Consider the following 72,089-nt stretch of genomic DNA (forward strand, 5'->3'; position numbering starts at 1 on the left):
GGATTGAGTGCACCCTCAGTAAATTTGCAGATGACACCAAGCTGGGTGGGAGTGTCGATCTGCTGGAGAGTAGGAAGGCCCTACAGAGGGATCTGGACAGGTTAGATAGATGGGCCGAGACCAACGGCATGAGGTTCAACAAGAACAAGTGCCGGGTCTTGCACTTCGGCCACAACAACCCCATGCAGCGCTACAGGCTGGGGGAAGAGTGGTTAGAAAGCGGCCCGGCGGAAAGAGACTTCGGGGTGCTGATCGACAGCCGGCTAAACATGAGCCAGCAGTGTGCCTAGGTGGCCAAGAAGGTCAATGGCATCCGGGCCTCTATTAGGAATAGTGTAGCCAGCCGGTCTAGGGAAGCGATCGTCCCTCTCTACTCGGCACTGGTGAGGTCGCACTTTGAATCCTATGTCCAGTTCTGGGCCCCGCACTTCAAGAACGATGTTGAGGTGTTGGAGCGAGTCCAGAGGAGGGCAACCAAGCTGGTGAAGGGTCTGGAGGGTCTGACCTATGAGGAATGGCTGAGGGAGCTGGGGTTGTTTAGCCTGGAGAAGAGGAGGCTCAGAGGTGACCTTATTGCAGTCTACAACTACCTGAAGGGAGGTTGTAGTGGAGTGGGAGTTGGCCTCTTCTCCCAGGCAACTAGTGATAGGACAAGAGGACATAGCCTCAAGCTTTGCCAGGGGAGGTTCAGGTTGGACATTAGGAAGAATTTCTTCTCAGAAAGGGTTATTAGACATTGGAATGGGCTGCCCAGGGAGGTGGTGGAGTCACCATCTCTGGGTGTGTTTAAGAAAAGACTGGACATGTCACTTAGTGCCATGGTCTAGTTGACATGGTGGTGTCAGGGTAATGGTTGGACTTGATGATCCCAGAGGTCTCTTCCAACCTGACTAATTCTGTGATTCTGTGATCTACAGAAAACTGCCTCCTTGATATTCTCATCTGTTCCTCTCACTTGGCTTAACCTGGAATCCTAATTAGGGGTAGGACCTATTTACAGGGGACTTTTCCAAAGCTCCTATTTTGGGGTAAATCCCCTTCTGCTGAAACTTTTCTTTTCCATTGGAACACATCTGAAAAGGAAAATGCCTAAGGTTTCTTGTTTTTTTCTAAGCTCTTGATCTAGTGTGACAAGATAAAATTTCAGGAGGGAAGAGTATCGGTGATACTGAAATGTCAGGTAGCATAGAAAGTTCAAGGTACTTCAGAAAGTAGTAGAAACCTCAAAGGCTATCAGTGTTTTCAGTTACTCTACAGAGGAGAAGCAGCAGCAACTAGAGAAGGCAACAACATGTTGCGCAATATGGAGTAAAGGTGCAGAGTTTAAGCAATGGGAGAATTGGAAAATCTTTTTTTTAGCAAAATGACAATTGTTTACCTGCTAAATTTTGCCTGGCACAAGACCTTTGGGAAGTAAAACACTTCTCTTCAACAAGACTGGTCTCCCCAAAGAGATCATTCTGAAGAAACAGGCTGTTGCTATCTACAACTTTTTCTTGCTATGGTTGCCACTTTTTCTTCCATTGTAACATCACAAAATTGTTCTGGAATGTCTCCAGGTTTTCTTGCTGATTTTCACATACAGTGAAAATTCCTTCCTCTGCTAAATAGCTGTATATGATGTTGCTTTCAAAACAACTGGCAACAAATTCAGTCTGTTCTTTCAGTCAATATAAAACATAGTGTTATGCCTATAGACAGAGCAATAACAAGCTGGCAAATCCGATTAAGTGTCTTTTATGTCCTTAGTAAAAAATAAAATAGGAGTGTCTGTTCAAAAATTCTGGTCTGAAATAGATTGCTCAGAATGTATTGGACACAACAGTGGTGTTATGTTAATCTACAGCTCGCTGATGCCTGCCAACTGTCAAATTATTCTTGATACACCATAAGTTAATAAATAATTTACTTGCTGTTAATAGATCCAAAATCTGAAGATCCTGTTGTAGAACTACATTGTGCCAAGTCATCCAGACTTAGTAATGAAAAAGCTAAAAAATGATGTTGAGTTTAAGTGTTTGATGATGTTTACTGAGAGTGTCCTTGGACTATCCATCATAAGCACTTGGTTCTCAGTAAAAACTGTAAATCTAACTTAGGCAGTCATTTAATATACAAACTTTTTTTACAAATAACATTTTTTCCCCAATAATCCCCCATATTTCCTAATCATAGCTGCAAAAGATATTTGAAATTCCATGTTTATTGGAGGATGTAGTAAACAGGAGATGGACTCAGTTCTCCTTATGGGTCCCTTCCAACTCAAGATATTCTATGATTCTATGTACGAGGAAGAAAGCAGCTGGCTGGAATCTTTGGCTCCATTTCCCTTTGTAACTGTTACTATTTACATAGCTGAACATGCATTGTTAGCACAAAGAACCAATGTCCAATATTAAATTACCTCCTTTTCATTCTTCCACCCTCTGTACCCGTAGTGTACTGGTTTTGGGCTGGAATGCTTTGTGCTCTAAATTAAATTAGTCAATTAAAGAGTCAGTCACAGTCTTCCTTCAAAAGAAGGCAGCTTAGAACTAATTTGTCAAAACAGCAAAATTAGGAATATACTTAACTAGACTGTGCATATAGTTAAAAATCAATGTAAAAGCCCTGCTGAACTATGATTTTATTAAACAAAAGGGACTTCTATGCAGCTTCTGTTCCAGCTTCTCTCTCATTTACAGAAAGGTACACTTTTGTCTAGAGCTGTAAAACACAAATTGGTCTCTAGTTCAACACTAATATAAAGACAAACTTGACAGTACAGCTTAGTTCAACACTTTAAATTTAACCAGTGACTAGCAGCAGGCAAGGAATTAACAACTTTTATTACATAATTATTAACACAATTTTAAATCTTTTTTTTTTAACAAAAGCAGATAAAGATGAACAGTAACAAGGTACAATATTATGAAATTTTTTCTCCATCAATATTACAGAAGTGTATTTGTCCTGGTTTGGCCTAAACCAGGCCGATTTTCCTTTCAGTGATTTTTACTTTCAGCTAAGTCTCCTCTAAGTAACTGCACTTTCTGAAACTAACTGCATGTTTTGCAGACAGTGTCTGCTTCCAGGATTAATAACGCTCGAAGTTTGTAGTTATCGCTGAGGCACCGGTAGGGATGTTGTGCAGTAAGGCTCTTGCTGTACTTAGTCTTAGAGAAACCAAGGTCACTGCTGAATTCCTCACTGCTTACGAGTGAAGAGCCGAAGGGGGGTCGCAGCTGCAGGGGGGAGCAGACAGGGCAGGTGACCAAAAATTGACCAACGAGGGTATTCCATCCCATACACGTCATTCTCGGTATAAAGCGGGGGGATCACGAGGGTCTCGCGCTCTTTCTGCTATGGCCGGTGTCCAAGGAGGACTCCGTCTGTTTTCCTGCTGCCCCCGATCCCGATCCGTGCATCCCTGAATTCAGCTCTTGACCGTCGCTAGGCCCAGCCTGGGCCTTCCCGGAGCCTGCCCTGCAGTGCCGGTGGTGACGTGGCTGACTTCAGGGGAGCTCAGTCTTGGTTTTGTATATATATTTGTATATATTTGATTATTTCTATTATTATACTCTTTTCCATTATTATAGTTTATTAAAACTGTTTTAACTTTCCAACACGGAAGTCTCTCTCCCTTTTCCCTTTCCCTTTCCCTTTGGGGGGAGGGGGGAGGGATAACAGAGAGCATCTGCCACAGGTTTAATAGCCGGCCCAGCTTTAAACCGTGACAGTATTAAAATAAGTATTCGTAAAGGACAACAAATAAATTGACACTCAACACCTAATTAGCTTATGCTGAATTTGAATACCAAGGTTCACCAAGCTCTAGAATTAGTTTACTGATGTATAATTACATACTGTTTGCAGGGATTAAAAGCAAATTAATATCATTTACAAACTCTGTAGTTTATTACTAGAGAAAAGATTCAGGAGCTGCACAAAAAGCATTAACATATATGGTCTAATGGACTGCGCAAATGACTGCCTTTTAGCTCAGGTTTACTGCATAAATCATAGATCTTTGCTTCTTTCCTCTAGCCACATTCCAATTCACTTTGTTATTCCTCCTATAACCCCAAGAGACTTTATTTTCAAAACGGCTTTTATCTGTCATGCCATGTAAAATGTGCTTTAGAAGTGTAAACAAAATAATGTCAACTATCTCCCTTTGTCACTTTGCTCTTTTATCCTCAGAAAAGTCAAATATATTTGTTAAACTAGAGCCGCTGCCCCTGAATTCTTACTGATCTGGAATTTAGTGAAATTTTCTGCCTCAAAATAACTTCCTTAATGTACAAACTACATTTCAGATAGCTTCACAAGATTCAGTCCTACAAAAGGAAGGGGTATTTTAAGTTACTGAATACTCGATGAATTTATTCCAAAAGTTACTAACTTGTACAAATCTAGAGCACAATAAATAGTAGGGCAATTGTCTTTCTTAATGCCTCTTGAGATTTCTAATATTGCACATATCTTTGCCTTGCTACAATAACATCCAAATTAAAAATCAAACACAATAATTGTAATTATGAACTGTCATCATTGAATTATAAATGAAAGAAAAGTAAATCTGAGGGGAAAAATTTAAAGCCACAAGCAAAAAATAATGATCATCTCAGTCAGAACGCCTTTTATGTATCCTTCTTTTAGACAGTGTAGACAATGATAGCATCTTCGAAATCATCGTGGAGAAGCTCTCCATCCACAAATTCAAAGACAAAGTGTATTATTTCCAGAATTAGAAGTCAGCTCTTCTTGAATATGTCATCAACAGGTCAAGAGTTTTCATTGAAGGGTAAGTGTACTTCATTTTGTAGGACTAACTTCTTATACACTATTTCAATAACTCAATGCATTTTAACCAAAGAAATTCTTAACAGAAGCTCCTGAAGGTGTTATCTTAAACCAGTTAAGTTAGTGGAAATCAGAAAACTCAAATTCAGATAAATGCAACTATTTCTCTCTATTCACAAGGAAGTGTTACCTCTCTAGAATTTGAAGTTTTAATGGTAAAAACAGTCTAAGATGAGGAGTTACCACCTTTCCAATAACAACAGGATTTGAGCATTCCATTGAGAGAATGACAAAACCATTTTCATTACATTTTCTTTGTACTGCCTTTGCAAAATACTGACATAGTAGTCTTGAAGCCGTGTGGTGATATGTACTTGCTTGGAAAAAAAAAAAAAAAAAGAAAGAAAAGAAAAGCCTGTACAAACAAAATTAAAGGTCTGAGACAGAAGGGCTACAGAAACTGAAAGAAAAATATGTCGCTGTCTACATCAGAACAGGTACAGTTTCCATTGCAATCAATGTTTTTGCAATCTTTTCTCATACACGTACCCAAGATCCTCAGTCTCTTGTGTAGGTCTCAACATGAGCTAATCCCCAAGACTCACCCTTAAGGAACACCACGGAGTGTGTGTTGCCAAAGCCAGACCACGGCAGCCAGCCACAAAATAACGTTAACCCTCCAAAGGCTGTGCGCTCATCAGAGTCTCACTGAAGCTGGACAACAAAGGTGTTTAGAGTTTGACTGAACATGCTTGTAATCATCCTTCCATTGACCCAGTATGTGCATGTGTTGGTTTTGTAGCTGATGAAGACATTCAATAAATACACAATAGGCATTTAGTTGCTTCTGCTCTTGAAAGAATGGAATGTCAGAACATGTTTCTAGTCTGTGTTCTAGATTGTTGGTTTTTTTTCTTTTTTTTACATCTTCTGAAGGACTTTTTATGTCACTATAGCTTAACGGGATTTGAAATTTTATTTCAAGGAGGTCCAAATGTTATTACATCCCGTAGAAAGAAAGTTCCTAGTTCTGAGAATCATCTTTATTACTTGCACAATTCTTAAAAAAAATGTTTTAAAGCTGAATTATCATCAAAGTAGTCCGTGTATGTTCCTGTCTGTCTCTGGAAAGATTTTTTCTATGTTTTTAATTATAGTAAGGAATTTGCTTAAGCTGCACTAGAAACCTAAATAACTTCTTAATTTTTAATAGAACTTTATACGACATTATCCAGTTTTATACAGAAGGCATAACATACTGCCTAGTCTTCTTTCCAAATTAAACTGTTAACGGCTGTCAGTCACATAGTATTTTATTAATATTTTTAATAAGAAGCTTTTCATTAGTTCTTTCAAAAAACTCTGTTCACTAGATACCAGCAAATGTCAACTCATTACTCACTGGTCCTAAGGGGCTGAGAAAGGAAAGAGAAGGCCCCTATACATTTTATTAAAATTTTAAATAGATGCCAAGTGTATTTGTGCCTAAGTAGGAATTCTAGAGTTTGATATTCGTAAGTATACCGTCCAGGGGAAAAAAAATCACAATGTAACCAAACAACAGAGAGGACCCAAATTGAACTTTGGCATGCTAGTTGAGACACTTTATCCCCCAAAGTCCAAGATGGGTTTGTTATTTATGAGGCCTGAAGTAAATGTAAAGTATCAAAGCTCCAAACGGGAGACTAGAACAGTGGATTGTTTCCATGGATGGCTGTATTAGAGATGGTAAATTTGGCAGAACATGTCATGCCAAAAATAAGAAGAAAAGCAAAATTAACCTCTGACTCATAGTCTTCCAAAAGCCTTGCCTCAAACTCAACAGTCAGACTATTTATTTGACTGCCAAAGTGTTTTTTAGGCAATCAGCAGTTATGGGAAAGGGAGAACTAAGACATTAATTATGTATTTGCAAAAGAAATGTAATATTATTTTAGACCAATATAATTGCAAATTGTTTAAATTAACAAATATTCACTAGGAGACCAGAAGATCCTAAATCTGATGAAGGAAAATAGAAATTTGAAACTTAAAAATTCTATACAAAATTTGCAATGGTCATATCATTCATCAATACTTTGCCCTTTGTTTTGAGAAGCTTCAGCACATAACCTACGCAGAAGTATGTTTTTTGATAAGAAATCTTTTTTATGTTCTTGTAGCACAACTGATAATGCTTATTGCCGATATTGATTTCAGATAAGAAGTTGATCAATAAGTGAATATGTAGCTAATCCACATTTTTAAGTTTGATTGTTGCTCTGTTTGCTCTTCAAATAAAAAATGCTGTCCTTGTAAATCTAGTTGTTATTTCTTCATTGACCAGTTTCTCAGCTAGTGAGAAGCACCACAGCTTAAACCACTTCAGTACAATTACACTGATTTTTCACGTGGCTACGTTAAAATAGTTAGGGCACATCTAAGTACCTTACTTCCTTTTCATTTCCATTGTCTAACTTGATTAATTTCAGTGGCCTAGTTCCTCATTTTTTTGGGACTAGTGTGCTCAAATTCAGATCTTGGTAACCTGGTCTGACCCCTGGAGTTGTGACCTCTTCAAGATGGACTAATGACTTCACTGTAAGACATTTGTAGGAAATGCTACTGGTACTTGAATCTTGATAGAATTATGTATAGAGGAAAAATATTTTCAGCCCTAAGGCTGTCAGCTGGTACTTTCACAAGCATTTGATTCACTTATTAATTTAGGGTTACCAACTGCTTTTTGTTCACAAAGGAACACCTCTTGATATCAATGCCAGCATAGACTGAGGATAGAATGTATCTTTTATAAAAGAAAAGGAGTAAACATGATGCAAGAAAACACAGCTTACCTAGAATTTGGAAAATCATCTTTTCCTTACTTTATTTACCATTCCATTACCATTCTATTACCTTTCCATTACAATTCTATGCTCCTTATAAAAGCTGAGAGAATTGTTAACACCAGACGCAGTACAGGAAATGCATTTTAAAGTCAAATGAGTTCACCTGCCTTGACAGTCATTCTATATTCTGAAGAAGGCCACTGGAAGGCTTGATCCTCAAACTGTAGTGTGCTGTCATGTTTCATTCCCTAGGAAATAAAGGAATACTGTGAGATGTAGATTTTAGTGGTCTGCAAAAACATTGGGATAAGTTAAATCCAAGTATAATATTCCATGATCTATAGACATTTGTGCAGGACTACCATCCTCTCACATCTATTCAAGGAGAACAGACTAACTAAAACTAAATATGGAGACAATCTGCAGTATTAAGTACTGTAAAACTCTGCATATATCTGTAACTACATAGTTTGTTATCTGAGCCTGTTTAGTTTCTACACCATCAATTTGGTCTTAAATTGCAATAAGTAATCACCATAATTGTTCATTTTTCTTTCTCTTTATTCACTTTGGGTTGTTGAGAATCCCAGGTATTCTAGCTACTTACTGTCTATGACATGCATGCACACATAAAATTACATAATGGAACGAAAAAATGCAGGTCTCTGCAATGTGGTTATTCATCTAAGGTATCTAATTTTAAGGGACAATTTTCTTTAATCTTTAATTCATTTTATCTTCAGAAATACATCTGAGAAGTAAATGCTTTGTAATAATCCCCTATTGTAAATTGCCATTCCCTCTGAAGAAGGGACCATAATTTTCTGCTTCGTCTGAACTGTGTTTTTAGGAAAATAACTTCTGCAGAGGGAAAAGGTATCTACTTTACATAGGAAAGAGATGGAGAAGGACATTTTAAGATGACTGACTCCAGTCTGAATGCTACCTAAGGCAAACCAACTGGAGACCAAGAAGTGAGAATGATGCCTTTCTACACTAGGCAGCTATGAATTTGAAGGTAACAGTAATCCTCAGGATTGGTTGAAACTTCATGATCAATCTTTTGATAGATCCAGTTACCATTTCTCTGAAATATCCATTATGTCTTGAAAGATGACAATACTAAGGATATGTGCTCTGAAGCAAGAAAAAGTATTTGTCACTTGTGAAAGAAATCCTAAAGATAATTACAGCAGACCAGTGTGAGTTTTATATATTGCAAATCAGTGTTTTCAGTCTGATTAACTTTAATTTTTAGACACCCATCATGACTCTTAAAGTTAAAAGTAATTATTAGATATGTAAAAATGTATTGTGATTGGGGCAAATTTCTAAAGATTAGAAAGAAAAGATGCTTCAACTCTTAATCCCTGGTGGGTTTCATATTTTTAAATATTACTATTATAGCAAGGAATGCCTTTAATACTCTAAGCGGGGATTGAATTTAGGTGTGAATTATCAAATTAACTTTTCTATATGTTCCAGTGGTTATTTCATCATGTATACAAATCTGACCAGCTCCAAAGGAGGAATAGAGAGAGATTTCAGTGTGATTCAGGGCTAAACTGGCTTATATGAAGTAAAGTCTGCTTCTGCCTCCAGTGAATTTGACCAGTTTTGCAAACGAGAAAGGTAAGTTTAGTAAGTTTTGGCCTAGAAAAGGGTTATTCACGTGTCCTCTTTAGAAAACTTATTATGATGTGATAAAATCCTCTAAAAAAGTCTGAGTTTCATTCCATGTGAAACTTCCCTGTATAAAAGGTGTGTTTAATATTTGTATAAATAGCTACCTCTTTATTGTCTGTACCCTCATGAGTCAATGTTGTTTCTGAGAACACAAAATATGTGAACTACTGAAAGAGTGATGATGCAGTGCATAACCACCTTTCAGAAACCTCTTTCTCTATTTCTAGGCTTGTGCATAGTCCAAACATTTTGTTTTGGTTTTTTATTTGTTTTTTTTTTTTTCTTTTCAACGGAACCTCTGCCCTTCTACATTCAATCTATTCTGGAATCTAAATTACCTGAAAATCTGAAAGAAATGGCTTTTAATGGTTTCTCCAATTGAAATATACTGAAAAAATTTGAAAGAAATTTTGCCTTGTGGAGGATCTGAAGCTAAATTTTACCACCTACAAGAATTTGCATAAAAAGCCTAATGCTTTGTTTTTCCGCACAGAACTTGATCTTCATTATCTTATAACTAGAACATAAATATCAGTATGATACTATGGGATTTTATCCCACTGATGAGATAGTTAAGCCTCCGTAATATACCACCGGGGTTTGTGATGAAGTTTCCAGGGGTTGCAAAGCTGTTGTAATTATCTGCCTAATGACTCTTTTTTTCTGCATGGGAGAATGGAGCTGCCAAAAGAGGGTCGAATCTATTAGCTGTGTGGACCATTAACTATATCCAGACTGACAGAGCCAAGAAGATGAGTTTTATCTTGTGTCACAGACTGCATGTAAGACAGACGTATCAACTCTTCACTTTGCTTAGATACTTAGTGTGTTACAAGTGGGATGAGAAACAGTAAAAATTAAAGTGTAAAACAGATGAATCAATGAAAAAAAAATCAATAAATCTTCCAGTGGCTCTTAAAGTGTTCTTAATTTCCCAATGTACTAGATGGCCTTTTTACTATTAAAAATGTATAAATGTTGAAACCTAACGCCCTCCCAGAAATTCTTCACAAACTACAATGGTGACATGCAAATGGTGCTCAAAATGTTTCTGCTGCTGCAAACACCAAAGGTAAATTTGCAACCCCAGTTGAGACTTTCTTGCGTACTGTTCAGCATGTGATGAACTGATGATTAACTGAATTTGAACTTAGGCCATATTCTTTACATCTTTGCATGCCTTTCAATGCAAGTCTATTGTTGCTATTGTATGAGAAAATATTGATTAAAGGTTTTAAGTGTCATCATGAGTCAAAAAGACTTTGTTTAGACTTCAAGATTAATTGAAATTCAATTGTGCATTTCTCTGCTTACTTTTATAAAATGACAACATAACAACGTGATTTACCTTGATTTTTTTTCCTGTGAGAAACTGTGGGATACTAGTAAAGAATGTTTAAGGCTTTCTGAGGTAATTCACTTGATTATAGCTGGGAAAAATCTATAAAAGGAGGATGAGGCAAACTGTCAGAATGAAGCAGTTTGAGAGGAGATATGACTGGCAGAAATTGTGTTTCAGCTAGAAACAGTGTAAAATGAGAAAAAAACAGACAAAACATTTCCAGATTTGAAAATCAATATTGATTTGCATGAATTTTCATAGAATTTCTAGTCTATATTAGGGAAAAAAGTAATGGGGAGGCAATAGGGGGTCATTCTTCAGCCCAAATATCGCTGCGAAGCACTGTTTACATTTTACTTGTATCATTTACTGCTTGTTCTTGTTACATTATACTTAAAAGCCAGTAATGAACAATCATATTGTGTAAGTAGACAGCCATCAACTTGATGGTGATTATTTTCAGTGAGTTCATAATTTTTGGCAGATCAAGAATTATTTCCTAAAAAGACTGACAGAGGTACGTTACTTTTGGTTATTCTGATTTTGCAGTCTGCTTTTGGACAGTTTTAGATTATAGCAATCAATTACTTACATATTGCCTTTCGGGGTACGTAGTTGTTGAGTTCTTGTTTTCTCGAGATTAACCTCAAAAGGTGAAATCCCTGCCTCCCAGCTGTGACACACTGGTTTGGCAGCACTGTCTTCCATTGCCCAGCACAGTCAGCTGGCTTTGCTCTGACTAGGATGTTTCTAGGCCTTAACACTAGGGTGCAGCCAAGTCCTTAAATACTATCAACTGGACAGGGTGGATGGGAAGCAGATTTTGATACAAGCATGGGCTTAGACCTGGCCTAAAAGTACAGTGTTGACGTAGACTTAAATTCCATGTTCATTAAGTCCTGCATATTGTAAACTATAAAATGTCATCAAGTCCTTAGGAAAGAGAAAAAAAAGAAAGCCACTGAGGGAAAAAAATCTGTACTGTATGTACACATAGGGCATAAAGAGACACTGCCTTAGATACATTGTTATTGGTGCTCTTCCATGAACAACCCTATCCACTGTCATCATATTGGAAATTTTTTTATGTCATCCTTGTTTGTCAGTAACTGTGAGGAAGCTGAACATCATGATTTTGGGAAAGTGAGGGCTTGTCATAGCCCCCATGCCACAGGACACCAGAAAGGGGGTATACGTGCCCAGTGCTTTGCTCAGGGCTGATATCTCAGTACACATGGCCTGGGTCTCTATCTTCTCTTTGAAAGCTGATAACCTCAAGCATGGTTGCATTGCTATTTTCAGTCATGCCTCCCCTTCCCTTCCTCCAAACAGAAATAGCCATTTTGTTTTGCCTTACTTTGGTGGAAAGTTCTACACAAATAAAAGTACGTAAGTAGCTTAAACAGATCTGTCATTGGCACATGCAATGCTTAAGCAGAACTGTAAAAGATATCAAAGAATTTTGCTTGATCTTGAAAAGTGACAGTTACAGAGATGCCAGCTGTTTTGCAGTCATTGCAAAACCTATCTCCAGAACCAGTTTCTGCCTTTTTACAGAACAGAGTTGACATCTGAAAGACATGTCGATGGGACAACAGTCTCTACAGAGCTGCACTGAAATCCTTTTTGTCACCACAATGACAAAGCACAATAAAGTAATAATGATACTGATTCAAGAGCACCACAAGCACAAAGTCATGAAAAGAAATACTACCAAATGTTTTTGGTATTTTTTTCCCTGTTCTGTGGCTCCAGGACAACAAAGCTTTATGTATATAAAGAGCAAAGCACAGTGGGACTGTTCATGTATCTCAAGTAAAACACAGGCTAAATCTTTGTAGGCCTGAAAATTTCAGTTCAGGCTATCTGTACATTGATTTCCCTAATACATATAATGCATATAATATATATATAGCAATTGCTACTTAAAGGAATGATTTGCAATGTGAAACTTATTTTATTTTAAAAACACATATTGTTCTTGCTTTTGGCAAAAGTGTATCAGAGCTCTGGTTCATTGTTTTTCTTTAATTTAAAGTCATTGAATTTAGTGTCATTCAGTCCAATGCATTGAAGAAGCTTCAGATATGAAATCCCTTGTGAAGGCCTCAATATTAGAATTGGAAATGCTAAGTCTGCCTCAAAGTCCCTAATGTAAATGTCTGAAATTTTACAGTTGTTTTCTTTTACTGAGTGTTTTCAACAATTCACTGGACAGAAAAGTACAAGGTGATGTGAATGACTGCGTTCAGATGCCACTACTTTTCTGTGCAGTCACGTGCAATAGGATATGTTGGGTGTTCACTGTTTGGGAAAGGCACAGATCAGGCCATGTAAGTCCTTTTACAGTGAAAGGTTACCTGGGTCTACTACTCAGGGTCTACTTCTGCCTAAATCAAAGGATGTGATCAGAGGTGTATGTGGTTTCTGAGAGGTATGGTACAAACACATATAAAGATCCTTCAAAATAGATCAACAAGTTACTCTACAAAAACATCTCTCTCACCTGTAGCAATACTTCCTAGGAAAACAGGGAATGACTAAACAGTAATATATGCCAAAGGTTCAGTTCAGGACAGAAAATTCATTTTCAATTCTTCTTCCACTGAAGCTGTTAAAAGTAAAGCCGATAACTATTCCTGACATGGTGGCATATATTCTTCAGGCCCCTGGGCTTGGCTCTCCACCCTATTGGCATCGAATATGCTAACTTCTCCTCAGTGGCTTCCCCCCTCTATTCCCTTGAGAATCTCAGACATTTACTGGACTCTGGCTCTGAGTCCCTGATTATAAGGAGAGACAAATACCAATGTTCCCAGATGCCCTTATCCAGCCCAAATGAGCTTGCGTTCACAGTGTATTGTGTAAGCACTCAACAAGTAATGTTCTGTCTCCTTTTCTACCTGCTTTGATGAGGACTGAAAGAAGTGACATGTCACAAGTTTTTTCAGGGACTTCTAATTTGGCAGCCACTAAGATGAATGGGATAGGTCATACCTCATAATGCAATTGTTTAAAAGTAGCAGAGAGCTGCCATTGCATCTACCACCATGGTTTGTGAGGCTCTCTCTACAGTGGTAGCAGCTAAAACTTTTTTTGGTAAAAGCTTTAGAGTCTGGAAGAGAACAACAACAATGCTGTACTGATGCACAATGACTGGATCTGGACTGTCTATGTGTTTCCTGGTGCTTTCAAAGGAGACAAAGATTGCTATTCAGAACTATTTCTAATGAGGCAAGAACAGAAGTCTTCATAGACCTGTGAAAGCTAAAGGGGTATGAAATTTTGTCAAAAGTGGTGGAGCTGAAACCTACAGCAGCACAGAGCTGTGACTGAAGTGACGTATCTGTAATTCATATCAAGGATGTGAACTCCTTGGATGGATATAAATCTTCCTGCATCCTAGACAACATTCCAACAACCACCAGCTACTTTTCTCTATGCTCCCATTAGATAAAATACCAGTTTCACAGGCTGGGATCAATTTGTAAGTGCTCTTTGGATGAGGAATTCCAGTCTTCCCCTTTTCAAATAAATTAAGTTCTACAGCCAGAGTGGCAGTATTCTCTTAAAAATGTCTGACAACAAATCTCACTGATACATTAGTTTATTTATTGGTGAGAATAGTGAACTTTGGTGGCAGAAAAGTGAAAAAACAAGACACAAATAAAACCTGCAAGAAATACACAACTGAGTCATCAACAGACAGAGATCTTTTTCATTACCGAATGAGGGAAACTAAGACTCAATGAGGGAAACTAAGACTCAAATCTTTTGGGTCTCTCCAATGTCATCAGAGTTCTCAGCAGCCGTGTGCCAAGGTGGAATGAGCATATAAAGGTGACCAAACACATCTGTTTTAATTCTCTGAAGCTATAAATAGTCTCTTGGTTGCATCACAGATTTATTTATTTCAGAAGAAAAATTAATTTTAAAAAGACTGAATGTAGCTGGTTACAGCTCTGTATAATGGGCAACATTTCTAAAGAAAGTAGTGTTTTTTATATTCCTATTTTGAGAGTGTGCAACTTGAGACAAGATACAGAGGCCTGTTTACAGAGCAGTTGCTTCCTCGAAAAAGAGTATGGCTCTTTCAAACAGAATAAAAAAATAAAGCAACAAAAAACTGAGGCAAAGAAATGTATGAACAAAAGAGTTATAGATTTCCTTCCATGTGTGTCATTAGAGACAGTCTTCTACAGCATTGCTTTTCAAACCTGATTTTGCATTCTGAAATGCTAAACTCAGAACTAACTAAATGAAAGCATTAGTAATATGACCTTCTACTTATGCCATATATTTTTATTTCTGTGGATTGTTTTCAGAAATGTCAGAGTCTTCTCTGCTAATACAATTTATCATGCATCTGTAAAAACATGCAATTTGGTATAAACTTGTTTTCCAGTTAGAAAGCCTGCCTTGAAATCTAGCTGAATGAACTAGAGAAGCTAGGTAATGCAATTGAAGGCTGTGGTATCTCTGTTATATTTCAAAGTCCGTTTTAAGATTCTCTCTTCCAAAAATTTTGTTTCAAATTTTGTGTTTGTGTGACACTGTATAGCAACATCTCACCTGTAGCAAGAAAGTCAATGTAAAAAATATAGTTTAAAAACACTAGCTCCTCCCAACTCTCATGTGGAACTAACATGTAATATCTGTATGTATCTAATATATACCTATAGTATCTAATATTTATGTAATATCTTTCTATATTTTATGAGATATGCAGTATCTGTAAGATATTATAAGACGTATATTATATATACATAATATCTAACATATGTAAACTTAAAGAACTTTTTTTATATATTGGCTATTATCCTGAAGGGATCTCCTGTAATGAAACTTGCAAACATGCTATGTTTATGGCAACTTACTGATTAGAAATTTCATTTAAAGTCTTCAGTCTCTGACTTCAGTTGGGAGGCTCACAGGGAGGATGTTAGGTGGATGCATGCATTTTTGCAGGTGAAAGAGACTAAATCAAGTCTTTAAATCTGTTAGTTAAGAGTTACATTTTTAAAACATGCTTTCCTTACTTAGAAGATCAAGTTGCGAGCTTGTATGAGTGGAAAGTGCGCACCCAAAACTTAAGCACACAAGCAATGCTGAGTGTTACATATAAAAGAAATAAGTATTCGTAGTGGCCAAGTCCCCTGGCTGGCTGGTGTGGTAAACACTCCTCCCAAGGGCCTTTTCTTTTTACACAAAAAATGTTCAGTCTTTGGAAGGCATACTGGGTTGCTGTCATCATTTATCTACTTAAAAGCTGTTATTCTGTGAAGAAGGAATTCAGACAATACCAGAGCTGCTCAACATCATTGTAGAACAGAATTTGTTCTGAGGACACACTAAACCTTGGAAACTGGACATAAGTCTTGAACACGCAGACCACATAGGTGACTGCATGCACATTGTCTGAACATTTCTGATTGGTATATGTTTAGAAAAAACAAGCTCTCTGCACCATTTTTTTCTAATGATATGACATCTTCATCTCTAAATTCTCCCAGGCAAACCTGAATGGCCCAAAAATGTGTTGGCCACAGAGGCTGTTGACAGAGTCAGAACACAATATTAGAAAAAATGTACTGCAAAATAACTTTCATCTTAAAAATTATTAAGCCCCTCTCCTCCTGGAGCTGAAATTCCATGAAATGAGAGGGATTAAACAGAGTACAGTGGCATGTTGCTGAGTGCTAGCCATTTCACTGCAGAGGCTATTTGTCAAACGTTTCTGGTAGGGTATGTAAGGTAGTGGCATTACAAACTTGTCTTACAAGAGTGCATTTAAATATTACTGTACCACCGTATGTAAGAGCTCTGGTACCACTACAAAGTTATTTTGTGTAGTGTTAGCAGTAGTATCAGCAGTACTTCACGTCTGTTTCATCTCTATGGGATGTGCAAGGCTGTATCCCCCCTGTTGTCATGGGGGATTTCAACTACCCTGATATTTGCTGGGAGGCCTACTCAGCCAGCCATCCTCAGTCCAGGAGGTTCCTCCAGTGCATTGATGATAACTTTCTGATGCAAATGGTGGATGAGCCAACTAGGAGAGGAGTGCTGCTGCATCTTATCCTCACTAACAAGGAGGGTCTGGTTGAAGAGGTGAAGGTTGAGGGCAGCCTTGGTTGTAGTGACCACGAGATGGTAGAGTTCAGGATCTCATGTGGCAGGAACAGAATAGCTAGCAAAATCACAACCCTGGACTTCAGTAGGGCCAACTTTGGCCTTTTCAAGCAATTGCTAGGGGAAATCCCATGGGACAGGGTACTAGAAGGAAGGGGGCTCAAGATAGTTGGTTAGCGTTCAAGGACTGCTTCTTCCGAGCTCAAGATCAGAGCATCCCAGCAGATAGGAAGTCAAGGAAGGGTACCAGGAGACCTGCATGGTTAAACAGGGAACTGCTGGGCAAATTCAAGTGGAAGAAGAGGGTGTACAGATCATGGAAGGAGGGGCTGGCCACTTGGGAGGAATATAAGTCTGTTGTCAGAGGATGTAGGGAGGCAACTAGGAAAGCTAAGGCCTCCTTGGAATTAAACCTTGCAAGAGAGGTCAAGGACAACAGAAAGGGCTTCTTCAAATACATTGCAGGTAAAACTAACACTAGAGGCAATGTCGGCCCACTGCTGAATGAGGTGGGGGCCCTGGAGACAGAGGATAAAAAGAAGGCGGAGTTACTGAATGCCTTCTTTGCCTCTGTCTATACTGTTGGAGCCTGTCCTGAGGAGCCCCGGACCCCTGAGGCCCCAGAAGAAGTCAGGACAGAGGAGGAATCTGTCTTGGTTGATGAGGGCTGGGTCAGGGACCAATTAAGCAACCTGCACATCCATAAATCCATGGGCCCTGATGGGATGCACCCGTGGGTGCTGAGGGAGCTGGCGGAAGTCATTGCTAGGCCACTCTCCATCATCTTTGCTAAGTCGTGGGCAACGGGAGAGGTGCCTGAGGACTGGAGGAAAGTGAATGTCACTCCAGTCTTCAAAAAGGGCAAGAAGGAGGACCCAGGTAACTATAGACCGGTCAGCCTCACCTCCATCCCCGGAAAGGTGATGGAACAACTTGTCCTTGGTGCTGTCTCTAGGCACATCAAGGATAGGGGGATCATTAGGGGCACTCAGCATGGCTTCACCAAGGGGAAGTCATGCTTAACCAACTTGATAGCTTTTTATGAGGACGTAACCCGGTGGATAGATGATGGTAAAGCTGTGGATGTGGTCTATCTTGATTTCAGTAAAGCGTTTGACACGGTCTCCCACAGCATCCTCGCAGCTAAACTGAGGAAGTGTGGTCTGGATGATCGGGTAGTGAGATGGATTGTGAACTGACTGAAGGAAAGAAGCCAGAGAGTGGTGGTCAATGGGACAGAGTCCAGTTGGAGGCCTGTGTCTAGTGGAGTCCCTCAAGGGTCGGTTCTGGGACCAGTTCTATTCAATGTATTCATTAATGACTTGGATGAGGGATTAGAGTGCACTGTCAGCAAGTTCGCTGATGACACAAAACTGGGAGGAGTGGCTGACACAACGGAAGGCTGCGCAGCCATTCAGAGAGACCTGGACAGGCTGGAGAGTTGGGCGGGGAGAAATTTAATGAAATATAACAAGGGCAAGTGTAGAGTCCTGCATCTAGGCAAGAACAACCTCATGTACCAGTACAAGTTGGGGACAGACCTGTTGGAGACCAGCGTAGGGGAAAGGGACCTGGGGGTCCTAGTGGACAGCAGGACGACCATGAGCCAGCAGTGTGCCCTTGTGGCCAAGAAGGCCAATGGCATCCTGGGGTGTATTAGAAGGGGTGTGGTCAGCAGGTCGAGAGAGGTTCTCCTCCCCATCTACTCTGCCCTGGTGAGGCCGCATCTGGAATATTGTGTCCAGTTCTGGGCCCCTCAGTTCAAGAAGGACAGGGAACTGCTAGAGAGAGTCCAGCGCAGAGCCACAAAGATGATTAAGGGAGTGGAACATCTCCCTTATGAGGAGAGGCTGAGGGAGCTGGGTCTCTTTAGCTTAGAGAAGAGGAGACTGAGGGGTGACCTCATTAATGTTTATAAATATGTAAAGGGCAAGTGTCATGAGGATGGAGCCAGGCTCTTCTCAGTGACATCCCTTGACAGGACAAGGGGCAATGGGTGCAAGCTGGAACACAGGAGGTCCACATAAATATGAGGAAAAACTTCTTTACGGTGAGGGTGACCGAACACTGGAACAGGCTGCCCAGAGAGGTTGTGGAGTCTCCTTCTCTGGAGACATTCAAAACCCACCTGGACGCGTTCCTGTGTGATATGATCTAGGTAATCCTGCTCCGGCAGGGGGATTGGACTAGTTGATCTTTCGAGGTCCCTTCCAATCCCTAACATTCTGTGTGATTCTGTGATTCTGTGATTCTGTATTTAACAATATTTTAATAAAATAATTGTCACACAAAAATTTTATTGAAGACAAGCTTTGACAATATTTCAATAAGTTTGCACATCTGCAGAAAAAGTAGTATTATCAAAGTAACTGTGAATGTTATGATACAACATTCAGAGATCCAATCTGATATTAGATGGTATTAAAACAGAGCTCTATGATGAATTATATTGCAATAAAAATATTCTAATGTATTATTCTTTTTTTGTTATGTCATGCTTTCACTATTTATTTGAAAAAACATTAGAAATTAAAGATATTTTATGGATGAAAATGAAGTTTTATGTTCCATAACAGACTGCTGTCTTGGGTTGTTCTGATATTTTTTACATGAATAAAAAAAACGTTCCTGAGGAATTACACACATTTCTTTCAATGTGTAAAAACTTATGCCAATATTTCTGAAATTATATCAGACATGATATTCCATATAAAGATGGGTCATGCAAAATCTTCCTTCTATAGTCCTGATCTTCCTGTGAGGGGAGGTCCTTTGCAATTGAGAACTGACACCTCAGAAACACTTGCAATGAATCTTCCTATGCAGGAGAAAATATAACTGCCTTGGTTGATGTGTGAGGCACTAAGACTCAGGGTCTAGAAAATAAGTTTAAGTATCTCTGTGAATGAACTCTAATTTATAGGGTATTTTTTTCTGTGCTGTGTATACTTAAGAATGCTGTGCATGTTATCAACAGAGAGTTAGATATTCTTTGCCGTAGCTGATAGCTCTAAGGTAATCTGCCCTGGTGCCCCAATGGGATGGAGAATGAACTACTGATTTGAAATCACAAAACATTCTTTTAGTCACACTGATGGTGAAATTCAACACAGGGGTTGCTCTCACAGAGGGTGCGTATACCTCAGTTGATTTAACCACAACTTGTGGTTAATATGGAGGTCATCACTGGGTAGGTACAGAAGACTGCACTTTCTTTACCATCAGTTTATATTTCAAAGGTATGCTTGTAAAGAAGAAAGAATCAGATTTATTAAATCCCATTTGCTTATGATTTACGGAAAAATTGTTTTTAAAGGCCACATAATCCATGAAGACTATGTTTAGCAATTTAAATGGCAGCCTATTTAATAAATGAGGACTCAGTCTTCTGCACCTTGGCTGATCATGGAAGTATTTTTGTGTCCCTGTCACAAACTTGTCATAATATTAGGGGTAGACAAAAGTATGTTTCACATCAAATCAACATTTCTTCTTTCTCTGTATATGTAACATCCAGATAATACATGTAAATATCTATGAAATTATTTCAGTAACAGATATGTAAGTACTTTCTTTCAGAAAGAAGTGTCCCATTTTGCTAGGCATTAATGTAATTAATGTACAGGAAACAGTTGGGAGCTGCTGATCAAAATACTTTCTGTTGATAACTTGATTTGGTAGATGAGACAAAAAGCTTTTCCCCTTGAAGCTGTTGGCTTAAATAAGTTCAAGGTGAGTACTAGCTTAGGGAAGGCTCCAAAGAAATGCGCAATTTCATTTCTTGTAGAACTCCCACACCATGAAATTCAACATGTCCCTGGTAGAAACGTTTGTATTCCTGACAGTCTTGGCAAAGTAATGAAAAATGGCATGAGCTTGGTTACACACTATTCTTTTCCAACTACAGCCAGCTCTTTGAGCTCAACAAAGAGGACTGCAGTTACCTTACCTGCTCATTTACTTTAGAAGTTACACTTTCTGAAGTCACTCTGTAACTGACTGAACTGCATTTCCGTACATTAATAATTTCGAAATCTGTATTTTCAGCCTTGCCACTCACAAAAGAAAGACAGTATTTAATTAGAAGTAATGCAGGGAACTGCTTTCTAGTAAACACTGTAAATGTCATATAATTTGATATTTTGTTAGAAATAAATATTCTTATTTTGTTATTTTCCCTTTCAATTCATGCTGTACTGATTTGTACTGGTAGTTCTTTTGGTAGTTAGCTATCTAAGGAGAAAAGGGTTTCTGTGCCTGTGGGATTCATCGTTTGCATTAAAAGAGAGGCAAGATTTCATCTTTTTTTTCTGTGGGTGCACATTGGATTTAAGGGCTTTTCAGTTCCCTTTAGTTCTTGTGCTCATCTTTCTTGAAAGTAGCAGGCAGAAGTGATGACATGCCATCATTCTCTCACTACCGAGCCTAATGTTGTAAGTCATATAAAACAAGGAACAAATCTTTTGCTTCTTCTTTCATTCCTTGTTTATACAACAGAGTCATAATCAATGAGTAGTCTGGTCTAAAGAGAAATAATAGCAGCTCCCCAGTGTACCAGACCCATGCAAGATCGAGTGTTGATGTCTTCTGGAAGAATTTCTGTGGTCCTTTTCAGTGTGTTGCAGAATAGGTGCTGCCTTTTAGCCACATACTGGTTCCTGCTCTGATTTCTGACACCTTTAATGCTCTGCACTTTTCAGCTTTCTATTCTCATCCCTCCATGCTTGAACTCAGGAAAAAAAACATTAAATACAAGTATTTCAGGCTTAGGATAAAATTCTCGTTTGAAATAAGGAGCTGTAGGTTAGGAATTCCCTGCACACTGCTTAGCTGCGATTTCAGGGCATGATTAATTTCTCAGTGCAAATCATCAGGCAGACACCCGCAGGGGTTCCTTACTTGTGCTTAAAGCAGAAGATTGAAACAGAGGAATGCTCATTTACAGAAAAGATCGTAATTTTAGTATCGAGATACACCTGCAAATTTTTCTCCATATCAAGACCTACCATTTAGATTTATATGCAGTTTTCTGACATATTCCTTTCAGATGCTGAAGTCTGAGTATCAGAATCTCTAGGAAATGCCATATGCAACCAGAAACCCAGTTTGCAATGGAGTGAAATGCATTGAAATGCAACGTTTTTTCACAAAACTTCACTGCCAGAGCTTTGCCTTACCCTCCCTCGCATTGCTGCTAACCTCTCAGCGGCAACCACACCAGCTGAGATGCACGAAACATTTGCAGCCCGTCATATCTGATGATAATCTTGGCTGTGACATACATCATCATTACCGCTCCGTAAGGCAGGAGGTACCCGCCAGCGCAGCGCGCCCGGGCCCTGCAGGCAGCGAGAGGGGGCGGCCACTCAGTTCCTCGGCCTAACGCTTTGCCCTTTGGGATTTTCCCTTCCGCCCTTACCGGGGTCCGACCCTCCCTCCCTCCCTCCCAGCCCCCGGCGGCCCCGCGGTCCAGCCCGGCCCTCCCCGCCGAGGACGCGCCTCCCCGCGCCGCCGCCAGGTGGCGCCCTGCGCCCGCTCTTGGCGCGGGGCCGCGGCCAGGGCCGGGCGCCGGTCGGGGAGCGGGTCCCGGGCCGGAGAAGCGGTTTATTGAAGGGGGAGCCGCCGCCGCGCGCTGGGCGCCGGGGTGCGGGAGTGCAGGCAGGGGTACGCGGCCTTTCGGGGTGCGGTGCGCAGCCTTACGGCCTGATGTGCCCCGAACAACGTGTCCTTTTCAATTATTATTGTCATTATTAAAGTCTGTGAATTCTAAATGTCTTCCAGTTCATGATGCTGCGCGGCTCGGCCGTAGCGCTGGCCCGTAAGCTCTAACGTGTAGGTGGCATGTTTGTACCGGGGTGTTTCAGCCCGACGGGTTTAAGTAGAAATAAAGGGGAACGAAGGGGTACAGCTTTTCCCAGCCGCCGCTGAGACCCTGCGGTGAGGCGCCCGGCGTGGTCGTCCCGGTGGGAGCCCCGAGCCTCGCCGCGTCTGCCCGCGGTGTGTCAGGGTGCGGGGCCGATATGCGGGTCCGGGACGCGATGTGCTCAGCCAGGGCAGGGGCTGGGATGCAGGGGCGCGGGGTGTGCCGGGGCCGCGCTCCGCTTCTCTCCCGGCGTCTGAATCCCTGCCGGGTGCGAGTGTGTGTGTGTGTGTGTGTGTGTGAAGAGGGGAGGAGGGAGGAAGCGGGGTGGTGGTGGTAGCAGCTGGAGGGGGGGGATTATTGGCAATGGGCGGGAGAGAAAAGAGGCAACTCCTGTTTCCTTTTCTTTCTGCCAGCGCAATCTCGGCTCATTTTCTCTAAGCTATACAAGTTCACGGACGAGCTACCTAGCCAGCCCTCCTCTCCCGTCATGGACCTCCCAGGTAAAAAAGCCGTTCCCCTCCCCGCCGGCTGTTCCTTTTGCAAAATACGATTTTAAATGATAACAATAACAAGATGTGGGGTTAGGGCAGCAGGAGAGATGCCTCGGGGGAAGTTTAGGGGGGATCTCCCAGCAGCGAGATCTCAGGGTGTTCTGGTGAGCGGGGAAAACTGAGATGCAACTTCCCAGGGAGGCGCCGGGTGAGGTTTTGCATCCTGCGATGTGTGTGCATGCCGGGGTGGGAGCCGGAGGGTGTCTGAGCCGGCCGCTTCCTTCCCGAGAGTTTAGGGAGCCGCCGGGATCGACGGCAGTGAGGGTAGCCTGCCCTGAGGGGGACAAAGGGTTGGGAAGTACAAGCCGGTGACCAAGCGCAGGAGCCCCCCGGGCGGGGAGGAGGGCGGTGGCGGCTCCCAGAGCCCGGCCGGAGCAGCGCTGCGGCGGGGGCGCGGGCTCCGGGGTGCCCCAGACCGCCGCGAACCCTAGGGATAGCGGGGCAGCTCCAGCGAGGGGGACAGGGGACATTAGCAACAATCGCAATAATAAAATCTCCTTCCATAGTGGCTGGGGCTTTAAGGAGACAGGCATAAACCCGGCTCGCAGATGTAGTAAAAAGTGGGGCCGTGGGAACTAGCCGGGTTTTGGTGCCTCCGTCGGCTGTGGGGGTGGAAAGGGACAGTCCGAGGCGCCCGCAGGGTGCTTCACCGTGGGCTCAGGGACGAAACCGGCCGCGTTGCCCCCCTCCCGCCTCAAAATACGTCTGGGGCTGCGGGACCCCCCCGTTGCTGGCGACGGAAGAGAAGATGCGAGGAGACGCCGGGCAGCGAGGTCTCTCCCAGACCTGTTGTGCCGGCGGGGTGCTGCCGGGCGCCGTGGTGCCCGGCTCCCGCCTGCCCGCTCGCGCTGCTTCACCGCCGCCTTTGCCCTTGCCAGGCTGCTGCGCGCCGCCCGCCCTCTGAGGAGGCTCCTTCGCCCGCGCGGAGGAGGAGGAGGAGGCGGAGGAAGAGGAGGCGGAGGAGGAGAAGGGGAGGAAGGCGCGGCCCCAGCCGCCGCTGCCCAGCCGCCGTCCCACAGAGCGCTGGCCGCAGGGCGCCGCGGCGGCAGCAGGCGCGCAGCCCCCTCCGCCTCCCCGCGGCCGCCCGCCCGCGGCGGCGCGGGGCGCCCGCATGGCGGCGGAGAGCCGGAGCGGCGACGGTGCGGCGCTGGGCATGGGGCGGCGGCGGCGGGGGGCGCTGCCGGAGCCGGCGGGCGGCTGCTGCTGCTCCCTGGCGGCGGCGCTGCCGCTGCTGCTGCTGCTGCTGCCCGCCGGGTGCCCGGTGCGGGCGCAGAACGACACGGAGCCCATCGTCCTGGAGGGGAAGTGCCTGGTGGTGTGCGACTCCAGCCCCTCGGCCGACGGCGCCATCACCTCCTCCCTGGGGATCTCGGTGCGCTCGGGCAGCGCCAAGGTGGCCTTCTCGGCCACCCGCAGCACCAACCACGAGCCCTCCGAGATGAGCAACCGCACCATGACCATCTACTTCGACCAGGTCAGACGACACCTGCTTTGCCTTCGCTGGCCCCCCCCACCCCCGCGCCGGCCAGCCCCTCACCTCCCTGCGCGGGCATCCCCGCCCCTAGCCCCCCGTGACTGCACGCTTATTTTCGTTCTTGCTCCCTTTCCATCTTTTAATCCTGACCCACCCGCTCAATAGCAATTTCACAGCTCAACTCCCCAGAAAGAGTTTGGGAAGTTCTTTTAGGTGGGTGCGGGGCTTTCCTGGGGTGGTGGTGGGGTGAGAAGGGGGCGACGCTGACTTCTTGTCCGGTCCCATCGCTAGTACGGAGAGGGCTTTAACGCGTGAGTTTGTGCCTCGGACGCTTGCAGGGCCGCCCTGCAGCCGAGGATTGCCCCGGGCAGTCAGGGACAACCCGAGGGGAAGGGTGTGCATCCTCCCTTCGGTGCTCCGTCGGAAATGCTGATTTTCAAGCCGAGGGAAGGACAGAGATTTACCGATGGGGAGTCGCCAGACCTGCCTGTTCCGAGCGCATTTGGCAATGTTACATCATGTGTCAGGGGGAGGGACGGCTGAGGAAGAACAGGGTGTTTCCCGCGTTATCCAACGAGGCGAACGATGTCCCCAGTGGGTTATAACGGAGCGGTGTTATCCTGCACGGCATACGCCGGGCAGGGCAGCGTACAGCCCGGCGTGGTCGTCGTGCCCCTTCCCCGCCGCACTGCTTGCCTCCCGGATCCCATGCCCCATCCTTCCGCTTAATTTTTGCGATGACATTTACTCTTTTTCTACCGCCTCTGACTCCTGAAGTAGTATTGCAGAGTCAGCCAAAATTAGCACACGCAAACTGTTTTCTCGGTTTTTTGTCCCTATCTATCTGTCCGCCTGTCACTCATCTGTCTACCTGTCCCTCCTAATGAGTTTGCAGAGCTATTCTTCGCGTACAAGATCTTATAAAGTCAGATCAGTAGAGGGAAAAAAAAAAAGACCTTGCTTCATGTATGGCGTATTTTAGTCGCTTTACCCCGCAATGCTCAGTTCTCAGGAGTTTGAAGGCGTTCCTCCCTCGGTGCTCCCACAATAGCGGATTTTTTTTTTTTTTTTTTGTCCTTTCTTGGAAACAATATGGTTTGTCTGTTTGGGAGGAAAGGGTCGGGATTTTTTTGAGTTTTGTTTTTGTTTTTATTTCATCCTGCTTTGTATTTTTCTTCATTAAAACAGAGGTTGTAGCTCGCAAAGCTGAGCGTAGCCGGGGCGCCCCGGGGGCGGACACGGCAGAGCAGCCGGCTCGGGCTCACCCGCTCGCCGCAGGCGATCGCAACGGGCCCGCGGGTTCTTCTCCCCTCGTTACCTGTGACTTTTGAGCCAAAACAGGCTGCCCGTGGCTGGAGCCTGGAAAGGGAGCGAGCAGTTGAGCCGGGGCCGGATCTCCATCAAATCGGTGGGCTCCGCACCGCCAGCATCTGCGGGGGCTGGATGCGGCCGCCGCTTCCGAGTGGAGCTTTGCACATCTGCCGGAGGGCTCAACTCTTTCTCTTTTTTCTTTGTGTCAAAAGACATTGAAATATATAGCAAGTTAAGATTGTTGTCGAGGAGGAGGAGCAGGCCCACCTCTGCTGCCCGAGGAGGGTGCGGGGCAGCCGGCACAGCCCTCCAGAGGGACAGAGATAGGAGCTGGCAGATGTTGCTGGTGCTGAGCATCCTCTCTCCTCCTTCGCCCCTCTCTGCAGTACAATTTTAGTTCTGTACCCTATTAAACTCGAGGGCAGGTCTGGTTTCAGTAGTGCCAGCTAAAAACCCATACATTTGCATCATGAGTTGGTGAGTTCAGGTTTTTTTTCCCTCGGTTCTTTTCCCTCCCTCCTTTCCCCCCTCCACCCCTCCGCTTCTGCCACCTTTGCTTTATTGACAGTGCAGTGTGGACATTTGCACTTCATCTAATAGGCTTTGGGGATCATCTTTGCGTAACTAAATCGTTTTATGAACTGCGAGGCTTTTTAAATGCCTCTGTAACTTGGCTCCTTTCCCCTGCAGTGCACTTTTAATTGTGCTGCAAATGCCATTTCCACTACGCTTTGTGTTGAGGTCTTAGAGCTCGTATCAGATTTTCACTGGCACTTTTCTAAGGTGGGGTCTGATTTCTCTCTTTCTTTCTCTCTCTCCTTTTTGTTTTGTTTTGTTTGTTTGTTTACTTTCCAGGTATTAGTTAATATTGGCAACCATTTTGACCTTGCTTCCAGTATATTTGTAGCACCAAGAAAAGGGATATATAGTTTCAGTTTCCACGTGGTCAAGGTCTATAACAGACAAACCATCCAGGTGGGTTGTGATCTAAAGAAGATGCTGTCTTTTCTTTTTTCCAAGTGCTCATTTGTAGACACTAAGGTGCATTTACAAAACCAGTAAATGAAAAACGAGACTGTAGGTTATTTTAGTTAAAGGTGTCGGCATGCATGACAGAAATCACGCATTGCCTTAGCTTAATTCAGCCCTCTTTCTAACCTGCATAAAAGTTCAGTGATGTGCACAGGACAAAAAAGTCACTGAGAGTATTGAGAAAACTCAGGTTCTCTCTCTTTGCACTTTTTAGGTAAGCTTAATGCAAAACGGCTACCCAGTGATTTCAGCTTTTGCAGGGGATCAGGACGTCACCAGAGAAGCAGCCAGCAATGGGGTCTTGCTCCACATGGAAAGAGAAGACAAAGTGCATCTCAAACTGGAAAGGGGTAACCTCATGGGAGGGTGGAAATATTCAACCTTTTCCGGCTTCTTAGTCTTTCCACTATAAAAGAAGGCCAAATAGGAGACAGGAGCCGGAGCAAGGATTTGATCGTTAACAATACCCTGAACTTGGCAGCACATGACAATATTTCCCGTCACCCCGTCAGACTGTCACAGTAGAAGAATGATAACCTTCTAAACCAACATTTGCTTTGAATATTGACAATTCCTCGGGAACCTGCGCCTCTAATTAGTTTTAGACGACAGTGATCTTTAGGAGAAACGAAATTATCGACCTGAGCAATTTGTACCTGTGATTGTAAAGTCAATTTTGGATTTTATTGTTGGGGTCATTGACTTTCTTATTCTTTTTTATTTTTTCCTCTCTTTCTTTTTTTCCTCTTTTTCTTTCTCTTGTTGTTGTCCCAATGAGACAAATAACTCGGACCACACAATTGCTTTGTCAAAGGCTCGCTCCAGAGCCAGAAGAATGAAGTGTTCAGCCCAGTGAGGTGTTCTTTCCATGCTTTATTTCTTTGTGTTGTATAGCCTTAAGGAAAAAGAAAAAAAAAAAAGAAAAAAAAATAGAATGGCTTCAGTCTCAGTCCTGTATTTTTCTGGGGGAGGGGGATTCTGGACATTACTGTGTCAAGAAGTGCTTTATCCAGTGAAGCAAAATTTGCACGATTGGAACCTTATTTGTTTTGTGTTGTTCGTGTTTTTCATCGACTTTTTCTTTTTCCTGACTTTTGTTTGTGTGTGCTAAAAATGTAAGCTAGATTGATCAATAAGACAAAACAAAGCACATATATACCCTGTAGCTCTAAGTAAAGCTAACCAGTGAACAATTCTATCTGCACTTTCCAGCTGATCTTTATAGACCTATTTAGAGAGAGAGAAAGAGAGAGAAAGAGCAAGAGAGCTACATGATCCTTCAATTACAATCTGGAAACTGGTAGAGGAACTGACATTTCTGAATGGTCCTGACATTTCTAGAAGCAACAATGGAGGCTTTGAATATATTCTCTGCCCATATTCTAAAATATATCCTTTCTTTACATTACCAAGCATATTTTGGGTGCTTTTATCTGATATTTATTAGATGTATTTTTCCACTAATGCTTGAGTACACATTGTGGGAGCACAGAGAGATGGCAGAGCAAACTCTTCCTCTTCCAAATTAAATAATTTCATCTCCACTTGACCTGTTCGTGGCAAGTATTGGAGGAGGTGCCGCTAGCATCTTTGACAGCCTTTGACAGGGGCCTCAGAGGATCAGCAGATGCACCAGAATTTGCACAGGTGCCGTGCATTTATTAGCTGTGTGTGCTCTTCCCAGTACAAATGGCCTCAGAGTTCTGAGAGTGGACTGACATTGATAGAGGAGGTTAGGAAAAGTTATTACCCTAGTCGACAAGAGGTAAAATATCAAGCTAACATCAAATGCATCCTTTGCCTCATTCTCAATAAACAAATCTTGTTTCTTCACTATTTTTATGAAGGTTGGTATATTAGACAGTGTGCTGAGGAAAATCTTACTTGACAAAATCCAGGAGGACTGTTTATATTATTTGATATGATTTTCATTTTCTTTTATTTAATTTGAAATATTTAATCTTGCTATTATTCCCACAAGGGTGGATGTGTATAAGAATTTATTTTTGTCAAATTTACTCCTCTGCCACAAACAAATATAATGCAAAGACATTTGCAGCAAATCGGTGGTAGCTATGTTGTATTTCAAAATTATGGTGGACATGTCATTTTCATTGTAAATTTATCATTAAAGGGACAAAGTAAATTAAAGTAATATATTCTTAAAAAAATCCCATCTGTGTTGCTTATGATACCTCAGATTACTAAAACATAAGCCAATTTAATATTTTCATGTATTTTCATCATTGATGCTCTTTGCTTTGACGTTTCACTTTGCTGGTTACTGAATGAATGGGTTTCAGGTTTTGTTTTTTAATGGATTGCATTTTCTGGTTCCTCTTTATGCATTGGCATGACTGCAATGTTTCTAGTTGCAAAGTATCACAGGGCTATGTTTAAATACATGAAAAAAAAACTGAGTCAGCAGCAACCTTTTTCTATTAAAATACAAAAATAGTTATGAAAAGAGTTGTTTTAATGGGAGATATTGTAAAACTTTTTAAATATGTGTTTTCATGTTTAAAACTTGATCGTGTCTCTCAAGAAAATAGGTACTGAGGTGGGTTCAAGTCCCAAGTTTTCAATTTCTATTACATTTCCTCAGTCTTATTTTGAAATTCTGCCTACCATAATCGCTTTCAGTTGTCCTGTTTATCTCAGTTCATCTGCATTGAATACGGCAATGACATCTTAGTTCTGGCTCTCTCCTAAACCAAATGAGGCCAATGACAAGGTTTCCTTGAATATATTCTTGGAAGTTTCTTAAGCCACTGAAGCTGCAGAATCTGAGTATCCCACTTATGTACTCAAGTTCAGTAATTCTGACCATGCTTATATTATAAAGCTGAATATGTGTATATGATAACCAACCTTCCTCTGAATTTAAAGAAGGTCTCTAATATACTGCCTCTCTCCCTCTTCCACTCATGTGTCCTTCATGCTAAGCTATAGAGTCAGGACTGTTATATAAACAGTTAAATGGAAACTGAACAGTAAATTCTTATTGTATACCAATTACAAGCATGGTGCTTTTTTTTAAATGTTCTTTGCAATATTTATTCCTTTTCCCTTTTTACTTAATTTTGTATCTGAGTGTGAGAAGGTGCAATCTACTTGTCATTGGAAACAGTAGACATTTTATATACATACAAGGTGTGGATATCCCGATATGTTAGAGGGGGAAAATGTACAACAGCAGCACCGTAGAATGCAACAAGAAATATTATGTTAGACCACTTAAAAGAGCCTCCCAGCACATTAAGAGTAAGCTTACCTAAAGTCATTTATAGAAATAAATTGATTGGGTAACATTCAGAGTTGGTGTAAACTTAATGTTGAGGTGCACCATGGGAGTTAATAAAACAGATATGGTAGTGAAGCAGGCCAATGGCACAATAATGGCTCTGGTTCCTGTGGGAGTAATAACACAATATTCCTTCCAACAGCTTTCAAACTTTCTCCTAAGCTGCTGTGTAACACAATTATAAGAAAACACTGTATGTTTGACTGTTTGCCTTCCAGGGACCAGTTGTGACCCTCCACTTGAGTGTCTTTGGGAGCTACTTTAGTGTTCCTTCAGCATACTTTTGGCGGGGTAGAAACCAGGACCTATATTAGGAATTATAAATACTCATCATATACTTTGTTGCCTTCTAGGTTTATGAGTTTTGTTTCCATAGTTTGAATGCAATCTTGCAAAAGACTGTGTGCCCTTGCCTCCCCCTGAGGCAGTGGGTGTGATGGATGTGCAGCATCTCTCATTACTGATCAGCATCTTGCAAGCTGGATCTGTTTACTTTGAGTGGGAGGAGGAGAGAGACAGAGAGAGTGAAACTAAGGAGCTGTTTAGAAGTTACGTTGTGTTTGTTGGCTGTGACTTTTTTAACTTTTAAACAGAACATTTTGGTTTTATTAGCCAAATTTGTATTTTGGACAATGTCAAAGTAGAAGATAGGCTAAAAGGGCTTTTTTACTGAAGGAGTTATTCAGAAATAGCTGAAAGTGGTTTCATGTCCTCATAATGTGACATTCAATTCTGGAATAGGCAGGGTCACAGGTAGCATTGTTTAAAAGTAGCTGTTACAATTAATACTCTGCTTCAGTCCAGCATAACTTTCTCATGTTAACAAGCACTCAAAAATCAGTGTCACTAATATGCTTCATAATTTTCATGGGTAATGACTTGTCAGCTAAAGTCCATTAAGCAGTTATACATAACTAAAGAAAAACAATTGATTCATCTGGTTTTATTTATTGTTGAAAGGCCAGGGAATGTCACTGAGGCTATGCATAGTTCTAGATTTGGAACCACACACTGTCTTGAACAATTGTTCCAGGATCATGTTTGATGAGATGTGTCCTGCCCATTTTTAATCACGGTGGTAAATAATGGTTTATTGTAAAATTCTAATTTTCTTGATGGAGCAGATTCTTTTATTTGACTTGTCTTCATCTGTCAGAATGCTCAAAACAGAACTTTATGATTGCTGGCCACCTGCTAACTAGATCACATTATCAAGTTATAAAATCTTGAGAATTATTTATATCCATGGTGGCTGTAGTTAGACATAGACTAGGTGGCTGGCCAAATGATAGGCAAACCTTTTGATCAGCTGCTTATATAATCAAGTATCAGCAAAATTCAAGTGCTCCGTAGTAAAATAAATGTATTGTCATTTCAACAAAGAAGTTAATCATAGTTGTTTTACTTTACTAAAATCAATTCCTCTATAGAGGAGCTAATGAAAAACATCAATAGCATTTGGCCTGAATTGTAGGGTTTGGATTTTGGTCATGATCTATTACTACGTTTACTTTAAAAATCAGTGCAAACCTCTAGTTAGCACAATAATCATTCTTCAGTTTAAATGTATTTCAACACTAATCATGATTCTGATAATGTAATCAAAATCCTACAAATATGATTTGAAAGCTTGTTTTAAATCCCTTTTCAAAACAGTAATGTTTCAGGTCTGATCGAACATAATCATCTAGCTGACCTTTTTTCTTATTAGCCGTTATCAATAAAATCCAAAGACTGCTAATTGTATTTTACATCATTTAAGTGTAATAATGAAAATACATTTACATACCAAGTGTATCTAACATACCACATTTCTTCCTAGGTAATATACATTAAAGTATTTTGTGAATCCCCTCTGCATTTCATCAGCAAAATAAAGGTGCCTAAATTGCTTGGACTCTGCAGATCACATACCACAGATAATATACATAATGGCCTAGCAAATGGAGAAGCAAATAATAAGTACTAATATGAATTCAGCATTAAAAAGAAAATCTGTATCAACAGAGAACAGAAATTCAGGTCGTATAGACAAATACTCCAAAACTCAGAAAATATTAAAGTTAAGTTTTTAAACTAATGTTTACTGACTGATACTACTTCCATTGTAATAATGAAGTGTGATTTTTACTATAGGAATCTAAAAAAGAGTTTAAATTATTTTGTGACATCAGCTGTATTAAAAAACTTTTGTTCAGAGTATAGATATAATGACTCAACAGAAACATAAGTTCATCAGTTAGTAATTAGTAGTTATTATGCAACATTCTCATTACGCCTGGTGTATTTCAATTAATTGAAACTACTTCTTTGAAATGCTTTTATTTCTGTGTGTGTGAATACACGCACAAGTGCATACATGTACACATGCACATAAAACATACTTTTCTAGCTAGGAATGAACAGACAGAGAGTTGACTTTTTTCTTACATAATTTGGCTTTCCTTTTTCCAAAGCATTACCCCAACAAATTAATTGTTATTTTATTTATTATCATTCTAAACCTTAAACTGTTTATTGTTGGTTACATCCAAAAGTACACTGAGTAATAGCAAATGGCAGTATACATTTCGGTGCTGAGAGCAACCACAGTTTAGGTAATATTAGGGTAAAGTGAAGCATAGAGTTGTTGATAGAAGACTTTCATTACCTCAGTACTGTTGAAAGCTTTTGTGACAAGTGAACCTATAGTGCTGTGTGGGAATTGCTTCAAAACTGATAGACAGGGAGATATCACAGACCGGAGGTTCAGTTTGTGCTTCTGTTGACACTGGATGGGAAACCTGCGATACATATTACAACTGAAAGAAAATATGTCCCTATACTTAGATGTTTAGCAACAATAATCCTTATATGCTGACTTAATTTTGGTTTGGTGACTGTTTTCTGTATAGAGATGCATTGTATGGTCACATGTCAGCACTAAGAATACAGTGACTTCAGTAGAGAAAGGACAAAGGGTTTTCCAACTTTGTTCACTAGGAGAAATAACCTAGCACAGGACTTATGTCGCTCCTATAGGCTTTTGTGCCTGAGAAAATGCATAAGAATTTTTAAAAGTGTCTTTCAAGTTCTCTTAAATTATTTATCATTACCAACAGCAGAATTTTCTCAGCCTTGTTCGTAATAGTATGACTGGGAGTATTTTAGGATGGAGTTTAAATAGATATAGTTAGACTCTCTAACAGCTGGCTTCTTCCCTATCCTAACTAATCACAGAATCACAGAATCACAGAATCACAGAATCACAGAATCACAGAATCACAGAATCACAGAATCACAGAATCACAGAATCACAGAATCACAGAATCACAGAATCACAGAATCACAGAATCACAGAATCACAGAATCACAGAATCACAGAATGTTAGGGATTGGAAGGGACCTCGAAAGATCATCTAGTCCAATCCCCCTGCCGGAGCAGGATTACCTAGACCATATCACACAGCAACACGTCCAGGCGGGTTTTGAATGTCTCCAGAGAAGGAGACTCCACAACCTCTCTGGGCAGCCTGTTCCAGTGTTCGGTCACCCTCACCGTGAAGAAGTTTTTCCTCATATTTATGCGGAACCTCCTGTGCTCCAGCTTGCACCCATTGCCCCTTGTCCTGTCAAGGGATGTCACTGAGAAGAGCCTGGCTCCATCCTCATGACAATTGCCCTTTACAGATTTATAAACATTAATGAGGTCACCCCTCAGTCTCCTCTTCTCTAAGCTAAAGAGACCCAGCTCCCTCAGCCTCTCCTCATAAGGGAGATGTTCCACTCCCTTAATCACCTTTGTGGTTCTGCGCTGGACTCTCTCTAGCAGTTCCCTGTCCTTCTTGAGCTAAGGGGCCCAGAACTGGACACAATATTCCAGATGCGGCCTCACCAGGGCAGAGTAGAGGGGGAGGAGAACCTCTCTTGACCTGCTAACCACACCCCTTCTAATACACCCCAGGAAGCCATTGGCCTTCTTGGCCACAAGGGCACACTGCTGGCTCATGGTCATCCTGCTGTCTACTAGGACCCCCAGGTCCCTTTTCCCTATGCTGCTCTCCAACAGGTCTGTCCCCAACTTGTACTCATACATGAGGTTGTTCTTGCCTAGATGCAGGACTCTACACTTGCCCTTGTTATATTTCATTAAATTTCTCCCCGCCCAACTCTCCAGCCTGTCCAGGTCTCTCTGAATGGCAGCACAGCCTTCCGGTGTGTCAGCCACTCCTCCCAGTTTTGTGTCATCAGCGAACTTGCTGACAGTGCACTCTATTCCCTCATCCAAGTCATTAATGAATATATTGAATAGTACTGGTCCCAGTACCGACCCTTGAGGGACTCCGCTAGACACAGGCCTCCAACTGGACGCTGTCCCATTGACCACCACTCTCTGGCTTCTTTCCTTCAGCCAGTTTACAATCCACCTCACTACCCGATCATCCAGACCACACTTCCTCAGTTTAGCTGCGAGGATGCTGTGGGAGACCGTGTCAAACGCCTTACTGAAATCGAGATAGACCACATCCACAGCTTTACCATCACGTATCCACCGGGTTACGTCCTCATACCTCATTTCTGGAGAGCTGTGTGTTCTCTTTAGACTTTATAATCTCTCTAGATACAACTGTCCCTTAATCCTGACTGTCTAGTAAAACTGGTTTTCCCTAATTACTTCACCTATGTAGGGAAAGCATCCATTTTTCTTCTTCTTTGCAATGGTTTCTATTGTTTTCTTACACTACATGGACTGTGCTAAAACTATCCAGTAGAAAAAACGAGATTCCCACTGCACTAAGATGCTTTCTCTTCTCCTGCCCTCTCTTACCCTTTCATTCATATTTGAAAGGCTCCTAATATTGAAATTTTTAAGAGTATTTTTAAAAATAATGCTTTTACATTCAGCTTGTCATTCATAACTGTGTGAAACCTTGTTCATGCAAAATGATGACAGCTTTAGTCAGCTTCTCGCAAGTTATCTCATCCCTCAGTTCTGCAGCCAGAACTCTCAGTTCGGAGAACCCAGTCTAGTTAAGAAAAAATAGAACTCTGAATAAATTATTAAAAAAATAAAATTTGGTCTGTATATGAATCAGTGATTTCTGGTAAATGTTTTGATCCCATTCAGTCTGTTCTCCCAGAGAGCATGATTTGCATAACCAAGTGACTTGGCACCTCTGTTTTCTTAAATCCCATTAAAATATCCCTATGAATGGGATACTAGGAATCTCCCCCCCCCCTTTTTTTTTTTTTTTTTTTTTTTTTTTTTTTTTACAGCCCATATGGAAAATACAGACCCTCTTATAGAAGTGTTAGAGCATTGGACTGGAGTGAGAAACCAGATTTGCAAATACCTGAGTGATCTTTTAACATGAACACCTTGTGAGAAAGAGAGAACAGTCTGCAGGAATTGGAGGGGAAGGGAAGAAACCCTCCTAGCAAACAGAAATGTTGCTAACTATTCTTTGTACCCATACCAACCTCAAATTATATGGGTACATGTATGCACGTACATGTGTGAACCATGGCTAAAAGTGACAAACATTTGTATGTAAAACACTTTCCCAAAGTTCTCACTTTGATGCAATTTACAAAATTACATGAAAATATGTATGCCATTTATGTGGGATTAAACATGCACATGTTATTAGTGATTGTACCAAACTGTTCATAAGGACAGTGGCTCAATACAGGTATATTACACAGCGTATTCCACTCAAGCATGGAATGATGCACTATGTAACAACTATCTAAGCTATTCCTGATCAAACTTTACAAAATTATCTCCACAGAGCTACAAGAGTCAGAGATCAGAGCGCAGCTAATACATTTCAGACGAGTGGACACATGATAAAAAGTGAGATTAACATTTCGGTATTTCTCCCTTCCCCTCAGTCAAGAAGTAGCTTACCTCCTGAAAACAAAAATGGAACCCACATGCTCTATATAGCATGATCTAATTTTTACTGGGAGTAAAAAGAGCCTTGCATATTTGCCTCTGTGTCCAGATCCTCTCTAAGGGGTTTGCCCATCACGTGCTTTTTACTTGTGCGTTAATGGTTTTCAGAGCTTTATAGGTTACGTATGAGCTAAATGATTGAAAGTTGATTTGCAAGTGTACTTTAGCATGTTAAGCCCATAAGCAGCAGGCTTTCTTACCACACTACTGATTGTCAGCTTTACTGTAAATAAGGCTTAAAGTATCTACATCATGCTTAGAAAGAGACAGGCTCAGGATATCTGTTGGATATAGGCTGTACTGCTGTACTCTATCCATGCCCAAGGCAGCCAGGTGCAGTGAAAGACAACTTCAGGCAAGATTTAATTGGCATGGCAAAGTACAGGGTCCGTATCTCAAGAGTACTCTGATGCTGAACCAAAGATTGCAAATCAGTGTATGTTTTCTTGCAAACAGTATACATGGTGAATGAATCTGGACTGGAAAAGAAGTTCCCAGCTATATATAACTGCTCAATAATATAGATTTAATGATCTATTGAAAAAATCTCCATAGGCTCTTGGGCAACTTAGCATCTTGATGTTCTTCTACTGGACTTACTCCCCAGTGTCACTGCCTTTCCTGTACTAGGAAACCAATGCTGGGCACAATACTCCAGATATGGTAACAAGTGCCAAATACAGAGGATCTTGATCTGCTGGCTACGCTCTTGCTAATACATCTAACTGTGCAATAAACCTTCAATGCTTCAAGGCTGAGCTGCTGACTGATGTTCAACTTGTTACCCCAGGATCTCCATTTTTCTTTTTGCAAAACTTATGTCTATCCAGTCAGCCCCAGGCAACACTGCTGCATGGGGATATTTCATCCCAGGTTTAGGACCTTCTACTTACCATTGTTGAACTTCATGACTTTCTGTCAGCCCAGTCTGTCAAAGTCCCACTGAACAGCAGCCCTGTTGTTTACGATATCATTTTCTTCCTCTAAGTTTGGTTTCATCCACAGACTTGCTGAGGGTGCATTTTGCCCTGTCATCCAGGTAGCTAATGAAGATATTAAAAGGTAGCAGCCCTAGTACTCACCTGTGTCACGGTTTAAAGCTGGGCCAGCTATTAACCCAGTGGCAGATGCTCTCTGTTAACCCTCCCCCCCCACACCCAAAGGGAAAGGGGAGAAAGACTTATGGGTTGGAAAATTAAAACAGTTTTAATAAACTATAGTAATGAAAAAGAGTATAATAAGAATAATAGAAATAATCAAATATATACAAATATATACAAAACCAAGATCGAGAGCTTAGAAATCCTCCTCAAGCAGAGTTACTCCCCCCCAGCACAGGCAGAGGGGAAAATGCAGTAGCTCCCCCTACCATCACACCTGCAGGCTTTTAACTGGAGAATTGGCAAAGCTGGTACCAATCAGTGGGAGACAGGAGAGCCCCTCCCTCCTGGGCCCCACCTCCAGGAGGCAGTGGGTTAGTGATAAATAGGAAAGTGAGAATGACATGTATGGGATGGAATACCTCGTTGGTCAATCTTGGGTCACCTGCCCTGTCTGCTCCTCCCTGCAGGTGCGACCCCCCTTTGGCTCTTCACTTGTAAGCAGTGAGGAATTTAGCAGTGACCTTGGTTTCTCTAAGACTAATTGTCCTGGTTTGGGCCAAACCAGGACAACCTGTGAGGAAAGCCTCTAGTAACCATCTGGCAAATGGATTTCAAACTACTACTTATTACCCTTTGAGTCTCCTGATCCAACCAGTTTTCCATCCATCTTGTAGTATATGCATCCACTTCATACCTCTTTAGCTTGACTGCAAAGATACAATGGGAGACAACGTCAAAAGCCATGACAAAGTCACGGTAAATAGCATGCCCTGTCCACCAAGCCTGTCATCAGAGAGGGCAATTAGGCTGGTCAGGCATGATTTTCCCTTTTTAAATCCATTGTGGTTGTTCCCATTCATCTTCTTGTCATTCATGTGCCTATGAATGACTTCCAAATGCGGATTTTCTTCATAATCTTTCAGGAGACTGAAGTGAGGCTGACCAGCCTCTAATGTCCCAGATCCTCTTTTCACTGCTCTTGAAGAGTGATGTGACACTTTATATTCTCTAGTCACTAGGGACCTCTCCTGGTCACTCCGTTTTTGAAAGGTGACTTCGGCCAAGCTCCCTCATCGACATCAGATGTATCTCACGTGGTCTCGTGAACTGCTGTATAATCAGTTTATTTGCTCAATTGACCCTTAACTAATCTTTCCCTACTGTAGGCTGTACCTCAGTCTCCCAGACTTTTCTGCCACTAGGCACAGAGACCTGGAAAGCCAAAGGGCATATCTCATCAGTAAAGAGCTTGACAAACAAAGCTTTGAATGCTGCAATCCCTTCCATATCCTCATCACAAGATCCCATAGTCTTTCTGTTAATACACTTACAGAGGTCTTTATTTTTGCCATTCACATTCCTTGCCAATTTCAATTGCAGCAGAGTTTTATCTTTCCTAATTCCGTGCCCAATCAATATTTTTAATCTTCTTTCTGATTGCAAGGCTTCTTTCAGTCATCTAAAGAAAGCTGCATCTTATTTTGCCTCTTGATCAGGTCTGTAGCAGAAACCCATCGCAACAGCCTCCTCATTAGCCTCCCTTTGATCCTGACCTATAAACTTTCAACTGGCTTATAGAATATTTCATGGCAAAACTCCATACATTCAAACTGCTGTTCTGCATGGAGTGTAATCTTTCTTCCCCCAATTCCGAACTGGTGCTTCCTAAAGAGCCTGTATGCACCCATTTCAATGCTCTAGTCATGTGAGTTATCCCACCATGCTTCTGTAGCCCTGCAACTGCTCATGACTTCTAATTCCTCTATTTTTTTTTCTCATACTGGAGGAGTTCATGTCCAGGGACTTGAGATAGGCCCCAAGTTGTGCTGTTTTCTTAGGGACTGTGTGAGAACCTTCGCTATCGCGTTGTGACCCAGGCTCCTTGCCCCCTGTTCCACTTCTCTCAGGCTTTGGTCTTCATCCCTTGAAAAATCTTGTTTAAAGGCTCTGTCATTAAGTTGGCAAGCTTGTTTGCAAAAATGCTTTTGTCCCACTTTGTGAGATGGACACAACCATTCCTTAGTCCTGAGAGAGGCTCCTGTGGTCATAGATGTGAAAACCCTTCATGGGATACCAGCCACACAGGCAGGTATTGACATACAGTATACTTCTGCTTCTACCTGAGCCTTTCCCTTTCACTGGAAATTTTGAGGAGACACCACGTACCCTCTCAAGTTCTTCAGGGTCACCTCCTCTTGATACATTCTGGTTTCCCCTGGCCACTGGTACTCACATGGGTGAGTAGCAAGGGGTTATAATCCAGGGGCTGTCTGAGCCTCTGCAATATTTCTACAAAATCCTGGATCCAGAATGCAATCCAGATCTGCTTAGAAACAGGTAATAGGTGAAGACATAAGGATACTGAGCTGGCATCCCCCGTGCTAATTCTTTGAGGCTTGGTGAAAGGAGAGGAAAATTTATTATTATACTCTGTGACATTTAGACAGTATCTCAATGCTTCAGCACCAGCTGATCTGACAATAGAAACAATGATGTACTTTCTTCACTGATATTTTTGCCATCATGTGTCTTTCTAGTGCCTGAAAGTCAGGCAAATATGAAGAAACAGGAATAAGCATATGCCAGAAGAGACAAGAAATGGAATGAAATGACAAATTGAAGAACATGGAAGGCAAGAAAACAGAATTGAATGAAATCAGAGATGCTGTTCAGAAGGTGCTGTTAGTAGGACTGAAAATGAGTTAATGTAGTGATAGGGCACGGGGGAAGGTGTAAACATGGGACAGATCTTGAAATACTGGCATAAGAGTCAGAGTCTAGAATTTTTTTCCAACAGTGGAAAAGAAGGATTTGCAGAAGGAGAGGCTTAGAGCAAAAGTTGTAACAAAATGGAGGGAAAGAGAAAAAAAATACAGAGTGAATAAGGGAACAAATAAATGGGGTTTCAGGGCCTGTAATGCATCTGGTCAGACTACAGTGAGAAATTATGAAATACAAAAATTACCTGGTGAGACAAGAGCATCATAGAGATGTTACAGTCTGATGTGACAGTGGAGCAACATGGTAAAAGGGACGTAGCTTTTACAGATGGTTTCCAAGTCAGAAGAAAAAAAAAATTACTTCACAAAAAAGGGTGAGAGATTTAAGGTTTAATGTGTTTGTCTCAAAAAAATGCATTGCTTCAGGATTCTGAGCACTTTCTTATTTTTCTTTTCTCACTACTATTTATTTCAAGGGTTTTTGTACCCTCTTGCTTTTGTTAACAACCTTTGCATTTATGCTAGTTCCTCTTATTCTCTGCAAATGACTCACCAGTCCTACCAACTGTTGAAAATGTAGCCAGCATGAGTAATCCCCTCTTAACAATACCAGTGGGATGTGAAGGGTGCATTGCTTCCCAAGAATGGGTTTCTTTTCCCGACCTGTCAAAAGATGTCATCAGGCTAGTTTTGGGCCAGCTAGCCTGCCTCTTTCCCCATGTTTCCCTCTGGTGTGCTCAGCACGCTCCTTGGGGGAGTGCCTGCTGTTCCAGAGAGATGGTCGTTCTGTGCTGAGGTTTGCCCAGATCTGGTCGTGTGAAGCTAACGGTCTGGCTAGCTGAAATCCTTCTGTCTCCCAAAAGCTAACTGAAAACAATGGGAAAATAAATGATGCATGTTTTGAGTTCATACTTTTGCTGCTGTTTTTAAAATCTGCTGTAGATTTAGTTGAAATATTTCAGTTTCCACTTTGGGTGTAAAAGAACATATTTTTTCAATACCCTTTCATAGTTTGTTTTTTTTTAAACTTTTTTGGTTTTAGTCTGTGAATTGGGGGTTCAGATAAACACAATAAATTCAAACACTTCCAAAGGAAGAATGTGCTTACTAGGAGCCATCCTAACACACTGCCATGACCCTGAGGTGCTCTGCCTGTCCTTGCCTATCCCTGCCCACCCCAAAGAGCTCCTCCCACCCTTTCCACAGCCCAGGACCCCACTGCAGCCCTCCAGGGCCATCAGCCCCTGCCCCAGTAATGCTGCAGCAGAGCCTGTCTCCAGCTCCCCACAGCCCTGCCCTGCCTGCAGGCCCATGTCCTGGCCCAGCCTTGGACTGTTCCTGTCCCCAGGGAGGTGCCTGATGCCTGGCACTGGGGCTACCCCACAGCTGCCTGGTCCTATCTCGGGCAGGGGAATGGGTGCTGCCCTGATGCCCCATGGGGACTCCCCAGACTTGGGGTGCCTGGCCCCTGGGAGCCACCAGCCCCCTCGGTGCCCAGGCAAACACATTGTTAGGCTAAGGAAAAATGCCGAATATCTCACCCGTTGTTTGTATAATGGTTGTTTCAACCCACATAAATAAGCAGGAAGCCTCTTCCCACCTCTGTGGCCAGCACTTGGCCTACCATACTTTTTCACCAGAAATTGCAGCTCGCTTCCTCAAAAAGAAATTTTGGAAATGTCAGGTATCATTAAATAATCTGGTGCAGTAAACCTGATAGATGAATGCAATCAATAGGTTGTGGCCTAATCTATTCACCAACAGCATAAAGAGGTGCTTCATGCAAGAGTTGCTTCAGCAAGGAAACAAGGTCTATATAGTGAGTTATCTGGTCATTAAAATGCATTCACCCTATGAGGAACTGTCAGATACCCCAGCAACCAGGTTGTCCATAGGTGATCAAGCTTTTTGAACTCTTAAGTTATTATTTACATTTTCTTATTTAGGGAAAAGTGAGGGGTTTTTTTCAGTGGAGCATTTCTGCTGTACAATTTACATGGATCCCTCTACACTTTGGAACACTGATTTATTACTTTTGGGTGCCCTTTTAAGCAATTAATTGATTAATATCTGGTCATACTAACTTGAAATAGTAATTGATACTATTCTCATTTAGTTCAGCTGGGATTTATTTGCCTTCAATCGGAGCAAGGCAGGCCTAGGCACAGCAAGTTGGTATTTGTTTGTTCACTATTGCTGAAATGTCACCATTCCTATAATTGGATTTATACATATTTTAATGTCATTTGATCATCTTGCCAGACTGTACAACATAGCTTATGGTTTTATCGGGTTAGGAACTCCATTTATCCAGTAATCCAGTTACTGAGATAATAATTTGTCTATGTATTAAAGTGCACCTTCCAGAAAAACATATTATGATTATCTCTTCAGTAGATGGCAGTGCTGAGATTAAAACTGTTGGTTGACTAATATGCAAATTCCTGCCTGTTGCGATTTAGGTGTAAAAAGGCTTTTCAGGGCATTCTCTTCTTTAAATCAGGGCTCTAGTTTGCTTGGAATGCTGAAGCTGGGGGCAGATTTATTTCTACTAGCTCAGAAAGTGTAGAAAAATAGATCAAATACAAGTGCAGTCAGTTTGCTCCAGAGATATGCATGACAAGATAAAGCTGTGGAAAACATGTAAATATAAAGCTCCAAAAGTAATTGTTCCTCTACTGTATGTGATATAATCCACTTCAGTTGCTCTCTGTAAAATGGTGTTGCTAGCTGAGTTGCTATAGGGTCTGAATACACAGCTTCTTTGTGGAAGTGTTTTAATTTCACATTCATTAAAATTTATCAGAATCACTGGGGTGTCCTTAGACTTTTGAGAACTTGGCACCATGAAGGACTCTTTTAGTGGGTTCTTGTGATTTCATAATCCATTCCTTAAATTATGATGAAGAACATTTTTCTGCCAGGATGTAATATACAGTTAGGGAGTTCTGATTCCTGGTAAGGTCTAAAATAGAGATTTGTGTTGCAACATGGAGTTTTTTAAAAACAGGATCATTTCTCAGAAGGCAGTTTGACAGCAATCTCTTTAAGGGTCATTCATCTTAATGGCACACATTAGGTAGTTCACATGGAAAACTGCTTAGGAGTACAGAATAACTTCCCATATCATCAGGGCTTTGAGAGAGAATGAAGGCCTCTCCTGGGTTAGGGCTGTCCTTACCTGTATGGACAACAAAAGATGGTTTATTGTGGCAATTAAAATGTGTGGTGGCAGCATGTAATTATTTATCTGTTGGGAAAGTAGACTAGAGAGAAATCTCACAGCTACACAGAAAGCAATGCTGAGTAATGTATTCCAGATCACACACTTAAGATAATAATACTAAACTTATGAGCAGCTAGGAATTCTCAGTTATCTTGATGCTGATGGTACTTGTATTACACAATACCTCAGAGAGGTTATGGAGATAGCACCTAGATCTTCCTTCTCTTTAAACATGGCCCCAAAGAAGGGGAATTTAGTGTTTTCTGTTAGTAGTGGAAAAAAAAAAACATTTCTGTGTCTATGGGAGAACTGGAAGTTTGATCCTATTCAATGGGGCAAACTATTACACATTATAACAAGACAAAAAAAAAAAACCAAAAAATACCTTTCTAACATTTTTCTACTTTAAGAAAGTGGAATTCACTTCTCCAAGATGACTAAAGGTCTGATAACTTGTGAATCTTTTGACAGAAAATTGAAAATATTTTATAATTAAAAATAATAAAATAGTCTTGATATTTATAGTGGCCTGTTTTCCAGAAATTCTGTTTATTAGAAAAAAAAGTTTTACTTGCAGTTAAATCATTTCAGAATGAAAGGAAATATGTTCAAACACAATGAGGTTTAGAAAAAGAATAATTGGCAGTAACTGAAATATGTGTTCCAAAAATGTTGAACGTAAATTGGCAAAGGGACTCCAAACTCTTGTTCTGTTTCAGAGGGACTTGAAGACCTAGGACCCTCCAAGATGCTCTGGAATCCTGGATGTACTATGGAGATGCCTTTCTTGAGCTGAGGGTTTCAGGAGTTCAGTCCCCAGAATCAATAAGCCAGTTTATGACAGGTCTTATAGCACTGTGGAGTCTGCTAATTCTGCAAGTCCATAGATTTATTAGATGCCACAGTAAGGACTCAGTAGCCATTTTTAGGAAACTAAGGGTGTTTCAGTCTGTGCAGCATAGTTGCATTGGCTTACACTAGCTCAGAAACTGTTTTGTTTTAGCTGAGATTTTACTGTCAGAAACTAAACTTCACAAAAACATGACTAAGTGTGGCTGCTTACTGTTTATAATTAGTAAATGGAGACGTAGAAAGTCACTTTTCCAGAATAGTAGAGTTAGTAAGAGAAGAAGAAAATTGTACCATTACCTTGACTACATTGATTACATGCAAGATTCATCATTCATCTCTCTGAAAACAATTCCTGAACTATGTAATCTTATACCTAAATCAGCGTGAGGAGCATATTCAGCATATTGGAAGAGGTACAATAATAAGAACAAGAGAATTTAACATCCACTTTATTCTCACATTCTGCAAAGAACTGTACAAATCACAAAGCAAAGGAAGACAGAACTCTTGCAAAGAACATGTTGACTTTTTCTAAGACAAGACATGTCACTTTGAACCTGAGAGATATTAGAATTCTCTCAAAAGAAAAAAATAGCCTTCTGAATCCTATTTGTAAAATGAAAAAGTAGCTAAAGTAGTTTCCATTGGTTGGAATAAATTATTTTTCTCTTCAATATAAGCTGCGATTTCAGATCTGCTGGTACATTGGTCAGCTGCCTACTGCTCCAGCAGACTAATACTCAGTGAGAAAGAAAACCTGATGCTTTTCAAGCTCATGAATTTTTACTATGTTTTGCAGTGAGGGGATAAGATTTGCCTCCTGGCAAGAGTATGTCCCTCTTAATTCATGGATGACCTGAGATCTTTTGAGGCTTAGATGTTATTGTAGAGTTACAGCTTCTCTGCAGCACCCCTTAAGCATTTTGTCCTAATGGCAACTCCACTTTCTCAGAAGCCATTGGCTGGAGTGATCCTACCTAACTCCATTCTCAAGGGCCTCCTGAAGCCAGAGAGAATAAATCTGTGCATGTTAATGCTGATTTTGTCAACATCAATTCAGCAGCAGAATAACCCTATGGATTTTCAGGGGAGATGGTGGTTATTAATTGTGATTCAACATATTTATTTATCACTGTGTTTTGTAGGTGCCTTATAGACATATACGAAGATAAGGTCCAACCCAAAGAACTTACAAACTGAAGGAAAAAAAAAAAAGACGAGGCAAACAAAGGATATTTTGTCAGAACGCTTTTTTCAAGCAGATAGTTTTGGCATTAATTTTTGCTCTTGCTTTGAAGTCTTTTAATTTTCCCGACCACATTAATCCCTTGGCCACAAAATTCCGTGGAAGCTTTTGCAATCTGGGAATGGATCTTTTGGGAAGAGATCATAATATAAGTTTGTGAGACAGTAGTGCTTCCCTAAAATATAGCATCTTTGATTTTCCTACCTCCAGTTCTAAGAATTTCTAACCCATTCTTGAGGTAAAGGAACTTCTGCAATGCTGTGTGGAGAAAACATAGAAAGAAATATAGAAATATGCTTTTGAACTGTACTGTGAAGGACATAAGAATAATTAAGTTGTTGAGAAAATGTCTCTCTTCTCCTAAATAAGTACAGAACTGTGTAGGTTGTGTAGAAAATCTTCAAACACAGTTTTATTCCCTTTCTTTGCTCTCCCCTGACTAGAGCATTGGCAGAAAGGGCCCAAAAGAAAAATCTTTGAATTAAGCATGGGCTTGAAGGAAATGAGAATGATTTCAAAAGACATTTTTTTCCTTTTTCGTATGGCTCTGCCTTCTTTCAGATTAACTTTTTTTTTTTAAACTTCACTTCTTTCTTATCTCCCTGTTAACACAATGTGCCAAAAGAATGATGTAGTTCATTGAATTAACAACACCCCAGGTACTTATGTCTGTTTTGATCTGAGTTACATTCCTAAATAACAATAATGAAAAGTCTAAGATCTTTCCTTCCTGGTGTTTGGTTTTATATATTCAAAATGGCAACAATTTATTCTCTTAGGATGTTTTTACTCTCAACCACTCTCAAGCTAGTCTGTGTAGTTTTATAAATCAAATGCCAAAACCACTTTAACCAAAATCTATGATACATCCCTCGCCTAAAGGAGCTGCATCATTTTAATACCATAACCATATCATAAAATGATGTGCTTGCTGAGCTAGTTGGGGTTGACTGGAGGGTAGAGTGGGAGCTGAAATCTCAGATGAAACTATTTTACCCTGTGCCATTCTCTGAAGTAAATCCATACAGGTGATGTGGAGCTAGTAGCTCTGCAGGCTGCTGAAGCCTGTTATCTAGCTAGTACAGTACAACTCAAGGATGGAGAAATGGGATGCTTAATCTCATTATTGTCATTGCTGAAGCATCTTAAATGAATTACATCTGTGTGGAATGGTCCATTTTAAATCAGTATCTACAACAGTCATGGAGGATTTTTATTTTATTTTTTAATTTTTATTTTATTTATTTTATTTTATTCTATTTTATTTAATTTCATTTTATTTTATTTTTATTTCTTGCTGCTAAATAGCTTTCTAGGAAAAAATCCCCACAAAACAACATAAAATTGATATGCCTTGATGAAACTTTAATCTGTCTCATCAAGCCTAATTCTCATGCCTGATATACTGATTGATGGTTATGGTGGAAATGGTTTCTGTAGTTAACTCTTACATTTAGGGTAATACATGGAATATTGGTAAAAGAGACATTTATTTTCTGTTGAAATTTTAAACTAATAGCAAACAATGAAAAAGAATGCAGCCTCTTTACTATGAGAAAGGGAAGAAAACACACAGATTGGTTCTCTGTTTTATGGGTAATAACATTTGACAATAGGAACAAGCTGATGAATTTTATTGATGTAATTCAGTAAAATCAAAAGACCTGAAGTTTAACACATAATAAGTTTTCTTCGATTTTGTTAAGTACTTGTGTTGTTTAGATTCTGGTAGAGACAGCCCACACTGATAATTGTATGAAGCAGACTGTAGCAGGAAGGATTATGCCTTGAGGAGCAGGAGGCTGAGGGTCAATCACCCTTGCTCATTTGTGGCAGTCAGCTGGAGTGGATCAAATGAGTATTACAGAGCCTCTTTAGAGGTAAATTTCAGGAGAGAATTTTTTTCATTTTTGTGTCTTGGAAGATATTTTGGCATAGACAAATTCAAAGAGAAAGGTCTGTGGATCATGTTTTGGTCAGAGAACTAGTTTTTCTTTGTTGTTTACTTCATGCTTGTTTGCATATGGAAATTCAACGGTGCCTGAGAAAACATCCCAGAAGAGAAACGTGGTTCATTCCTTCCTGGGCTATGGCAGGCAAAGATTGGTTCATGCAGTGTCACAGGGAGATCCTAGAAAGAAAATCTTGCAAGAAAAATGGGTAGGGCCCTTGGAAGTTCTAAAACTGATAGTTAACATAGTGAAAGAGGACATTGTGCTTTCTGATTGCTTGACTTCAGTAAACTTTACACACTCTGTATCATAAAGATGAGGTATAGTTCATAAAATAATTTAGAAGGATAGTGTTCTTCAATGCTAGCAGTAACAGTTCTCAGAAAGTTTTACTGTATATTTGGTTTGTTAGAGATTCTCTTTTGTTTTACAGGCCTTTGGGCCAAACTAAAAGGCAGAATTAAGATGCAGATACTGCTCCCTTTGGCTCTTAAATACCCAAATCTGCACACAGCATCATCTCTCTGTGAAGTCTGCATGAATTACACAACATTTGAACTGAATGTGAAAACAACAGGGCATGTTATTTTATATAGGCAGAGGTGGTACCTGTTAATATGCTAGTTTGAATTTCTGTGATGAGATTGGTGCTCCCTTTATTCCATGCCAGGATGCTAATGTAAACATGTGTCAGCTGTGAAATGCATAGTCCTTTCCTGAACAGGAAAACTTAGGGATAGTTAGAAGATAGCACACATAGGGATAGTGCATGTCCTAGTGCAACAAATGGTAAGGACGTAAGTTACTTAACGCCTGTTGTCAAAAAGTATAAATATAATTTTAGTATGACTGCTCTTATATACTATGTATTAGTTAACAATAACATATTGTAGTCTAAAGTCATGAAAAAACATTCATAGTAAAAATATCTGGGAATATGCACCAATTTCTATCATTGTTACCTTTGACTACATCCTTGAGTTTGGTTGTAGTGGTATTTTCCTGCTTGTTGGCTGCACTTCAGTAGATCATCAAAATGTACTACTGTCAAATCAAAAAGTTTGTATAGCAAAAAGACATTGTCAGCAGCTGCATTTTTTTCACTTGATCAATAAACTGTAGCTAGCACAGTTCTCATATCTGAAAGCCATGCAGAGCACAGTCATAGGAATACAAAATACCTGATTTCTTACTCAAATACCAGCATTTGTTATTAAATATACCAACACACTGACAAAGATGATAATAGGCATTTGTGACAACAGACAGGAGCCTGCTCTGAGCTATTGGCCACTAATGAGTTAATGCTGTACTCAGCTAGATAGACTGCAGCTGTGAATAGTTAAATAATGAAGCTGGGATAAAGGCCCAATGAAAAAGTCAGACAAAAGGTTATAAGTCTGAATAAATGACTCTCTGATAGTCAGTAGAAGAAAGAATGATATAAAATATATAAAAAAAAAAAACAAAACAAAACCACAAACCTGAATAGAAGCTGTCTTAGAAAAGTGAGAGTGATATTATTGTGTGGCTTTTTCTACCAAACTGGTTTGCATACTGCAGTTAGGAGGAGGTGAAGTTAAGAATTATGATATTTATAATGATGGATTCTTATGTAATTACTTATTTTGTTGGTTAGCTTACTGTTTAGATATTTGAAATGTTAGAAAGGTGACTTACTGTGTCCTGCCCACTTCAGTTTTTCCAAGTGCTTTTAATTATCTGCAGGTAATCAGAATTTATTTTTAAAAATTTAAAGTACAAATGGAGAAGTTGTTCTTCTTAGCTTTTATGTTTGGAATTTTTTAAACGAAGCAACACTTCTCTGATGTTTTCAAAATGCTTGGAATGGTGTCTTATTTAGAACTGTTTTCATATGCTAGTAAGCCAGTGTTCATTCTTTTAAGCTATTTCCCCTCCTTTAGGAAGTAGGCTTATCTTCCTGAATTATGACTTGGTCTGCCTATACTATGTTTAAAACTACATATATATTCATAAAAATCTAATTATGTATGAGGGCATATTACATAAACAAAATTTTTACCCTGTCTTATGAGGAGTGGCTGAGGGAATTGGTGTTGTTTAGTCTGGAGAAAAGGAGGCTGAGGGCAGACCTTATCGCTCTCTACAACTACTTGAAAGGAGGTTGTAGTGAGGTGGGTGTTGGTCTTTTCTCCCAAGTAACGAGCAGTAGGATGAGAGGAAACGTCCTCAAGTTGGGCAAGGGGAGGTTTAGATTGAATATTAGGAAAAACTTCTTCACCGAAAGGGTTGTCAAGTATTGGAACAGGCTGCCCAGGGAAGTGATGGAGTCACCATCCCTGGAGGTATTTAAAAGGCGTGTAGATGTGGTGCTTAGGGACATGATTTAGTGGTGGACTTGGCAGTGCTAGGTTAACGGTTGGACTTGATGATCTTAAAGGTCTTTTCCAACCTAAACGATTCTATGATTCTATGATAATGATGGGACAAAATAATGCATATACTGGAAAAATGTGTGAAGCTGGGTGCACTTATAGCTAAGAAAAATGAAATGGAAATTTAAGCCGCAGCATAACTACCTCCCCGGTGTCCTCATATACAGTAGTAATGGTGGTGAGAGATAGGGAGATGTAAGAGAGATTCATAGTAAGTAAAGAGCAATAGTAGCAGAGTAATCAAAATGGTCTACTAGCAATCTTTTCACCATTACTAACATGAGAAAACCATTCCATCATAGCATCAAAATCCAGGTGAGCTTGGTAGCTGCTGGGCCTTGCCAAGATAAGAGTAGATCACAGAAATATGAGTCTTTACCTTCCTATCTTATAATACACTGTTAGAACATCCCTAACATGCTACTGTGTAACATTCTTCACTCAGCATTTAGAGATGAAGGTTAAGTTGAGCTTTTTATTTGTTACCTGAACTGTGGGATTGATGACTGAACTCTTCAGCTCTGGGGTTAGTAGTATTAGCTGAATTCCAGCTCCATGCAAAACTAATCGGTAGGCATGGATCACTCCTTGCATCCCTGTGCTCTGGCTTCCCTGAGAAAGAAACCTAGGCATATGAGCTAGAGGAGACTTATGCTCTGGACAAGTATTTGATCTGGCTGATAGCAGCAATCAGGACTCGAGCATATGCTGTGGAATGCTCCTCCTCTTGTGTTTAGACCCAGCCTCAGTATTTTACAAGGGGTGGCTTGGGCTGAGTAGTATAGATGCTATATCATTCAGAGGAGGATGGAAGGGAATGTGTGACCCCGGTATGAGATGGAAACCCTGAGGAAGGAAGGCTTGTATGTCTGGAGGTGGCATAGGAAACCGTATTTGTAACTGCATGCAAGTATTATTTCAATTCCCCCCAATTTCTTTTTTCCTTTATCATACTGGCGTGGTGCTTTTTGCAGCTGCGTGTTATTTTTGCATCTAAGTATTGGCACAGGAGCAGTGAAGAATAGGTTTGCACTTTTCTTCATGTAGTATCAAATGACTGTCAACATATTCTTTGGCTCAGCTGAGGTCATATCTTAAGGATGTCTTGCCTCCTGTATTGCAGTGAAATAGCATAGGCCACTGCAGAAATTCAGAATGCATTACTTCAGTGTTGTCTTCTTATCATGACCTAGTAGACTGCTACCAGAGTGGTGAAGGCATAGTGCAATTTTGTGATGAGGAAAGTGTTTTCTTCACAGGAATAGTTAGCTATGTGTTGTGGCTCCTCTGCACCAAATTTCTTAAGGAAGAGCGTCTATTCTGATTTTGAGATGCTATGCCTTCTTATATGCTTTAAAGAAAACCATGTTGTTGCTTACTCTGACACTGCTGTGGTGTATGAACTTCATTGAACCTACTTAGGAGAGCTGGAGAAGGGAAGTTTTGCACATATTCATGCATGTATTTCTCGGGACTTGTATTCTTTTGTTCTGTAACTTTAAGCATTTTTTTTGTGTGCATAGAATTGCTGCACGTTTTCTTTATTGGCACAACTAACTGACAGGTGGCACATACTCTGTTATATTCTTTTTGCTCTTAATATACTGAATCTAACTAAAATTCCCTTTTGACTCATGAATAAGTTGTTCAGTGTTTGGAAACTGATTATCTTGGGTTATATACCGTTTCTCAATAATAGCAGTTGTTTCTATGGTAGTCTGCATTTTAGAGTTCCAGAAGCACCAAGCTGGAATACATGAATGAAGGATATTTCCTAGTTTGGAAAAAACTAGGTACTAGAAACCAGTATGTGCTCACCTGTTCTGAGAGCACTTGCAAGCCTGATCCTTTACTCAAAGGTATCTACTTTTGCCTTCAGGAATAGACATTGACTTCTGCCCCCTTTTGACATCTTGTTTGCCTTTTTCAACATTAAAACTTGGTTTCAGAATGGTCTTGTCCTCTGCGTTCTTTCTTTTGTCCATTCCCAGTCACTTTAGGTAGCAGAAGAGTGGTCAGAGGGGTCCACCCCACCAACACCACCAACCCCTGCTTCCTGTTTCTCTTCTTCTGGAAACTGCAAACACAAGTAGGAAGGTTTCTGCCCAAGCGGTCTGAGCATCCTGGTGGCTTACATGAAGAGCAATTGGTATCTCATATTTTCAGCATGAAAAAGTCAGGGTAACGCTATATAACTCCAGTCAAGTACTATATATATTTTTAGAAAACCTGATGTGTCTCGGACTGCCATTTATTTTGTGTCTGTATGGCACCAAATGCAGGAAACCCCAGCCTAGTTGTGAACTCCTGGTACTTTAACAAGATAAACATTAAATAATAAGGTTTTTTTCAAAAGTTTGTTCAAATGACTTACAAACAACTGCTAAAATAGTTTTAGAAATAGTGTTAGTAAAGCAAGCTATAATATTTTCACTTATGAGTGTTACCAAATGCTACACATCTTAAACTGAACTCTCAAGAAAAATATAAAGTCTTGTTAGATGTAAAAACTTTATGTGCTTTAACGCAATACTCTGGGAATTCCATTGTTCATGACTTTAAAAAGTTTTACAGCTTCAAGTATCATAATGTACCGGAGAGCTTCCTGTTCTTGTGATACCTTTTATTAGCGAGGCTTTCCAAGTGCTATGTGTGCTCTCATGTTAAACAAAGCAATCTCATGATAGACATCAATTGTGATGCATTTAATGTCTTGATATATCACTACTGCATGAAGCACTTTGTCAGTATTAGTCTGTTTGAAACATAAAGCTGATGCAACTGATGGTGCACATAGTTAGAATAGAACAGGCGGTATAATAGAAAATAGTGAGAGTAGCTTTGAGTGGCACTTCATACCTGAGAGTATTTAATATCCTATACTGCTGGAGTAATATTAACATATATGCTTTTTGAGGGGAAATATGTTAGTCCAGAGTAAAAATAATTGTTCATAAATATTTTTTTTTCATTTATCTTAAAATTTTGTGAATCGAAAATGCTGTTTTCATGACTACCGTTTCTGCACATATTTGATTACATTGTATTGTAATTTATGGCACAAAAATTCAAACCCCACCAGCAGTATTTGAGTTAGAATGTAGCAGGTTTATAGCTTTGTTTGGCCCCAGGCACAAGTAATAAAATCCTAGTTTTAAGTACCATTGGGGTTTATGGAATGAAGACATCTGCATTATTGTATTAAAATGTTCCTTAGTGTAATAAATATAACTGACAGAAGTGCATGACTTCCTTTATGAAAAATATGTTGATAACAATATAGTCTTTAAATACTGAAGAAGCTGACTATTAAAATTTTATGTTTCCAGTTAGAGACATCTGTTGAGCATTTAGCTGGTATTATCGGTTTACTGCTGGGTATACTTAATAAGACATTTGGTTTACAATTAAATTGAGCAATACTGAGGAAAAGAAGGTATTAACCTTCTGCTGATTAATGTTTTTTTAACAGTTAACATTCTAATTTTGCAATAGATATTTATGAACACAGGATAATAGATTGGATCATAAGCCTTCTCCAGGAAGCTCTAGGGGAATTTACATTTACGGTTTCATCAAGTGATTTTACTGTCGTCTTTTCAAAAATGGACAAAATGCTATAGATGTTATAGTTCTTACTTATTTTTACAAATATGTCCAATCTATCCATTTATATGCTTTCAACTATTCATTATACAGATAGTTTAGGTGTACTGATTATCTGAAAATGTTTCCAAAACAAGGTAAAACCTATCACAGCTGGGCTGTTGTTTCTATTTGAGACATGCTATCTTCTTTTCCTTTTGATGTCACTGTCAAAAGCTTAGTGTAATTCACTTCACTCACCTTTGATTATTGAGATGTATAGAGCCCTCTTTCTTTATTGAGTAGATTATTTTTTGTTTTTTAAAGCATGGTTGGTAGAGGTAGGGAGAATTGCATGTACAAAGGGTTTATTCTCTTCAGTTTTGTTTACCCTGTATTAGAAGATACTGCATCGGTTTGCACAAGTTAATCTCACATCCAGTATTACATTGCTCATATTGCAACTGTGGAAGTAACCAAAAGTATTGAAATACTGGTCTTTGAAAACTTTCTCCTAGACACAGAAGGAAGCTATGTTATTTTCTGGATCCAGAGGGTGACCAGTTTAAGTTTCTGACTATGAAATTTCTCAAGGTTTGGAAAAAAGAAAAGGCAAACCAATTTATGCTATCTATACATTTCACTTTTTAAAACTAATCTAGTTTATTACCTGAACACTTAAATTAAAAAGTAAAGCAAAAACCTACTGTAAGCTCAACAGGATATTTAATAAAACCTTGGAGCTCTGAAGACCAAGATATTAATTTTGAAAATGTAGCTACTGACTTACATCCCAGAATTAATCAGCAATATATTTTCATTGTAATATATTACTTGAAATGAACTGTCAAATACTTTATTCATAAATCTAGCTGTTCATGTTTGCAGACTTTCTTAAGCCTTTATATGTTACAGTTTGTTTTGAACAGAGCATCTCCATAGATTTTACTGTGCTGAAGGTTCTACTTGAGCACTTGCTATTTTGCAGTCATAATCTTTGGTTGTCAGTATAAGAAACACTTCTGCTCTCTGACTGACAGTTTTCCACAATGATCACAGGAATGTTTTTCTGTCTTTTTAACAAGTCATATTGAACTTTCCCTCCTCAGTCTGTTATTATTCCAACCAATCTATTTAATGCTTTTTGTTTCCTTTTCCATCTTTCCTTGGTCTTTTCCATGTTTTCTTTTGTTTGTTTTTTTTTTTTTGTGTCCCTTTTCCTTCCTACTCTCTCTGTATAGCTTTGTGACAGTGCAAAGACTTCAAAGATGAAAGGCTTCATTTTTGCAGTGTCAAATTTGTGAATGTCAAACATTGTGTGCTGGTACCAAACCAGATTCTTCAGCCCAAAATAAAAGGAGGTGCCAGATTTGGACTTAAGGCTATTGCAAATAGGAGAAACAAACAATACATTTCTTCAAAAGTCCAAATTAAAACTTCAGTACTTGAGAGAATGGCCTTTCCTCTTAGACAGTCTCAAAGGAGTAACTTGTGCTTCTACTAAATTGTTTCTACTTATGTCAGACTGTCTTTGTTTTTGCTGTCTCTGACCTCCTGCATGTGGAAGGCACTTCTAATGAACTTTGCTAGTGGAAAATCACATGTATGCTGGCCTTTATCTTAGTTAGACACTTCTGATTGAGGTGTGGTTTTATTTTTAAGCACAAATGAAATATATAAAAATGAAAAAAGTAGTTCCTAGGTTTGCTGAAACTTTTTGGAGGAAAAAGAGGTTTGAAGATTTTGTTCTCCCAAATAAACAAGCTTTTTGGTTGCTGTTGGGATTTTTTTTGGTAGTTGGTGTTTTTTTGTTGTTTTTTGGGTTTTTTTCCCTCTCTTTATATTCCTGGTCATGTTGGGGGAATCTTTGTTTGAGACAGAACTTGGAAAAAGCTCGGCTACTTACAGGTCAGTAATATTGTATGGTTATGATTGAATCTTGGTGTAATGAAGATTATTACTTGGTGAGCACAAAAGGCTCTTTAAGAAAATTATTCTTCAGTGATGATTCAAGGGAATATTTGAATAATACTTTAGATTTTTATAATGACATTCATTAAAAGGTCTTCCTGTGTTGCATATGAACTACATAATCTCAGAATGATTGTGAGGTGTTGGCATTAGTATTGTCATTTTACAGTGAACTGAGGCTAACTAAGCCTAAATTATTTTCTTAAGTTTGAGTTATAATTCAGGATAAAGCTGAGAACAGGATGCTAGTGAACTTAAAATCATAGTTGACCCAGTGAGTCCCCTCAGATGTGAAAAGTTACTATTTAAACCTTAAGTAATATTATTATCATTATGTAAAACATGGGAGAACAAATCTGAGCTCTCTAATCAGTTATGAAGTAAGGTGCCTAGTACATCTCACTGAATGGCTATGTATAGTAAGCCAATGATCCAAAACTTTCTCTCGGCTGTGTTCTCAACATCTCAATAAAGACTTGGAATATTAGTATTGGATAAGGACTTGTGGGGTTGAAAATACTGTATGCTAATAGACTTCAGTCAATGACGGTATCTTGCTCTCATCATTATACCCTGGAATTAAACAAATGTTCTTCAAGGTTATCAAAGAAGTTGTTTCAATTTGGGAAAGAGAGGAAAGAGGAAAGGTATAGAGAAAGGTAGACTAAAAGAATCTGTCTGACACAATAGCTGGTAGGACATGGGGGTTCTGCAGTTGTTGGCAGAGCTTCTTCCACCAGCAGGCATGCATGCACACACAAACATGCACTTTTAAGAGTCAATGTCCAAATAGAATAAAATAAACTGCAGAACTGAATCCTTGATACTCCAAGCAGTACAATATGAATATAAAATACATTTTAAGACATACACTGTTTAAGGTAACATGAGCTAATATCATTATGAAAGCCCTTTCAAAAATAAAGAATGTCAAGATGAATCTGGCCCTAGCATACCACTAGTATGGAACTACATTCAAAGGATCAGATCATATCCTGTTTTCAGCCCATCACAAGATTTAAGGAAAGTTCACCACTGGTTGTTACACTTATTAAGATCCTCGCAAAGGCTATGTTTTTTTAGGGTGTGGAGTTTTTTGGTTGTGTGTTGCTTTTTGTTTTGTTTTTTTTGTTTGTTTGTTTTTTTAAGATTCTAAAGAAGCCAGAAATTTATACTTAAAGTAGTAATAAATAGTGTGGGATTTGTGACAGTACGCAACTTTAATTTTACCTAATGATTTGAAACTTATCAGATATCCTGTTAGATGTAAGAAACAAAAGTCTCTCTGAGAAATCTTTTGGTTATTTTTGGCAGCATTTATAATGTTTTTGGAAGCATTTATAATATTCAGACATACAAAAAGAGTAAATATGTCTGTGGGTTTTTGTGTTGACAAATACATATATAGCCCTATTCCCATAAGATAACCAGTGTTTGCTGAAGCTTGTTATGAGCTCCCTCTTCTTGAACATACTATCCAGCAGCTATTAGTTGCTGAATATTGCAGTTATTGCCTGCAATAATTAATACGCTTTGACTTATTGGTCACTCTGTGCTCAATTTATAAAAGGGCTATCAACCACATAATCAGGATTTTTTTTTCTGAGTAATCAGAAAGAAAAGTAAATAGCTAAAGACTAGTCAGAAAAATCAGATGCTTGCATATGTGAGGAGACAGGTTGAAAGCAGACTTGATGTTTATGCAAGGCATTGATTTAAAAAAATACTGGGGATATGAGCAGGACTATTATTAAAGCTTCCCATTGGAATTAAGTAAACTCTTCTGATTTCAGGCCTTTAACTAAGCCATTTTGCATCCTGTATAAGAATTTGAAGTGGTTACTTTAACACAGGTCTTTCCATTTCCTTCTGTTCGAGATGCTCCTCTTTGAATAAAATGCTTAAAGTGAGTGCTCAGTGAAGATGGAAACACTCTTACATGTTACTGATAAAATCAGTAGCAGAGATTAAATTCTTCAGAAGTATGATGAATGTGGAGAGCAATCACCGGGTGGGAAGCTGGAATCCAAAGCTCTTTTGGTGGTTTGCTCCAATCTTGCTTACCATATTTGTGTGATCTCCGCTACTGAGTCTTTACCTAACCTGATTTCTTCCTTTTCCTCTATCATTTTGGTAAGATTCCTCCCCCACCCCACTTGCCCCATAAGGTAAACAATTAACTTTACTTCATTAAATATTGAAACATTTCAGATCAAATGGGGCATTCCATATGAAAAAAACTAAATCTTTCTTGTTTTGTAAAAGAAAACATTTTTTTCAGAATGGAAAAAGAATACTTAAATTTGGTTGAACCTAAGTAAAAACAGCTTTTGCCATTTTTTCCCCAAAATGTTTTCTGTTGACAGCTAAACAAGCAACACAGAAATGCTATTTCCATTTCTGTTGTTAAATAAAGTGGCACCATTCCTCATTATGCTCCTATTTATTTTTTTCTAAGGAGAAGGCTATTTCAGAAGCATGGCATCTTAGACTACTCAGGTTTTATTTGCCAATAACGTGTGTTGTTCTTGTATGTGTGTCTTGTATGATTACATGGAGTAAAACATTTATGCTATCAGAAAATGAGTTGTTTGTTCATGGCTGCTATATGCTTAATAAATGTCACTGTTCCTTCCACAATTTTTCTGCTCTTGTCTTTTCTTTTCCCTTGATTGTTTCCAAATGATGTGTCAGACAATAGAATGCTTAGCAGCAATCTTGCTATTGTTTTTGAACTGAACAGAGTAATTACTTTTAGTAGAGTTTGTACAATCAGACCTTATCCATGTGTGGAACATTGTTGAATGAGAATTCTCTCTGATGATTACACTAGTGAAGTCATGACCATTAATTTAGCTCAACAAGTGAATTTCTGACTTGATGGAAAGGCAGCAAACTGCATTTTTGGGTTGGGGAGGAACACAATGGTCAGAAACTGAGAGCCAGTATCACAGTTCAACCACCTTATGTGTTTGAAGCTATTTCAGTGCTCAAATAGGAAGATTGTTCCATCAGATGGAATTTGCAAAGATACACACTTTAGATCCTATGTTTCGTGACTAGCTACTTGACTGAAATTGATTAAAGTGTGTGGGTACTGCTGTTTAATCATGTGGATGCTGTGGATCAAAGGCAAGTAGAAGTCGTTCATCTCTTCTCAATATGTACACACACAGAGTGCTTACTTCCCTGAATAAGGTTGCTAATTTTGTTGTAGTCTATTGCAAATGTTTTGAAAGCCCTCCTGTTACAAGGTAAAGAAGTTGGGTAAAGCTGACACTTCCAATTACAAGTTTCTATTCAGTGAAAATCTCACTACTTTAAAAAAATTCAAAAAAGCATATTCTCAAATGTTACACTGCCTTTTTTCCTCATTGCCCATGTCTCCACTTTGCCCTATATGAGTGTCAGGTAGATGATAGAAAACTGGGAGGAGTGGTTGATAGACCAGATGGTTGTGTTTCTTTTCAGAGGGACTTCAACAGTCTCGAGACATGGGCAAATGTGAATCTCACTAAGTTCATCCAAGGGAAATGCAAAGTCCTGCACAAGGGGAGGAACACTCCATGCACCAGAACAGGCTGGTGGCCAAGTGCCTGGAAAGCAGTTTTGCAGAAAAGGACCTAGGGGTCATGGTGGACAATAGATTGACAGTGAGTCAGCAATGTGCCTTTGCAGAAAATGAGGCCAACAGCATCCTAACCCATATTTGGAAAAGTATTTTCAGTAGATTGTGGGAGATGATCCTTCCTCTCTGCTTAGACTGGAGAGATCACATCGGGAGTGCTGTGTCCAGGCCTGCACTCTGGTATGAGACACATGGACATACTGGAATGGGACCAGTAAAGGACCACAAATATGATACTTGGAGCATTAGGCACAGGATGGGAGGCTGAGAGGTGGGATTATTCAGCCTGGAAAAGAGGGAGGGGATTATGTGTGTCTAAATACATGATGGGGGTGTGGGAGTGGGAAGAAAGTAAGGATGATGGAATGAAACTCTTCTTGGTGACATAGCAAAAGGCAGCAGGCAGCAGTTGAAATACAGGATAGACTTTTTTTTTTTTTTTTTTTTTTTTATTATGAGGATGGTCAAACACTAGAAGAAGTTTTCCAGAGTGGTTTGGAGTCTCCACCCTTGGAGATGGTAAAAAACTGACTGGACATGGTCTGAGCAACCAGTTGTAGTGTACACTTCTTAGAGCAGGGGGATTAGACTAGACAATTTCAAGAAGTCTCTTCCAACCTCAAGCATTTTGTGATTCTAGATTAGATAGTTAATCCTAGTAACAAATGGGCTATCAATCTACTGTACAATTTAAGGAATTGTAGGTATTTCAGACAGCTTTCAGTATCTATCTTTAAGAACACTGCTCTGCACTTTCAGAAGAGGTGGCAGATTATGTCTGATGAGAACCTAGATCTTTTGGCACTGGCATAAAAGACTGCAGATTTCTCTTGCCAACCTTCAGAAAAAGCAGCCTCAACTCCAGGCAGTGTTCATGCTTGTCAGTACTCCCAACTCAGGAATACTTTGAAGTTAATATTTCTGGAATGACATATATGACTTGCACTCAGACCTTGCAAGATGTCTGTTACGTTGCTTCCACGTGCTGTGTGTAGGGTACAGTGTGGTCCTCATATCTGTGGACCATCATGTGGAAAGAATCACATACTGCCTTTTCACAGCTCAGGCCAAAACAAGCCATCATCTCTTTACTCTGCTTTTCCTGTGGAGATCTCAAGGGACAACTGTCAGCTGTGGGAACCGTAAGCATAAATCACCCCTGGAAATAAACTGGTGGAGTATAGATAACCCCAAGCTTGTGCAGAGGCATCATGCTTTCGTGCTAATATTGTCAACCTGGATCCTGTGTGGGAGACTTCATTGCTGTCTTTCAAAAAAGAATTAAGAAGAATTACAAGAAAAAGTTAGGAGATGCATTTTTTTTTAAGACTTTTTCGTTTTGTTGGAGGGAGGGAATCAGACTGTAGGTGATAGGAAAAACTGAACTACCACTTAGTTTGGAAAGAGCTATTGAATTTACTACTGTTCTGCAAAATCAATTTAGAGAAATCAAGTATATTTGCAAAGAGAATAGACAAGGAACAAATAAGTAAAAGGAAACTAAATAAGCCCATCCTGTTGTGTAAAATGTTAGTGAAAGATCAGAGCTTGGATAAGGCAGAGACAAAATGCCTTTACGTAATAAAACTGCTAAATCAGAGCCTGAGGTTGCTCCTTGTTCTTGGCTTGTTAAAGCTCACAGCAGACTGATGTCTTAACACTGGTGCTTGAGAAACTGATGCGAAAGGTCACTAATCTTTGTAAGTTTCTGTTTGGGCCTGAAGTTTCAGAGGACAATTTTGCATTTATTAAAAAAAAAAAAAAAACAAACACAAAAATCAACAACAACAAAAAAACACCCCACAAGTCCCTCCCCCTCAGAAAAAAAAAACCAAACCACCCCAAACCCAAAAAACCTCCCCCACAAAAGCTGACCCAAACCAAACAAAATAAACTCTAACAAAAATAACCCCTACTGAAACTGCGTGGAAGACCTGTTGCAACTTTGATGTTAGTGGAAGGTTGCTGGAACAAAAACCCCAAGAAAACAAACAAACAAAAAAGAAAAGCTGAAGAGAGAAGTGTAAAGTGTTGTACTGGGAAAGATACAATGTGATAAATGACAGTATAACTACCATATCTGCAAAACAGTAAAACAAACAAACAAACACACACCCTTATTTGGCCATTCTATAACCTGAAGCAATTCAGTCATAAGGATCTGGCAGTGTATAGCCCTAAAGCACTTTCAGGGTCTGCCATTGTTATAAATTTCATTAAATGTTGTTGTTGTATTCCTGCCTCTCCTTACCTCAAGCTAATATAGTATTCTCTTCAATTTACCATAACACTGATAATACACAACACATGTTTCTTCAAGACTGGTAAGTTCATGAAACATTAGCCAAAAAAAAAATGCTACTGTATTTTGGGCTTTAATATAAAAAAAAAAAAAAAAAAAAAAAAAAAAAAAAAAAAAAAAGACAAGCAAAAAAACCTGGCACTGAAATCTGGAGTCTTTCTCTAATCAGCCACTGCTGGTTTTAGAATTCAGATTTATGGAAGAAGCAGTCTTTTTACATACATTTAATACAACTGGGTTCTTCAGACTTTGCTCTGAATGGGACAAGGAAATGAAAACTTAATCTCTAGAGAAATATGACAATATAGCTGACTGAAAAGGAGAAAAAAAAATAATATTGCTTTAAATTCCAACTTGACTAGGAACCTACTGTAGGTTTGTATGTATATTAAATAACTGATTATTTCCCTAATCCTACTGAGATTTTCTTTTTTTGTGTGCTACATTTTGGCATATTTTCCTCTATTACTTTCACATTAGATGTTGAAAGTTAGATTCAAATATAATCACAATAACTTGCAAGTGAATATTTCCAAATAAATTTGAAAATAATGACATTTAAAACCTTCCATATTTCTTTTTTTTTTTTTAAAAAAAAAAGCTTACTGAATACTTCAGCTAAAAGCAGATTTCTGTGCTTTTGTTTGATAGTGGGAAGGGTGAATCAATCCTTTATTACTCCTTACAGGGTGTAATCCAGCAGCCAGTAAAATCAGTAGAAAGACTGGATTTTGGCTGCACATCTCAGGTGGTGGACAGGTTTTTGGCTGCTCTTGACAGAACTATGTCAACTTTCTGTGTTTGGTTTGTTTATTCTTTCCCCTCTTTGCCTCCAAGACAAAAGTGAGTTAGTAGTGAGATGGGGGAGGTGGGTTACCTGGGAGTTATGGGTTAAAACGCAGGCTGAGTAGCTCTGGCAGGATAGCTTCTCCTGAAATAAAAAAGGATCTGATGCATTTCTAACTTGTAATATTTTTCTTTCTATGCACGTACTATATTTTTTTTTAGGACTTGTCCTCATACCAAAAACTTACCAGTTTAACTCATAGAATCATAGAATCGTTTTGGTTGGAAAGGACCTATAAGATCAATAAGTCCAAACATTAACCTAACACTGCCAAGTCCACCACTAAACCATGTCCCCAAGTACCACATCTACACATCTCTTAAATACCTCCAGGGATGGTGACTCCACCACTTCCCTGGGCAGCCTGTTCCAATGCTTGGTAGCCCTTTCGGTGAAGAATTTTTTCCTAATATTCAATATTCCAAACCTGAGGCCATTTCTTCTCATCCTATTGCTTCTTACCTGGGAGAAGAGGCCAACACCCACCACACTATGACCTCCTTTCAGGTAGTTGTAGATAGCGATGAGGTTTCTCCTCAGCCTCCTTTTCTCCAGACTAAACAACACTAGTTCCCTCAGCCATTCCTCATGAGACTTGTGCTCTAGACCCTTCAACAGCTTTGTTGCCCTTCTTTGGACTCACTCCAGCACCTCCATGTCTTTCTCATAATGAGGGGCCCAAATGGAACACAGCGTTCAAGGTGTGGCCTCACTGGTGCCAAGTACAGGGGAACGATCACTTCCCTTGTCCTTCTGGCCACACTATTTCTGATAAAAACCAGGATTCTGTTGACCTTCTTGGCCACCTGGGCACACTGCTGGCTTATATTCAGCCAGCTATCAACCAACACCTCCAGGTCCTTTTCTGCCAGGCAGCTTTCCAGCCACTCTTCCCCAAGCCTGTAACGGTGCATGGGGTTGTTGTGACCCAAGTGGAGGACCCAACACTTAGCCTTGTTGAACCTCATACAGTTGCCCTCGGCCCATTGATCCAGCCTTTCCAGATCCCTCTGCAGAGCCTTCCTACCCTCAAGTAGATCAACACTCCCACCCAGCTTGGTGTCGTCTGCAAACTCACTGAGGGTGCACTCAATCCCCTCATCCAGATCATTGATAAAGATATTAAAGAAAACTGACCCCAATATGGAGCACTGTGGAACACCACTTGTGACTGGCCACCAACTGGATTTAGCTCCATTCACCACAACTCTTTGGGCCTGGCCATCCAGCTGTTTTTTTACCCAGCAAAGTATACACCCATCCAAGCCATGAGCAGCTAGTACCTTCAGGACAATGCTGTGGAAAATGGTGTCAAAGGCTTTACTAAAGTCTAGGTAGACATCATCCACAGCCTTTCCCTCATCCAGTAAGTGGGTCACCTTGTCATAGAAGGAGATCAGGTTAGTCAAGCAGGACCTGCCTTTCATAAACCCATGCTGGCTGGACCTGATTGCCTGGTTGTCCTGTATGTGCAGTGTGATGGCACACACGATGATCTGCTCCATAACCTTCCCTGGCACTGAGGTCAGACTGACAGGCCTGTAGTTCCCCAGATCCTCCTTCTAGCCCTTCTTGAAGATGGGTGTCGCATTTGCTAACCTCCAGTCAACTGGGACCTCCCTGGTTAGCCAGGACTGCTGATAAATGATGGAAAGTAACTTGGTGAGCACTTACACCAGCTCTCTCAGTACTGAGAGAGTATCCTTTTTCATCTAGATGAGTATCCATCTTCATCTAGATAATCCAGTGCAGGTCTCACATGGCTGGGTCAGAGCAGTTTAGGATGTTACTGGTGCCTGAATGAAAATTGGCAGTGACTGGCTGCATCTGTTTTCTTCCTTTATCTTCATGGTTCCTCACATGACCTGTTTTACCAGTTTGACCATACCCTTGCCATTGTTTTGGTCTAGTCCTTGCTTATGTTGAAATAGACTCTAACTAATCATGTGTAGATAAAATGATACAATAGTGGTTTTTTGAGAGTTTTCTTTTTTAGATAAGGACTTCACTTTGTGAACTTTACAGTTCTTGCTTGGTCTGGTGTATTTGTAGACATAGTAGCAGCATATTTTAGCTGATTTTTGTTTGAAAAAGCTGACACTGCACAGCTTTTTTGAGTGTTAATCTATATCCCTGAACATCCTTGGTGAACATTCCTGTCTGAAACTTCTTTCCTCCCCCACCCCCAAATTTGGTGCAGTTCCAAGAACTATGAGGCCAAGCATTCTCTCCTCACAGACAATATTTTATTAAATCTTGCAGTCCCAGCCTCCCAAAGAGGTGGCAGTTCTGGCTGAGACATTAGTGAGGTACATTGATGATAAGTCCCCAGAAGCAAATAGCACAAGCTTTTTGACAGTCTTAGTGCTATGTCCTATGGAGGTTCTCTCTTAGTAGAGATCTGTTGCTGTTGAGCTAATCCCATTGCTGTCCTTAATAACAATTTCCACACTACTGCCCATAAAATGATCTTTAAAACTGTTGTTCTGATGAGCTTAACATAATTATATAATATGTATATGAGATTATTGCAAGTCTTTATTACCAATGGTTAGCCAACCAAATTACCCGACAAATTAATAATGCAGTCTTTAAAAGACTAGCCATATTTAATTATGTATAATTTAGAAAATGCTTAGAAGATGGTGCACTGTGTTTTTCTACAGTATCCTATCTGCATTGTTGGAATCAATTTAAACTTGTGAGTTTCCAATATGTAATTCTGCCTGGAGAAATCAAGTATTTTGTCATTGATGCTGTGGAAATATTTTTGTTAGAGATCATACAAAGCCTGGGAGAAATGCTGAATGAAGTCAAATGCCACATTCAGTTACAGGAATAAAGTGGAAGAAACAGTTTATTTTATTTTAATCAAGTCAGATGTAGTCTTCGGTTCATGATCTGGATACATGATTATCTGTCACCACAATGTTCTGATTTTGCAATCTTAATGAACAATCTACTCATATATGTAAATCTTCTTAGAAGGGGTAGGGGTTTTTCTTACAGATGTCTGGCAAGTTTAATGAGTGTGTGTTGTTACATACTTCTATAAATACAAGATACTGGTTGCTCATTTCAATGTGTGACTTCCTAGACTCTTTAGTTGAGATGCTAGACTAAATTTAGATGGAGTTATGAGGACAATGAACAAATGTTAAACTGCAGAGAGCTGTATTTTTCAAAGCAAAAATGGTTCTTTTTCCACAAAAGACCTATTACTTAGTTTTTAGTTGACACAAAGTAATGGAGACTTTTCATTGGTAACTGACCTGTGAGGTTTACATAGGAAGTCTAGTCATGGTGAGAGGTGGGCTCCTTGAGAGAATTCTTTAGCTCAAGAATCTAATCTTCTGAGACCTCTTTTCTTTAACTCTAAAGGGAGGATGTTCTCCTTATGTAAATGCTTGTATCATATACACTGAGCTAGGTGGTATGAAAACCTCTGAAGAACTGAAATCTGTTCTACCAAACATACTGTTAGTTTCTAGACATATTATTCAGAGTGGTGATGGTTATACAAGCATGAAAAAGAGATTCGATCCCGAAAATGTGTGCTGCTAATTCCATGGAGATTTTTTTTGGTCTTAGTGTTAAAATGTTATTTATTTATTCTTTTAAATCTTGATTTTAAATTTGAGCCTACTGCGATTCAGGATCCAAACATTTTCTGGTTTTAGATTTTCCTTTACATTTTTACTGAGCTACGTCAAAAGGGTGTATACAGGTGGAAATGAGAGCCTAATGTGACCTTAAGACCTTTTGACATATGGCTCTGCCACAGAGTTTACAAAATCTGGAAGGGAACAATCCCTTACTGAAGTACCTACTCTACTCTGACACCAGAAGAGGAAAATTCAATGAGCCAGTGAGGTGTCAGAACATCTCGAACATATGTTGGTCTCTGCAACTGAGCTGTGACAATCTATGTACTTTGATGAGAGCGTTTAATGAAGCTGCTCAAGCATCTGTTCATGCTACACTCACCATACACCAACTGGTGCAGACAAAAGAACACCACAAACACAGAAATAAGAGGACTGAAAAGAAGGAAACAACTTCTATAATTGCATATGTATCCATACCATCTTTCTCAAGCACCTACTAGTTATACAGCTCTTGCCACAGAAGACTGAGGATTTTAAAATGGAAGGGTCCCCTTCTCCTTTTCCCCTTCCCCTCCTGTGGGCTGTTAGCTATTGGCACACTGCAAACAGATCCTTCAACTCTAAGGTTGTGTCTCTGTTGTCTGAGCACAGAGGGCACTGTATATGACACTGTTGTACCACTCCATGCATTTTTACCTGGCCAGCTTGTCCCACAGTTTGGTTCAGTTTTTTTTCTGCATCACCTACATAATTTCAGTCTGGCTGTTCGATCAGCGCATGCTAGTTTCCATAAATAGATAATATGTGAGCCAGCCTCTTTCTCCTTACAAATCTCACAGCTGTCTGTAAATCATTCATTTTTCTGACATAGAAAATTAATTTCCGTTGTCCCCTGATGTTGCATTATATGATGACTGACGAGAATCATTAGAGGCATTTAAAAAACAAACAAAAACTGAATGCCAAGTCTATAAGAGCAATCCACTCTGAGTTCTCCAGAGGGAAGCATTCTTCTTTTTCATCTTAGCAATTGCAAGTGTGATCCCTTGCTGTCCTGGGATTGAAATGATGCCATATCACAGAGCCAAGTGCTGGATGAAAGGCTCCAGGAGGAAGACACAACCTTCTTTCTGGAAGAACACACCACTATCTCTTCATCTTACTGTGACAAATACTGTGAAAAGGAAATACAGGGAAGCATAGGATATCTGAGAGCTGCTTAGAAGAAATCTCCTGTGAAAGTCTTCTTGCAAAAGCTACTCAAGCGTAGGATATCTGAGAGCTCCTTAGAAGAAACCTCCTGTGAAAGTCTTCTTGCAAAAGCTACTCGCATGCCACTAACCCTACTCAATCAGTGTGCTACAAACAACAATTGTGAGGGAAAGCTCTGAAGATGGAGGGTTTGTGCTTTCCTTATATGCCCACACCTTTGTTCAGAGTTCCCCTGTTCCCACTCCCATTGCTATTTGTTTTCAGTCTGTATAAGTTTCTCCTCCAAGGCTACATTCCCTGAGGAGTTCCAGTAGCCTCACCTCAACAGCACCCCAATCCCACTAAGAGCTGTGGGAGCATTAGTTGCCACTTTCCCTTCTGTTTGTCTGGGTGGGGTTTTATTTACAGTCTTAGCCACTGATCCATGGTGCCTCTTTGTTGTTATAAAGTCTTATTGTTCAAGATTTTATTCTTTTGCTGTTCTTCTCCAAGAATTCAGTGCCTCTGTCTTCTCTACAATTCCCTTTACATAGTCAAAGGTTGTAATTAGATCACCCCTCAGCCTTCTCTTCTACAGGCTGAACACATCCAGTTCCCCCAGCCTGTCCTCATATACTGTGTGCTTCAACTCTCTGATCTTCATTGTGGTTCTCCACTGAGCACTGTCGTTTTGTGTACTGGGGAGCCCGAAGTTGAACACAGCACTTGGCTATGGTCTCACAAGTACATAGTAGAAGAGAAGAATCCCTTCCCTGAACCTGCAGGTTATGATTTTGTTGATACAAACCAGTACGTGCTGCCCTTTGTTCAAAGTTCTTATGATGACCAGGATACCCAAATCCTTTTCTGCCTATCGGAGATCTCGCGTTGTTGTTTGGGATTACTCTATTCCAGATGTAGGACTTTGCATTTCCTTCTGTGGGGCCTCATGATATCTTGTTTGCCTACTTCTTCCAGCAAGCAGAAGAAAACAGTCATGCTCATTTGAATAAGAGTATGTAAATTTTGCTGCTATACTTATTACGAGTTACAATCTGTGAAGCTCTTTTCTGATGGCTTACTTGTATATTCTAATCCGTGACCTTAATGCCCTTTATGACAAATTTTCAGGGTTACCAAGTTTCACCATACTTAGAAGTTAAAAATTGTGTCTTATATAGCACCTAGTTTTCTCCTTTTTGACAATTTTCATGTATATTCAATCATCTGAAGCAATTTAATTTACTGGAGTTTTGTGGAAACTGTAGCTTCTTTCTCCTTGAACTACTTTTAATGCTTATCCAAATTGAGCTATGCAAGAAAAATCTGGGCCAGTTCATTTACTGAGGTTGGTTACTCTTGTGTTTAATATTCTCTAATGATCCACTAGTGTATTCCTGAATGCATGTTGCTATCCAATAGATTATAGTACAGATACATAAGCTGCATAACAAAAGGAAAGTAGTTGTTGGAGAGGGATGACTATTAAGTAATATATTCATGAGTAGCTAGTCTCAATTTGGCTGTGTCCACAGATTATTTGGATCTTTTTAATTTAAGAATCTTGACAGACACAAAATGTAACTGAAATGAAAGTCTCCTAGAAATAATTGATGAGGTAATGTTCTCTTAGGAATAAGAATTAGCTGTGCTTGGTCTTTAGCTTCTAACAGATGTGAATGAACACAAATATTGCAGTGTTTAAGAATGTTTTTGGCAGGGAGTGCTGTGGTAATGCTTTGTGTGTAATGCTTTCAGGATTTTCACCTCTAGTAGTTTCAGCTTCCACTTACCTGGAAGATTTGCTTTTATCTCAACATCAAATGAACATGAATGAGGCTGGTCATTGGCAAGTCACTAATCCATTATTCTGTAAATGCACATGACATGCCATCAAGTTCTACCTAGCATCTGAAATTGTCTACTCAGCAAGACATTTGATATTAGAAGGCAAAACTTGATTAGAAGTAATGCATTCAAAGAACATTTTGGTAAACACTTCTGTGAAATATAAATAAGACAAACTCAAGGATTCTTTCACTCTTTAAACTTAAATGGCATATCTCTATTTTTATCAACATGTTGAATTACTGTTGCTTTCCCAGCCAGGAATAGTTGGACAAAGCCAGCATAAAACCACTCTGCTACTTGTGGTTATTTGTGTTGCTTAAAAATCAAGCCAAAGGGACAAAGCTCCTTCAGATTCTTTTTTCTTTTTTTGCTTTGAAATAAAGAAAAAAGTAAGTTGCTTTCCCTCTGAGGTCGCAGATAAAAATGAACTGTGTGAATTGTGACCAGACTAGGTCTTCAAATTCCATTATTTAGGAGACTAATCCTATTTGCATGCTGATGTCCCTGTACTGTTCAGATGAGCAAGAGAAATAATATATATCAATTCTTTTCTCTTAGTGAACTATCTCTTGGAAATGAAGGGCAAGTAGTTCCTCCGATAGGAATCTCAAGGCAAAGGATGTTCAGGAAGATCAACTGAGACACTTCACAGAAAGAGGACTCTAGCTAATTTTGTAATGATATATCTATCATATATATCTGTCAAGGTTTAACCCCAGTCAGCAGCTAAGGCCCACACAGCTGCTCGCTCACTCCCCCCAGCTGGGATGAGGGAGAGAATCAGAACAGTAAAAGTGAGAAAACTCGTGGGTTGAGATAAAGACAGTTTAATAGGTAAAGCAAAAGCTGCATGCACAAGCAAAGCAAAACAAGGAATTAATTCACTACTTCCCATCGGCAGGCAGGTGTTCAGCCATCTCCAGAAAAGCAGGGCTCCATCACACCTAAAGTTTATTTGGGTAGACAAACACCATCACTCTGAACGTCCCTCCCTTCCTTCTTCTTCCCCCAGTTTTATATGCTGAGCATGACATCATATGGTGTGGAATATCCCTGTGGTCAGCTGGGGTCAGCTGTCCCAACTGTGTCCGCTCCAAGCTTCTTGTGTATCCCCAGCTCAGTTGCTGGTGGGGTGGTGTGAGAAGCAGAAAAGGCCTTGACTCTGTGTTAGCCCCGCTCAGCAATAGTGAAAACTTCCCTCTATTATCAATTTTTTCAGCACAAATCCAGAACGTAGCTTCATACTAGCTACTATGAAAAAAATTAACTCTATCCCAGCCAAAACCAGCACAAGAACAGAACACATAAGTAGGATTAGTCAGAACAAACTGTCCATATATTAATAAAAATGCAATAAAACAAAAATGGGAGTCTGTGTATAACTGCAATAATTGTACCTTTTTATTAGAGACACTGAAGGCAACATGCTCCATTAAAATTTTGGAGTTTTGGATCTGTGTGAGACATGATGATCGACATCTGACCTGTTTTAATGTAAAATTTTGTCTACTGATATGTTCCTTAACTGAATTTGCTTTGTATAGTGTAAGTATAAAAGTTTATTTTGGAGACGATTCCTCTTCAGACCTGGATCACTTCCAGTATATGTGATTGTTGGCCCTCTGTCTGTATCCATATGATAAAACAAAAGAATTAGGTTATTTAAACAAAATAGAATCCTGACACATCTGAAAGAATGAAACACAATTTGAAGAGAGGAAGAGGGGAAAAGGAAAATAAGAGTTGAGGGGAGAGGAAATCATAGCCTTTAGGTCTTCTGTGGAATCTAGATTTTTCAAATGCCTCCTTATATGCAAAAATTGATTTCTGTAAGTAACTCTCCTGAATTTATGAAGTTACTTATATGAGTGAGCTCACATTCAGCATTATAAATATATATTAATAGTGTTTACTGCTATATTAACAGTGTTTACTTATAATATACTGATATGTATTATAAATATGTATTAACAATGTTTATGACTTAAAATGGCTCTTCGCATTTTTCTCTGTTTTTCTGGTTGTTTTTTTTTTAGTCAAGAGATTGTACCCTCTGCCTTGTTCCTAGCATGTTAAAACTGATATTCTGTCTCTCCTTCAGTCATTATTAACAACGATCTCCTCTGATCCTTTCCTTATATTAGAAATAGGAGTGAAAATGATGGCATCGGGCGAATTAACACTTTAACAAATGTAATAGCAGTATATCATTGTTCCTTTCTCCTCTTCCGCATTTCCAAATAACAAGACAATGGAAAATGAATGAATTACTACTAGGTAGAGACATGGAGAACACAAGGCATAGTCAAAATCTTCCTTGTTATCTGAATATTTTCAATAGGTCATTATTCTTCATATCACAGATATTGAGTGCAACTTTTAATCCTTTGCTCCAGTCCCTTATATGAAGGCTGGAAAAACATAAAAGAGTCTTGGTTAAAATTCTGGGGTTTTGCTTGTGTGGTTTTTTTTGTTTGTTTGGTTGCGTTTTTTTGTGCTTTTTTTTGTGTGTGGGTTTTTTGTTTTGAGTTTTTGGTTGGTTGGTTGTTTTTTTCCCCTTCCCTCACAAAAGGCTCATTTTCCTGGTACAAATAGAATGACAGAGTCCTGGAATCCTTCCTCTTATGATCTGTTTTAAGGCTTGCTTTTAGCCAGAGGTCTGTTCAATTCACCCTGAAGTGGAGCTGAAGTGTGAATTAACCTTTATACTGTGGGTACATCTTCATTAGTATTCATATGAAGACTGAAATTTTGAAGCTAACTTCCAAACATCCATGCTTTGGTTTGCTTTAGGGAATGGTCTACATTTCCTGCAAACTACATTTCATCTGTATGAAGTCATCCAGCATATGCATTTCAGAAGCATGTCTAATGCCCTCCAGCTGCTAAAGGGCATTCAGACTAGAGCTGATCATGTATACTCTGAAACATACATACTCTAGCCTTTAATTCCTCATTGCCATCTGTTTTCGTGTGCAGACCCACTTCCCAATACACTCAACTATTTGCCAAACCAGACATAGTCCATGTGGATGAGTGAGTGTGTAGGAATTTAGTATGAAACAGGGTGTTCCACAGTGACGGAGGTGTTGAGGTACTGATCAGCTAAGTCAAAACTCTGTAGCCACAGGCACAAGAGCAGCATGTTTGAGTAACCATGGGAAGTCAAGGGCCGGAAGAGTGGTTAAGGTGACTACGAGCAGTTCTCTGGGTTGTGAATGCTTTTCTGGGTCTTCTAAATGGATGTAAAAGCTTCATCTTCAGTATGGAAACACAATGAGGATGAGAAATAGTCAAGTAAATACATGTAAAAGAAAAATGTCTAGTCATTAGTATTCAATTTG

The 72,089-nt window shown here is 40.0% G+C and overlaps 1 protein-coding gene across 2 annotated transcripts; it reads left to right on the forward strand.

The window, feature by feature from the left end:
• The first annotated feature begins 19,809 nt into the window (after positions 1-19,809).
• On the forward strand, positions 19,810-27,416 carry CBLN2 (cerebellin 2 precursor). Of its 2 annotated transcripts, XM_068396918.1 has the most exons (4): positions 19,810-19,823; positions 24,409-24,661; positions 26,828-26,947; positions 27,219-27,416. In XM_068396918.1, exons 1-4 carry the CDS (start codon positions 19,810-19,812, stop codon positions 27,414-27,416), a joined length of 585 nt encoding a protein of 194 aa, XP_068253019.1. The 2 variants fall into 2 exon arrangements, with proteins under 2 accessions (XP_068253019.1, XP_068253018.1); XM_068396917.1 differs by lacking the exon at positions 19,810-19,823 and having other exon boundaries at positions 24,326-24,661.
• Positions 27,417-72,089: the final 44,673 nt, after the last annotated feature.

This window comes from Nyctibius grandis, chromosome 3 (assembly GCF_013368605.1).
Source record: "Nyctibius grandis isolate bNycGra1 chromosome 3, bNycGra1.pri, whole genome shotgun sequence".
Lineage (NCBI taxonomy): Eukaryota > Metazoa > Chordata > Aves > Nyctibiiformes > Nyctibiidae > Nyctibius > Nyctibius grandis.

Excerpts from the sequence above, each read along its gene's own strand:
- CBLN2 (XM_068396917.1), top strand. The coding sequence starts at position 24,341 with ATGGGGCGGCGGCGGCGGGGGGCGCTGCCGGAGCCGGCGGGCGGCTGC. Across the intron at positions 24,662-26,827 it reads TGACCATCTACTTCGACCAG|GTATTAGTTAATATTGGCAA; the intron begins GTCAGACGACAC and ends TTTACTTTCCAG. Across the intron at positions 26,948-27,218 it reads ATAACAGACAAACCATCCAG|GTAAGCTTAATGCAAAACGG; the intron begins GTGGGTTGTGAT and ends TGCACTTTTTAG.